Source organism: Callospermophilus lateralis, chromosome X, assembly GCF_048772815.1.
Source record: "Callospermophilus lateralis isolate mCalLat2 chromosome X, mCalLat2.hap1, whole genome shotgun sequence".
Classification (NCBI taxonomy): Eukaryota; Metazoa; Chordata; class Mammalia; order Rodentia; family Sciuridae; genus Callospermophilus; species Callospermophilus lateralis.
The window spans coordinates 123612160-123684248 of record NC_135325.1 but is presented as its reverse complement, the minus strand read 5'-3'; the positions used below and the strand labels follow the sequence as shown (position 1 = coordinate 123684248).

Here is a 72089-nt window from a genome sequence, read left to right as displayed (position 1 = left end):
AGAGGCAGGAAGAGCCCAGTCAAGGGCTCCATCTGAGCTCACCTAGCTCAGGAGGTGCTTCTCCATGGGGGCCACCATGCTGTTTGTTTGCAACTCAACTAAATTGCTCCCAGAGGGGAAACTTTATTTCACAACATATTTTCAACCTGAGACTTTCCGCAAACAGGGCTATGCCTGCGCAGGGACACGCATAGCTGGGCCCAGAGGGCAGACCCAGCCTGTCTCTGTCTCTGCTACAGTCAGGTCTTCCTCAGAGTTTCCTGGTGGGGACCATGTGAGGGCAAGCATCTTTTCCTCCTTAGCTTCTAACCCCTCTGCTCCCCTTGAACGTTTCCATGGAACCAAAGGCAGTGGGTATACTGAGATGTGGGCAGGAAGGGCCACATGCTACCTCTGTCTGAACAGCTGGGCTGCTCCATCTCCCTGCTTCTTTTAATATTCCTCTGTGTCTTGGACCATGGTCTGTCCTGAGGCTCTAAAGGGTAGAAGGATGGACTTCAAGAAGGTCTCTCAGCCTTTCTTCTGGCCCTCAAGCAATTCCTGGGTCTCCAGGGCCCATTTGGAAGGGACAGGGAACACCCTTGACCCTCCTGGGCTCTCTTGGATCTCCTAATAAAAATTACTTATCATTGGGTGTTGCTGTCTCCCTATTTAGCAGAGGGATTTCTTCTGGCACCCCACTACCCCCTCTGTTCTGGGGCCAGAGAGAAAAATCTACCAACTGTTTCTTCGCTAAGTGTCATTGTCTCAACTTTCAGCAGGGCCAAGGCTCCAGGGGCCACATTATGGTGTCTTACAGGGCTCACAGGAGATCCTGCATCCTGTCAGAAGCACTGCAGTCCAGAAGAGGGAGAAACCTATCGAGGATCAGAGAGAGGCAGGGTCCTGGCAGAAAAGGTGCTGGAACTCAAGCCTCTTCTTTCACCCACTCTCTCCCTCTTTCCTTTTTTCTCTCCTTCTCGATCTCTGTCTTTGTCCCTCTGCTTCCCTCCAATATTTCCCCCTCTGTGCTCTTCCTCTTTCCTTCCATCCTTCTCCTCCACCCTCATATGCACAGATGGTTATGTTCATCTCATATCTAGTGACACACTCTCCACCTTTATAGATACAGAGAAACCTCAATGGACTTGGGGAACAGAGAAAGGTCCATTTAGTCATAAAGCCAATGAGAAAGCCCTGGGTCTCCATCTCTATACAGATGTGTATTGATCCCTGAGCCCCAGGGAAATTGGCAGCAGCTCTTCCACAAGGCTCCAGCAATCTGGCACACCTGCACCATGGGTGACCCTGTCCTAAATGTATTTCATGAGGCTGTGGATCCAGGAAACATCCAAGGGGAGCAGAAGGTCTAGAAGCTAAGGAGGCAAAGATGTTTACCCTCACATGATCCCCTTAAGGCCACTCTTTTCTTCTGCCCACCAGGAAACTCCAGCATTCAGAACCGTGTCAGGACTTCATCCCCCCAAAAATCCATAGGTGGCAAGCTACTTTGTAGAAGAGAACTCAGGAAAACCCGTCCAAGACCTTGCTCTGTTCCTATCATGCTAGACAAGCCCAGGGACATGTTTCCCCTCTCTGGAACTCAGTTTCCTCCTGGGTAAATGGAGCAGCTTCTGGTCCCTTCCAGGAGCTTAGCTGTGATTGAGTCTGGGCAACACCTGGGCCAACATGCCCTACAGAACTGCTTCCCTGCACATACCCATTGGCACAATAACAAGAAGGTCTTTATAAAGTCTGGCCATTAAAGAAACCCTCTGCTGGGCTGGGGACACTGAGGGCTGCGAAGGGAAAGGGGAGGAGGGCAACAGGGTCCCTGGGACATTGTCAGTAGCCAAGTTCCAGCCACAGGGCCTTTCACTAGAGGGATTTTTACCCAGTGCACCTTCCCACTACTGGCACAAATGAGTCATGTATATAAGAACTTCAAGCACCAGGTTTCACTGTTGCCATTAGAATTTTATTGAGCATGTTCTTTGTGTGGAGCCCTGCATACTAATGGAAGAACAGGGGAGAAAGCCGAAGCAAACCTTGCCACAGAGGTTGGAACAGAGCAGGCAGGAAGCTGGAGCCACCGAGGCAAGGCCCAGGGAGCCCTCACAAGCAAGCAGGTAGTGCCTGCCACTGGTGCTGCTAGAGGAGCAGATGCCACTCTCTCCTCTCCCTCCAAGACGGCACATCTCAGCTCATGCAGACTTCCTCCGGCTTCCAGCAGCTAGAACCTCCCTGATCCTACCTAGAGGCTGGAAGGAGGCTGGGACAAGGCAGCTCTGGGAGAAAAGGGACGAGGGGAGGGAGCAGAGGCTCTGGCTGTGCTGAAGTGCCTGTGAAGCATCACTGGCGCATCCATAGCCACAGGTTGGCGATGCAGGCAGACACCAGCATGGTGAAGAACACAGCCTCCCTGTGCCGCCAGGTGGCGCCCTGGTCCTCGAGGGCACGCAGGCGTCCAGTGATCATGTGCAGCTATAGAGGGACCAAAAGTAAAGCTGGTGAGCAAGGCTCTTCCAGAAAGCTAGAGGCATGCCAGTGGGGGCAGAGGGGAGTGTGAAGTTATTAAGAAGTAGTTTTGCTACCCTTTAGCAGGCCCAAGTGCCCCTGGGTGAGAAGCAGCCAGCCTGGCATGACCTAGCAGGACCCAGGGCCAGCTTCCTTCTCTCTCTCTCTCTCTCTCTCTCTCTCTCTCTGTGTGTGTGTGTGTGTGTGTGTGTGTGTGTGTGTGTTCACTCCAATTCTCTGCAAGAGGCCAGCCTGCCCCCACTATAGCAGGGTGAGCTCAGGAAGAAAGTGGCTTTTCCTCCTGGGGTGGGCATGTGTGGCTGCAGTCACAGAACCAGAGAGAGGACCTCAGAGCCTAAGAAGGTCACCAGGACAGGTGCTCATCCAACCTCCTTCTCCCACTCCTGGGACTCCTTTCTAACAAAACCTGAGCTTGGTTTGCAGCTGAGGCTACCCCTCTGCTGACCTCTCAGCACCACTGTCTGGCATTGCTCTTACATGCTTCCATTTCCTGCTGCTCCCCCTTTCCTCTTCCCTGATTCCCTTGCCACAGCTCAGAGACAGAGCTTAGTTTCAAGGGTAAGCATCAAGCTGGAACACAAGAGGCAGTGGGCCTTGGAGGAAAAGAATAGAGTCCAGCTTCACCTCACCTCAGGATGCTATAGGTGAAGATGATTTTAAGGGCTATGCGAAATCAAAGGTGTGGCTTTGCTTATAGCTCTCTACCTTCAGGCACCATGTTGCCACCTGCACCTGCCATGTGGGTCTGGTAGGGCAAAAGCTCACCTGTCTTCTTATGATTTCCATCTCCAGTCCATTGAGCTCTTCCAGGCCAATCTCTGCCGCCATACCTGCATCTGAGTTGCTGAGGGAAAAGCAAAACACAGAGAATCAGAGTTTCTGATGGCACTAAGGAGGCCCTAGCAGAGAGGAAATCCAGGAGAGGAAGCAGGCCAGGAACTTCTTGAACAGTGACTCTACCAGCCTGTGGTAAAGAGGGCCGGAAGGCTGGAAGTCAGCCTAGTCCAGGCTGCCAAAGAGTGAATGTAGGTTTCCAAGGCCAGGAGGCAACAGAACCCCAATATTTCAAGCAACCACACTCCTTCCTGGCCAGGCTGCTCACTAGGCTCTCTGCCCATACTGGTCCTTGCCTGGAGCACTCAAGGTGCAGCTCTTACCGTTCATAATGGAACCTCATGCCTTGCAAGCTGCCTGGATACTCTTGGGGATGGGCACTGCCATGCACTGTCTCTCGTGACATTCTGGGCTTCTGCAACTGGTGCCCCTACAAGAAACAAGGGTCACTCCAAGTCATCTGCTGGTTCCACCTAAGCAGCTTCCCACACTTTGCCAAGATCTGATGGTGTATCCCATGTGGGTCATGTGGTGCCTGACCCTCTGGAATCAAGGGCAAGCCACTTTAGACTACTGAGAAAGCCTGGGCACCCCTATCTGCACCATGTTCCTCAGAAGCCCTGGCCTTGAAGGCTGTGGTGAGGGAAGAACAGTGACAGTGTCCTCTGCCAGAACTTCTATAGGCAAACATTACTTGAGAATCCAAACAACTTACTGAAGGAGAACGTGAACTGAGGCCTGGCAAGGTGCCTTCACTCTCAAGGACACATGGGAAGAAAGGGAGCTAAGGCCAGCACTCTGGCTACTGGGAAGCCACAGATTCCCTCCCTAAGTGAGGCCAGCCATTCCTGGAGCTTTCGTTTTCATCCATCTGCTATTGAGTCCCCAAGTGCATGTTTGAGGTCAAGGTTATCTGATGGCTTTGAAGAACATTGTGGGGTGAAGAAGCAGAATGTGGCTTTTGGTGGCAGGCTTGCCTTGGGCTCAATCATAGCTGTAGGTTTCCACACTTTTTCTGCCTGTTAGGGACCCTGCCACCTTCTAAACCCTTACCAATAGCAAGTCATTGAATCCTCATCACAACCTCATGAAACAGGTGTTATTATTTTATTTTGAAAGATGAAGAAACTGAATCACAGAGAGATTAAGCAAGTTGCCCAAGTTACACAACTAGTAAGTAATAGAGCAATAATCTGAGCCTAGGACATTGTTCTCCAGAGATTGTGCTCTTAGCCATTATACTATATGCCTCTCATACTGCTTCCTCTTAAGACTTCACTAAGCAACAGTGAAAGCAGTAAAACAGTACAATCCCATAAGAAAGATAACAACAGGAAGTGAAAGAGCTTAACAAAACTTTGAATGCAGAAAGTGCCCATGGAGGAAACCAGCAGACAAGCAGTCCTGGGCGTGGATGGGAAACAGATGGGGCGCTGCCAACTGGAGAGGCTGGCTGGCAGGCAGTACCCAGGCCTGGAGGCTGCAAGGACAACTGGTGGGGGGTGTCTCAAGAACAGAGGTGGAAAACAGGAACATTAACTAAAGTTCTGTGTATGAAACAGTCATCTACCCTTCTCTCTCCACCTGGCTGGCAGCCAGACACTCATCCCCAAGCCAAAACCTGAACCAAATGAACAGGAAGCCTGGGGTGTCAGTGCCACAAAATAAAACTCTCTTTGTCTTGGCACTTGCCCTGCTGCAGTACAACCTACCACTTGGCAGGCCTCAGCCAGCTGTGCCAAGGTCTGGGCTAGCACTTCTGTTGGCCTCATTCTTAGAAATGAACAGACAACTGCAGCTCACCTAACACCTTGGAAAGATGTGCTCTTAGGTAACAACATTAAAATGAAAGGCCATTTCCATGAAAAGAGCTTTCTTAGGAGCTTTTCTTCTAGGTTCCATTAGTTGCAATAATTCAAAATGTATTTTTTTCGAAAGGAGTGCACAGATACTGCAGTGACTTTTTGTGAACAGTTGTTTATATTAATAATATTTGATCTTCTTAAGAAACTTCAAAATAGCATGAAAATGACACTGAGTGTGAGAGAAATCCCAGGACTACAAAGTAGATTTGCTTACAGTCATCTTCTTAAAGAATCTCCAGACTACCCCTGTAATTTTCCTATAGAGTGGAATCAGGAAGACAAAAAGAAAATTTTGAGGAATTTGAAGACAAAGTAAATATGAGTGATTGGTGGCCAGATGTTCTGTTTGAGGCAATGTAGTTTATCAATACATCAATATAATAGCAATTAATTTAACAATACCTTCTGTTTGATACCTTGTATTGTGACCACTTCATGTGATGGGTATAACTGTTCTAAAAGTTATTTGTATTTTTTGTCTGTTTGTTTTTAAAAAATATTTTTTGGTTGTAGATGGACACAAAATTTTTATTATTTATTTTTATGTGGTGCTGGGTATCAAATCCCAGGCCTCACATGTGCTAGATGAGCACTCTACAACTAAGCTACACAGCCCAAGCCCCTGTATTGTTGGGTTTTTTAAAATTTTTTTAGTTGTAGTTGGATACACTATCTTTATTTTATTTATTTTTTATGTGGTGCTGAAGATCAAACCCGGTGCCTCGCACATGTTTGGCAAGCATTTTACCACTGAGCCACAACCCCAGCCCCTTGTTTTTTATTTTTAATTTTAGAACTACTTTTTGGGTATACATTATAAAATATAAGATATATATATAGAGAGAGAGATAGATATAAATATATAGATATATATGGGTTGGGGCTGTAGCTCAGTAAAAAAGTATTTGCCTCACATGTGTGAGGCACTGGATTCAATTCTTAGCATCACATAAAAATAAAGATACTGTGTGTTCATCTAGAACTAAAAATATTTTTTAAAAAGATATATATTATATATATTACATATATATGTGTGTGTGTATATATATATATATATATATATATATATATATATATGATTAAGACTAGGAAATTCTATTAATTGAAACACATGCCAACTTCCTTGTTAATTACGTCAAAAATTGTTATTCTTATTTTCCTTATGTTCCTTAAACATGTTTTTAAACATGTTCCTTATGTTTTTAAGGAACACTACTTTCCTCCCCAAATCAGCAGGATAGTATTATTAATTTTTTTAACTTGCATATTGGGATTTTCCCAGAGGCACCAACCATTCTATTAATCATCATATTCTAAAGTAAGCAGATGAATGAATGAATAGGATTAATAAATTAGAGTTCTTAATTCTAGACTTCTAAATTGCATTTCTAATTCTTCAGCATTGCCCTCCTCTAGCCCTATGGCTTAATGTTCACTAATCCTGCTATTATATCCCCCTCAGTCTCGGTATCATGAGTGGCTTCCTAAAGCCTGGATTCCTGGAGCAACTTAATTTGGCTTCAGTTTTTAGACCCAGAAAGCAAATTTAATATTTCTAACTTATTTTTTGTTTCAGAAAATCACTGACCTGGAAGGCCCTTTTCTTGTTATTCACCAGAGCTTGAACCATTTCAGCCTTGTAATCCTTTACCTAGAAACCAGATCTCCCTCTTTGCAAACTTGATGCCTTCTCTCAGTAACTTTTTTAAATTTATTTTTTAGTTTTTGTTGGACCTTTATTTTATTTATTTATTTCTATGTGGTGCTGAGGATCAAACCCAGGGCCTCACACATGTCAGGCAAGTGCTCTACCACTTAGCCACAACCCCAGCCCCCTCAGTAACTTTTATTAAAGTATAACTACTTACACTTTTTGAAAGCATTCCCTCACTCATCCAAATATAGCTGACAGGATTGGTTATAAATTTAACCAATCCTATAGCTATATCCTATAACAGTCATGGCTCCTTCCTCTGAAAAATGGCTGCCTCTTTTTGCAACAATGTAGCTGCCATTTTTCTAGAATATTCCATCACCCCACAGTGTATGTGAAAAGATTGGCTACAGAATTCCAAGATTCAGGAAATGCCCTAGAACAGTCAGTTTTCACTCCCTCTCCAACCTTGTTGTCTTTTCCCAGTAATCTTTGCAACACTGTAACAAAACCATTTTTCTAAACTTCCTCACCCAAGGTGAATATAGCTTAGAAAACTGAAGGCAAAACTTGATTCTTTGTAACAATCAGTTCTCCCTTTCCTTCAACCTGATTGCCTTTTTCTAGTAACTCTTGCTACTGTATAGCAACCATTTTTCTAAAACTTTCCCTCACCCACAGTGAAAATGCCAGGACTCCCCTTCCTCCATGGATACCAAAATCAGTGGATGCTCAAGCCCCGTATATAAAATGATATAATTACATAAATTCTATGTACATCATCCTGCATAATTTGAATCATCTCCACATAATTTCTAAAACCAAATACAATCTAAATGCTGTGTAAATAGTCCTTGTGTTGTTTAGGGAATAATGACAAAAAAGCCTTTGTGTTCAGTACAGATGCCTTTTTCTCCAAATATTTTCCATCCATTGTTGGTTAAATCCACAGATGCAGGATCTGTGGATATGGAGGGCCAACTTTTGGCCCTTCTTTATTTACCATGGTCAGGCAGAAGCCTCTATAACCAGTACTGAAAACCCCAACCCAGTCACCATGTGTCCAAATCCCAGACAGTACCAATTTTTTGGGCCGGGTGGCACCCATAGTCCAAACTGTTTGGCTTGCAGAAGAACCAGAAGCCTTTGGTTCCAACTTCTGTCGCCTCTGGGGAGCACCTAGTGACCAGGATCCATGCTCCATCATTTCTAAAGAGAAGAACAGAGACCCTCAAGAACACCCATAGAAGTTATGCCCAGGCTTCCTGGGTGTTAAGACATACCAGAAAGAAGACAGTGCCCCCAAAGTTCTTAAGATTCACTCAAGACCCATTCACCACTACTGATCCCAGACCTGTTTATTCATCTGTTCAAAAGTTCAATAATGATATACTGAAGGCCAAGTTTTGGCCTAGGTTACTAGACAGAGTAAGCAAAGAGCAAGACGCAAGATCCCAGACATCAATGAACCATCTGCTTGTGTATAAGAGCGAGTGGGAAGTACACAACAAAAAACAACCCATCAGTACAAATTCAGAGAAATGATGGCTCCATAAATGACAAAACAGGTAACACAGTGGAAAGAAAAAGAAAGTTCTAGAAAAGTAGGAGTCAGCACTGATACAGAGACTGGAAACAGATCTGAAAAGAACCAAACATGGGGAATTGAGAACTGAGGAAAAGAGCAGACCAAGGGAACAGGGAGCACAGAGGCTGTGAGGAGAAACAGCTTGAGATGTTTTAAGAACAAACACAACTGCAGGGGTGGATGGTTGGGGGGGGGGAACTTGCGCACTGGACAAACATTGCCAGAGCAGACAATATGTTAAGGAGGCCCTGAATGCATCTTCTACATTGCATGATTTGGATTTGACTAAAAAACAAGAGAGGATTCAGAGACAGAATTAATTGATTTATTTTTTAAAAATTAAGCCCTCCAAATATTTTGCAATAGACACAGTGGTGCCTAAGATGGAAGGAGTCAGAGAAACCATACATATTGTTTGCACTCTCCTCTCTCTTGGGCTACAAAAGACTTATATCATCATCTATTTATCACTTTCCCCACAGTTCCCTGTAACCAACACAAACACTCCAAAACCCAGACACAACATCTAAGTATGCATGCATGCAAACACACACACATATATGCACAAAAGCACACCCAGAGGCACATGTACCTTCTCCAACACAAATGAGCACAAGTGTAGATGAATACATGGTCTATATATGCTAGGGGACATTTTAAAGGATCCTCACCTGCTATCACCAGTTGCTCTTGAGTTTTACCATGGCTTCCAGGCCCCACTTCTTCAGCTATGCACATTTCTATCTCCTCCTTCATGCTAGGGGGCCCTCCTGCCATCACCACCAGTTACTCACTTGAAGCTATGGCTAAAGATTCACAGGGTTCAGGGCACAGAGGAAGCGCCTGGAGAATCACCTCTTCGAGGGGCGAGAGCTCAAGGAAGATATACCCTGACAAGGCGGGTGGAGCCAGACTCCCTTCCTGGGTTCAGACCTTGGACTAGGCACTTTATGTTCCTACTGTACCTTGTTGACTCTGCTATGTCCTTCTTTGTTGCTACTTTGTAAGCAATTTAGGGGAAGAGATACAGCTCAGGGCCTTTGCTTATGAGAACTGCTGTGGTTCAACAACCTTTGATTTGGCTGGTTGGGGGACTACTGGGGTTCAAACTCCATCATTTCTAAAAAGAGGCAGAGACTGGCACAGGATCTGTCAGTCAGTCAGTGGCCAAAGCAGGGTGAAGTCCCAAGTGTATCATGGCTTCTGTCAGTCCAGCTCTGGCCAATAATCCAGGCCACATCACTCCATCAGAAGGGATTCTCTGTAGAACACACCATGTCCTGCCTCCCCCAGTCTGAAGTTCCTGGGAAAGGGAGATGCCCTTGTCCTGATTTGAGTTAGCCTGGTCAGGAACTATGAGATCCAAGAGCAAAAAAGAGGGGAGGGGACTACTGTAGCCACAGGAGCCTAGGCCCTGCAATCTTGGTTTAAGTCTCAATTCTCTCTCAGTTTCCCTACAAGTAGATTACACCACTACATATTTTTTTGGTGTCACCTCAGCCAGGCCCTAGTCCCCAGTGAGCTCATCAAATACAACTCTAGGCATTGCAATGAAGGTATTTTGTAATTATGATTAGCATCTATAATCAATTGACTTTAAGTAAAAGAGATTGCCTTCAATAAGCTGGTGGACCATGACCAATCATATGAAGTTGTTAAATACAAAAGCTGAGGTTTCCCTAAGGAAGAGGAAATCCTATCTCAGGATTTCAGTTTCCATTCCTACCAAATTTCCAGCCTGTTCTACAGATTTCAGACCCACTGTCACATGCGTCAATTGTTTTACATCTATCTGTATATGCTTATGCATCTAGGCATACATACATCCGGTTAGTTCCATTTCCTCCGATTGATACAACTACCAACGGTCAAGGCTGGGCTCCAGGGAACAATTCCAGACCTCCTGAGGGAAGGGGAGGCTATCTGTAAAAGGAATCAAGCACAGCTGGGGTCAGGTGGGAGAAGGAGGAAGAAGCAGAAGAGGAAGGGAAGGAATTCAGAGAGGGAGAAAGGAAAGGAAAAGAAAAGGGAAGGGCCAAGATCAGCTGAGGGAGGGTGACAGGTTCAGGGGTTACCTCCCCTCCTGTCCAGTGCAGAGCTCTGACATAGGCTCTGCCTGCATTCCTAGGGGCCCAAAGAAGCTCTTCTCTTCCCACTCCAGCTGAGCAGCTGCAGTGAAACCTGAGCTTTCTGGAGAGCCACCTTAGGAGCAGAGAAGCTGCAATTTGTGTGCATAGGATTCAGAAGTCCAAGAAGCTGGAGCCATATGTTTCTGCCCAGCCAGGATTGCCAGATTGAGCAAATAAAAATACAGGACACTAAGTGAACTTGAACTTCAGATAAACAAATCATTTTTAGTGCCATTATTATGATCCATGCAACATTTGGGACATACTTACACTTAAAAAATGTATTCATAATTTATCTGAATTCAAATGTAACTCAATATCTTGTATTTTATCTGGGAATCCTATGCCCTTGCATCCTCCCTATGACCTCAAGATTTAACCTTGGGTACATCTTTCTCTTCTTTGCGTTTCATTTTCCCTGATGGTCAATGGACTAATGGTCCTCTCTAGAAAGTAGCTAGATTGAGAATAAAAGAAAGGGAAAAGAGGAGAAAGGAAAAAAAAAAAGAATGATAGAGTAAATAAAAAATATTAATAGTTCAATCTGGGTAAATATTATATGGATATTCCTTTGCTAATCTTGCAACTTTTCTGTACATTTGAAATTATTTCCAAGTAAAAAGTTTTAAATACCTAGATTAAAATATATTGATGATGTTAAAAAAAAAAAAAAAAGAAAGTAGCTAGATTGAGAGAGATTTATAAGTCAGCAGAGCAGAACAGTACTGGCACTAGCTAGGCAGAGCACCTTGATCTACTGATTCCAAACCACATTTTCCTCTGGCTGCCAACTGGCCTTGACTCACTGGGACTTTGTGGGAACAGAAACACTGTGCCCAAGTGCATGTGGAGGCATTGCCCCCAGTGGCATAGGAACCCTCTACCTATGCCAAGAAAAGAAAATTGAGAGACTTCCTTCCCAGCCCCTGAGCCCCCTGTGCCACCCAATAGCATGCTGCCCCTCATGCATTGGGTGCCAAGGAAGGTTGGGAGGTGAGAGAGTATTTGCTGTGGCGTGACTTTGAACTTGTACCTTAGTATGTTTCTAACATGTTAACCTTTACATAATTACTTCTATATCATAATTTCCTTTGGAAATAGGCCTAAACTTGCAATCCCAATATTCTTTTTAAAATATGTGGTTAGTTGTACATGGACACAACACCTTTATTTTATTTATTATTCATGTTTATGTGGTGCTGAGGATGGAACCCAGTGCCTCATACATGCTAGGCAGGTACTCTGCCACTGAGTCACAACCTCAGCTCCTGCAATCCCAACATTCTGAGAAGCCTCTACTGTGTGGTGTGCTAATCTTGGAATCCTGAAGGGCAGGGCATGGAGAAAGATCTAACAAGTCTTACATGGTCTCTGCATCCAAGAGGCGGTCCATGGCCAAGTGTGTATGGTGGACTTCAGAGACCAACACTCCAATGGCAGGCTTCCAGAGGTAAAGGCCAGCAAGCTCTTCTCACTTCTATGTTAGACAGATATCTCTGGGAAGAGGGATCTTGAGCACATCTGACTCATATGCGTGACTGTATGGTTGCAGCATGCAGAGATCTTATACAAATGAAATCTTATGCCTGAGGTACGTGCTGTCCTCCAACTTCCACTCTAAGTAAGCAGTGTGCCTTGGGGATCTCCCCATGTCAAAACAGATCAAATTTCTCCAAACCCAGGGCAGCTGCTTCCTTCTGCTAGTCTTTTATTGACCTCCTTATGGGCATTTTGAGTTCCTAGAACATCTTGCTTTCATAAACAGTGAGGCCAAGTGCTTCTGGACACACTTCTTGCACATATGTGCACATGTGTTCTGGCCAGCAGGTGCTTAGAAGTGGTTAGAGAGGTTCTGGCATGTGGGTTGATGATTTTGAGTTGTATTGACAAAACACCATCCAAGGAACCCACCAAAGTAAAGTAAATGCTTATTCCCTCACAGCCTTATCAACAGAAGACTTTATGGAACTTTTCTAAAAAAAAAAAAACATCATTATGATGGATTAAAAATGATATCTATCTCATTGTGGCTTTAATTTACATTGCTTTAATTATGAATAAACTGGAGCAATTTTTCATTTGTTTATTGATCTTCTGTAATTCTTTCTGGTGAACTGTCTGCTGGAGGGCTTGGATCTTTATTAAAATAAGATTTGTTTTATTAACAGAGAGGGATGGGGGTGAAAGCTCTCCCTCCCTTTAAGCCATGCGTCTCCAAAGGAAACATCTTTTTCCTAAGGTGATCTTGAACACAGCCTCCAGTGGGAACAAAACACATTCATTTAATTGCATGCAAGTTTTGGCTGAAACCTAGAGGGCATCCAGCATCCCCATAGAACAGGCATCCAACTCAACACAGGCTACTGCCTGCTTGTCTGCCAGTCTGCCCTTGTGTCTGTCTGTCTCTCTTCCTGCCCTCTGTCTACCTGGTCCCCTATCTCCAACAATGCCTCCTGATTACTGGCCTCTTCCAGCTACTTAGCCAGCCAAGCAGTCTGCTCAGACTAGCAATGTTCTCTCCCTGTTCCCACCTCCCTAGCCAGCCACAGTTGGAGGCAGCAGATGCCCAGGCTTGGGGTCAGTGCTCTACAGAGTGACTCCTGTCCCTGGTACATCTTGGTAAGGAGTTTCTTCTGCTCTGAGCCTCAGTTTCCTATTTTCATATGGAAGATTGAGCTCAAACTCAGTTTCAAGCTGTGTCTAATGGCTTCAAGGAGGTGTACTGAGGGCTTCCTGAGCTGTGTAGCAGACCCTAGCTTAGCCTCTCTTCATGCATAGCTATCTGCTCTTACCACTTTCTTCTATTGGGTTTCTGTTTAAGAAGTCAGACACTAGTGCGGCAGTATGTATAAACATGGCTGTATAATCAATGTGATCCTGCAATCTGTATTCATGGGAATAATAAGAATTCATACCCCATTTGAAACAAATGTATGATATATGAATGTCAAGATGAAGGTAATGTTTTGAGCAACTAATAAATTTCTTTTTTTTAATAAATCTTTTTTTTAGAGAGAGAGAGAGAGGGAGAGAGAGAGAGGGAGAATTTCAATATTTATTTTTCAGTTTTTGGCGGACACAACATCTTTGTTTGTATGTGGTACTGAGGATCGAACCCGGGCCGCACGCATGCCAGGCGAGCGCGATACCGCTTGAGCCACTTCCCCAGCCCCCTAATAAATTTCTGATGTTTAAAAAATAAATAAATAAAAGGAAGTCAGTATTTTTTCTAAAAAAAAAAAAAAAAAGAAAGAAAGAATTATAGACTATAGACCAAGCTGGATCTTAGGAATAAGTTTCCCACGATGAGAAATAAAATCAATAATAAATGTGATTTTTAAGAAAAAAAAGAAGTCATCCAAACCAAAATTCCCAAAAGCAAGTCCAATCTGTAATCCCAGCAGCTTGAGAGGTTGAGGCAGGAAGGTCCCAAGTCTGGGCCAGCCTCAGCAACTTAGACCCTGTCTCAAAATAAAAATTAAAATGGGCTTGGGATGTGGCCTAGTGGTTAAGCATCCTTAGGTTCAATCCCTGGTATAAAAAAAAAAAAAAATGCAGGTCCAAAAGCTTTTGGGGACAATAATCTCCTGCTTTTAAGCCCTGCCTTTGGCCCACTCTCAGACAGCCACAGCCTCAAACCCAAGTGAGTTAGCCCACCATCTGGATTCTGCAGGCAGTTAAGAGCTTCCTTTCAGCTGGTTAATGAAACTTGTGGACCTATAAACAATTCTCCTTCCTGCTCCTGGAAGCAGCTGGTACTGAGGTCATCCCTGAAGTCCCAGGGCCCCCACCCCTGCCAGAAAGGAAGGGGAAGGGGAACTAGCATAGCCTTAACAAGACAGGAAGGACAGACAGAGGAACATGGGGTCAAGTTGCAGGGACTGTAGCTGACCCAGGGAAGGAAGGCCACCTTGTGAGCATAGGGAGGGAAATAAAAGTGACAGAGTCACATAGAGCAGCCATTAGGATGTCCCTGATTTCCATGGAGACAAGGTCACCTTGATTTATAGTTTTCTGTCTCCATATGTGGGCTCCTCTCATTCAGTATGGCTATTCTGAATCAAGACTCACCAAGCAACGGTTCAGTCTTAATCATAATTAACGCAACAATGAGACTGCTAGGTACTAGGGATAATGACAAAGTCTCTTTCCCCACAGAGTTTGTGTTCTAGTTGGCAGTTAGAGCCAAGCAGACAGGAAGGAAGTCCGTGGGTCTGTGGAGACAGTACTAAGGCTTTGTGTGGTGGTCACGTCTGCTTCTTTTAGAATCTGGCAGGTATTTGCTGGGACTTTGTCAACCTAAGGAGGAGAGGCCAAAGAAACACTTGGCCCAACCACTGTTCTGGGTCCCTGTAACGTTTCACTGCACACCTCTAGGAACATCTGGCTAGCTCTCTTGGAGATATGGGTTAATAGAAATACCTTCTCTGCCTGGGGCAAAGACCCTGGTATTTGGCTTATACCCCAGCAGGGTTGCCAGTTCTGAAGTTATTAAGTGGCTCCCAGGTCTTCAGGGCTTATGACCAGAGGCAATTCTTCTGCATCTCTGGGGCCCTTCAGAATAGCACTTAAGGAGTCCTCCTGGGGAGTGGGTTGTTTCAGCCACACCAGAGGAGCCATCAAGATTAAGGCAATGGTTGCTGGTACACTGCCCCAGGGGTAACCCAGGGACAAAGAGGAGCCCTGAGAATATGAGGCCAGGAGAGAAGGATATCACCTCCTAGAGTAACCAGCGGTTTGCTACTTTTTCTTTCTCCTCCTTTCCTTTCTGCTGGCCCAAGAATCCTTCCCCCAAAAGCTGGGAGCAGATCCAGAGACCAGAAAGGCTTCAGTCACCTGCTCATATACAGTACCTCAGCATCTATATCCCCTGAGAGATGAGGGCACTTAGCCACAAAATCCAAGGTACTGTTGGAGCCAGTGGAGAATAACTTCTTCCCTGAATCCCGGGAAGGGAGTTGGAAGGTGACCTTGCAGAATCCTGGGCCTTGGCCACGTGGTGACTCCTCAGATGGAAATGCATCTGCTTTCAATTGTTTCCATGGCCAGTGACTGAAATGTGATGTGTATGTGAAAGTCAGGATAATCAGAGGCCACAGGAAAATAGCCAACAATGATGAGGAGGTGGAAAAAGTGGTACAAAGTCTCAGACGCTGACCAGCTCAAAAATGTAAACAGCAGCTGCCCCCACTGAGCTGGAAAAAGAAGTTGGAGGAGAGGAGAAAATAAGGCCCAAGGTGAGAAATGCAGCTGGGAGTAAGGGTAAAGTGGGCCAGATTGCCCCAGCTTACTGATTGGGCAGCAAACCAAGGTCATTGTATGAATGAACAATCCAGGTTCTTTGCTAGGCTCACAGGAAGACTAAGGGAGGAGCTGGCTCAAGAAAGTTTAAGCAAATATATCTTGAATCCACTCTACTCTGGCCTGCCCTTCACTCTTGGAAGACAAACTCCAGCAGACAGTTTGTATCTGAACACCCTGCTGGCAAACAGTATGCATCAGGGATGGTGGGGTGCACCAGAACCCCAATTTGGCCATCCATCATTCTTAGCCATTGGTTTAACTCCTAAATCCTTGCTTATTAGCTGTGTGACTTTTAGTCTCTTGGCCTCTCTGTGTTGCTATGATCCTGCCTCAAAAAGGTAGATAAGTGGTCATGGAATGTGAAGCACTTGGTTCCTGGAACAGAGTTAGGGCTTGAAGCATGTGAACTGGACTTTTACATAGTACACAAGACCTTCTTTCTGGTTACAAAGGATGGCCTGTCTGTTCGCCCATGTGACAGTCCTTTCTCAGTCCCTGAAAGTGTCATCTTCACCCTGCACACTGTCTCCAGTTTTCCACCTCCAGACATCCTGCCACTCATTCTAGTCTGGGTTTCTCAACAATTCAGCTGATACTAACCTTTGCCAACCAAACAACTCTTCTTTGGTATCCAGGACACCCCCTCCCGCTTTCACAGCCCCTCCCTGCTTATCTGGCTTGTTTCCTGGGTCCTTGGGCCCATACTCATACTCATACTCATACTCTATGGTCGTTTCTGATAACATGTTCAACTCTGGTCTCTCCTGCTCCAGCCTAGGTTTTTCTTCTCAGCTCTCCTCAAACACCCTCCACACAACATGCCTGACATGTCCCAAAACAAACCTGAGGTCTTTTGCTCCCCTCAATCTGCTCCCCCTCTAGAGTGATCCTTCCTACCAAATGGCCACACCATCTACCCCACTGCCTAAATCCCCAATCCTGAGGATTATCTGGGACTCCTCCCTATCTCTTCCCAAGGCAATTAATCAATCACCTTACATGGTTTTGTCTCCTATTAGAATTCAGTGTTCCTTCTGTCATGATCCAAAGATCCCCAAGAGGGGCTGGGGTTGTGACTCAGTGGTACAGCAGTTGCCTAGCATGTGTGAGGCACTGGGTTCAATTCTCAGCACCACATAAAATATAAAAATAAATAAAATAAAGGTATTGTGTCCATCTTCCACTAAAAATATATATGTTAAAAAATAAAACAAGGATCTCCAACAGAGGAATCAACTGGAGAATTTAGTAATAATGCCATATCCATGGGCCCAAGCTGGTGGGGTATCTGGATTTTTATTTTAAACCATCAAATGTTCCTTCTGCTTACCAAAGTTGGAGCAAAATTGATCTCACCAATCTATTTTGGTCTCCTCTGGCCACCACTTGTTATCTGGACGATTGCACTAACCTGACCTATGTGACAGGTAGATGGGTGATTCCTGCACCCATTCTCCACATGGCAAACCAGCAGACCTGACTATGTTCTTTAGCTCTTTAAAGGATCCGTCAGTGGCCTCCCATTATCACTAGTGTAAACATGGCAGTTCTGAGTATGGCTGAAAGGGTTGCGCATAAGCTGCCTTCCCTCTACTTGGCCAATCTCATCTTGTGCAGAACTTTCCCCTTATGCTGCTCTGGCTTCCTGTTTCCTCAACAAAATTATGGGCTCATTAGAGCTCAGGCCTTTACACATGCTGTCCCTTTGCCTGATTTAGTTGTCTCCCATGCTCTTTGCCTGGCTGAGGTATACTCATCCTTCATTTGAGTTGGCCATGGCTTCCTCCAGTCAGCTTTCTCCAGAGGCCTCCATAACCAACCCCACTGGTCTTTCCCTATCAGCAAGTTCAATGTGCACCATTATGATGATTCGTTTCAGGCCTCCCTCCTCCCAGCTCTGAGAAGTGCTCCGGGTAGCTGGGATGCTACCACATACCTTTCTGGAGGCCCAAAGGCCCATCATGTTGGTAAGGAAACAGAAGAAGCCAGGGAAGCATGGAGGGAGATTTTGTGTATTATGAGATTGACCAAGTAGAGAGAAGTCAGCCCATGCAGGGCACTTGTGGTGCTGCAGGCTGACAGTCCCCTGTATCTCCTGTCAGTCCCAGGACCCTGAGGCATCAATACTGACTGGCCCACCCACTTGGGCTCCTGTGATTTAGTGCAACCACCCTGCTATGAAATGTTACCCAGTCTCTATTTTTATAGCACACAAATTCTGGTGAAACTGAATCAATCATAGTTTGAGTTCTTCAGAGAAATTGTTGAAAGTCACTATTATTGGAGCTGCCAGTCTTGTGATGATTCCCCCAAACAACATGTTTTATCTATAAAAATAATATGAGTGGTACAAACATTTTGTCTATTTTTTCAGGCACTGGGATGTCACAGCACCTTCCATAGAGGGACCCTGGGGAAACCATCCTGAAGCTTATTTCCACTCTCCCAACCCTACTGACCCTGTGAGGACCTTTGACAATTATCTCAGGTCCTTCCAGCTATGGTAGGGACAATGCTTCTCTAGAGCCTGGTTTGAGACTGGCAAGGTGCCTGTATTTGCCAGAATCTCAGTGAAGCCATTCTGTCCACCCCTATCAGTTTTGCAGAGTGCATAAGATATACAAAGTTTGGGGGATTTGACACTAAAACAGCCCCTGCCATAAATGGTGTTCTAGGTTGAATAAGTGTGCTCCCCCCAAGAAATTATATGTTGAAGTCTAGTGTTTGGATCTATAATTTTTTTTTGTACCTGGGATTGAACTCAGGCACTTGGACACTAGGACACTGAACCATATCCCTAGCCCAATTTTATATTTTATTTAGACACAAGGTCTCAGTAAGTTGCTTAATGCCTCACTTTTGCCGAAGCTGGTTTTGAACTCACGATCCTCCTACCTAAGCCTCCTGAGCCATGGATTACACTCATGTGCCACTGTGCCCGGCTGAATCTATGATCGTTAAAGTGGTAACTAGAGTAAACTGAATTGATTACAGTGAGCCCTAATGCAGTGTGACTGGAGATTGAGAAACAAAAGGGCACATAGGAAAGGCCATGTGAAGATCCAGGGAGGAGACAGCTTTCTATAAGCTAAGGAGTAAGGCTTGGGAAGGAACCAACCTGGCACACACCTTGATCTTGGATTTCCAGGCTCTAGAACTGTGAGGAAGTAAGTCCCTGTTTAAGCCATACACTGGAGTACTTCATTATGGCAGCCTAACAAATTAATGCATGGAGCTTGGACCCTGATTGGAGAATATAAGCAGTCAACACAGTTGCTTTTATACTTTTTATTTTTTTTTTTAGTTTTAGTTGGACACAATACCTCCATTTCATTTATTTATTTGTTATGTGGTGCTGAGGATTGAACCCAGCACCTCACACATGCTAGCAAGTGCTCCACCACTGAGCCACAACCCCAACCCCTGCTTTTATATCTTTTTAATTAAACACTTACCATAAACCAAGAACCATATTGTGTTCTGGGGAAGAAGTGGTAAGAAAAGTTATTCAGTGGTCCATGACTTTATGGAGTTAACAGTTTGGAAAGGGAGAGTCAGGGGAAATGGTGGATAGTCAACACAAAAGCAAACTGACATGACTGTTCTAAGCCTGGTGCAGTGGCTCAGGAGGTTGAAGCAGGAGGATGGCAAATTCAAGGCCAGTCTCAGCAACTTAGCAAGACCCTGTCTCAAAATTCAAAAAAGGGGGGGGGCTGGGGATGTGGCTCCCCAGTGGTTAAGCCCCTAGTCCATGGGTTCCATCCCCAGCAACAAAATAATAATTAATAATAATAAAATAAAGTGACCCTTTTCTGAATGAACCCCACAGTGCAATATATGGTAGCTTGGGGTGGGACAATTAGGGTAGACCTGAATTCACGAGATGAATGTTTCCTTCCTTTGAGCCCTTGGCTGAATGACATACATTTTTGGCCTTGCTTCTGTAGGGTATAAAATAGAGCTGATTATAAAGCCACATCCCAGTGTTTTTGGAAGGACTATCTCAGCTAATCCATGTATAGGTCTGGTACACACTAACTTCCCTGTAAATGCTGGCTATGCTCATTTATAAGCATAAATCATGGGCACTTCCCACTGTCCGTTCATTGCCCTCAAGCCCATTTGCTATGACAGGTTTGCCATAGGCAGAATGAGCAGAGAGGGAAAGGGTGAGAAGAGGGTCTTCACCTTTCCTAAGCCTACCCCTAAAGCAAAGGCTTTGCTTATCACCTCATTCCCTGTCTCCGCTTGCCTACTATCACTTCATTAAGATCCTGACCCTGATTTGTCTTCACCCTCAAGATAAAAGCAATCAAAGTATCTTGGTTCTGGAACCTGTGGCCTCATGGTATAGTGGTAGATAAGAAGGAGATGACCAATGCCTTGGTTGGTGTCCCAAGGGAGACTTTGGAAGCCAGAAGCCTTGTTATCTATTAGTTTCCTCGCATGGGCTAGCCTGTAACCCTAAGTCACCACCTAGAACACTGGTATCTGGAAAAGGAGACCTAGGTTCAAAATCTGCATTCACAATCTGACCCAATCTGTGTGCTGGGGTACAGTTGATGGGCCTTCATTTGACTTCTCATTATCTTCAGAAGGTTGGCTTCACTCAACTAAGCCAGTCTGAGATAAGAATGAAACCCAGGGTCTCCAGCTGCCATTTCTGGCATTGTCTATGTGGCCCCAGAATCCATTACCTTTGTTCTACTGCTGCCAGGGCCTGCCCCATTAAAGGGCAGCTTTCTGACATTGCTGGGAAGGCTGGGGATGTGGTAGAGTGCTTGATTAACATGCATGAGACCCTGGGTTTGATCCTCAGCACCAAAAATAGTGTCTCCAATAACTTCCATTACTGAGGGGTTGGCACAACCCCATGGCTTCACCTTGCTACACACCAATGGCTGGCAGGCTTTGGGGCAAGACCAGATTTCTTTCATATGGATGCTGAGATATCATTGCCCTCTGAGTTGTCCCTGACCCTTGCCATCCTCAGAACTCAGGAACCAGCCAGGGAAAAGCCTAAGTATTGTGTCCCATCCACAAAGGACACAGGAAGACTCCTTCCCACCTCTCCTCCAGCATCTTTCTAGCAAGGGACAACTCTGTTAGTAAACAATGACAAAGTGACAAGGAAGTTGTCAACCAAGATCTGTGACAGATCTTGCTAACTTCATCCCAGGGGTGATGGGGAAGATCATTGGACAAAACATGGGGACAAGGTATGAGACCTGGAGCACCTTTGCTTCTTTCTCCTAAACTGTTTTCTGCTATGTCATCATCTACAGTCTATCTTTTGGAAAACCACACCTGACTGCCAGCCATCCATACTCTATGGAAGTTTGGAAGTCATCAGGGATGCAAGATGGACCAGGACAGGATGCAAGTGGATGTTGTTTGCTCTTTATTTTTATTCTTTATCTTCTTGTACAGAAAGAGACAAAAGTTAACAGCGAAGCTCGACAATCATAAAAAGCAAGAAAGCGAGAGCAATAGAGGTCAGAAGCAAGTTTGTTCGTTGCCCCCAGGATCTAATGAAATCCTGACATATTACTGAATACACAGATTTCCCAGCTGACATAGGTCAACACATGAATATGAGCACAATTTAAAGTGGTACCAAAATTAATCCATTTCACAGTAATCATTTCTATAAGCTCAGTTGCACATACCAGGGTTTCCACTGTCACAAATTCACAATTACAGAGTGAAATAGCAGGTGTGTTGAGGCCTGGGAAAGTGGCATCTGTGAAAGGAGACAGATTGGGAGGCAAAAGCAGCTAGGGTACTGGTCCCATTCTGGTTATCTGTGTTAATGCTTGGCTGGGGGCAGGAGAAGGGCAGGCACTGTTCAGCGGTCAGATAGCAGTACAGTGAAACAACTGTTGAGCGCTGAGCCCGAGGGGGTGTGCTGTTTGGATATCTTTGTGAGAGAAATTCCTGCTAGAGAGAGAGAGACTCACCGCCCACAGCCTGTGAAAGGAAAAGCTCTCGAAGTTTAAATATTTGGGGGCAAATGATGGGAGCAGCCAGTCTGCAAGCATAACATCTGCTTCACAGAATACTTAGAAAGACATATACTTGTGTTTAAAATTGCAGTCAAGTTCACAAACTATGTTATTCAGAGGATAAATACAAGAGTGGAGTGAAAGGCTGAAATTTCCCACAATGGAGAGAGAACAAGGGATCACCCTGCACAGAAGGAACCTTACAGACGAGAAATGCTGAACCCCAAAGCTGAAGGCACGGTGAAGGGATCCTTAATATCTTGAGCCTTTCCTTTGAAAAGGGGACTCACTTTAAACTGTATTCCTCTTACACAGAAGACCCTGGAAATTGACCGACGGGAAGTATCTTTTAAATATTTTTATGTAGCAGGAATTGCAGCTATCGTGAATTATCTCAAATTGTGATTTTCTCTAAGTTCTGAATTATAGTGGGCTTCAAATTAATAGGCTTTTACAGTAGCTGCAAGCAGTCTGATTACAGTACTTTTAAATTAGCTAATTATACTGATTAGTATTAGTAGACTTCAGTGGGGGAGTGTGTGCTTGTTTCTGAATCGGAGAAGCCCTGAAATGGAGCTTCATCCCTTGTCAAGCTGAAAAGCAGTTCAGCCTTGACTGTGAGTGGACACACAGGAGCCAGAGCATATACATTGTTCTAGAAAGAGCCTTGGTGAGTCAGAGAGCCTCTCTCCATCATCTTGCTCTCACTTGGACAAAAGAACAATCTAGAGGCAGTGCTTTTTTTTTTTCTCATGGGATACAAGTTGGTTGTCAAAAATCTACTCTGGCTGGGGGTCAGAGTCTCCATGCACTTGGAGAAGGGAAGCATCTGGCTCCAACTACTTAACAAAAAGACACTTTCCTGTCCTCCTGTCCTGAATTCTGAATTCCTCCAATGGGCTACCAAAAAAAGACAATGTCCATCAAATCAGGCACATTCCTGTTTTCCAAAGCACCCTAAAGATTTCACACTAATGGCAGTGGGATTGGCAAGTAGAAAGGAGGTCTTGGCCTCCTGGGTCCAACTGCTCAGCACTGCGTCTCCCTCAGCCAGGGCACAACGCAGCTGTGCAGGGGATGTGCACGCGCCAGGCACCTGTGCACCCCACTCTTTCTCTTGTGCTTTCATTTTGAAAACCCAAGGTGATGGGCAATGGGGAAGGGACAGGATTGCAATTCTTGTTTTAAAAAGTGTTAAAAATTTTTGGTTGAAAATGAGTGACAGTCATATTTCAAGGAACTTTTTAAAGCCTTTTCTTTTTTAATGAAAAATATCTAAGTAACTAGCCCCGCCATTCCCAAAGTCAATTGTCACACATCTTTACACACACACACACGCACACACACAAAAAAATATCCAGGAGTACTGAGAATTCCTTCAGCTTCTGATGCCCACGGAACAGAGCCAAGGCAGGGGCACCATGCCAAAAGAGTGTAAGTGGGGGACCCACAGAGTGAAATGCCTTCATCTTCTTCCAAAGCCTTTTGTGGGGGGACAAAAAGTGATGACTTTGGGTGGGGGCTCCAACAGTTAATCTCGATTTTCCTCACTCAGGACCCTGTCAAGGCTGCCCAGCCCTAGGAGGGGACATTCCTTCTTTCAGACCGGATCCCTCCTGGTACAAATATAGCCGCATGCCGGCTATTGTTTCAGATAAGCAATGAGAAAAGGCAACGTGCATACGTGTATACACACACACACTCATACACAAGTCCAAAAACAACAAAAATGTGGCTACTGAAGTGTTAGCATTGTATCAAATCAACATTCATACAAAGACAGTTTGAAAAGATATGTACAGGGCATTCGTAAAAGCCAAGTGTGCACCGCAAGGAGTTCTACCCACTGTGCATACTCTACAGTCTTTTTTTTTTTTTTTTTTTACTGTATGCTGCAAAAACCATCCCAGAGGCTTTGGCACAACCCCACCTGGAAAAACTCTGTGAAGCACCTGAACCAGAGACCACAGGCTTTAAAGAATTGCATCTGGCTCTCCCTGTGGTCTGTCCTCAGCCCAAGGAACGTCTGCTGCCCTCCACAGGCCAGTCTCCAGGCTTCTGCTTCCTACTCTCTCTGTTGGCCACCACTCAGCCTCAAGATACTGGGCTCAACAAATGCCATGGGCAGTGGGCATTCCTTGGCATAATCCCTCTGGCTCTGGTGAGTGGAGTCTATGCCTGGTTCTCTGCTACCTGGTAGGGGGAAGGGAGACACATTGGGCTAGGTCTCTTTTCACATGCTCCCAGGTCACTCTTGGGTACCTGCTTGAGAAAATCCTGGGAAAACTGGGGCTGGCCCCAGAGTTTCTGGTTTTCTCCAGGTCCTCCAACATGGCTGAATGGAATTGGCCCCAGTTTCCATCATTGAAAAAGTAAGGGACCTTTCAGGCCAAAAGTCCCTTCATGAGGAAGGGCAGGAGTGCAATGCTAGTGGTCCAGGGAAGGGAAAGAGGAAGGTAGGCAAGTGGGAATGCCACCTGGTCAGCATCTCTGGCATTAGAGAACACTGAGGAGAGGGCAAAGGATACAAAAAGGGTCATCCGGCTAGAGATTCCTCAGGTTGAGACTCAACATCAGAGGCAGAAAGGCCCTCAGAAAATCTCACATATTTCTAGAAGAATCCCGCTAAGGGCAAGCCTCACTGGCTCCATGGTGCTTCAAGCATTAGCTTAGTCAACCTCCTGAGGCTGTGAGGAAGAAGGAAGGATGGGAAAACATACCCACAGGATCACATTAGCCAAGCTGTCAGCCTCCTGACTTTGAACATGTCCTGGGACTTTCCCCAGGACTGAATGGGGCCTCCAGAAATCATCTGTGGCCCCAAGTCAAGGCTGTATGCAGGAAATGAGTCCCGGGATGTCTGCCTTGGAGAGCTGTTTAGAAAAGGAAGCTTGTTATCAGTGGGCTTTAAATTGCTGCAGTTGCCAATAGACCCTTGCTCTGCACTCTTTTGGGCCCCAAAAAATTTGCTACATTTTTTAAAGCACCACAGAGGAAAAATGATTTGGCACTGCAGCCAGGAGGATGGTGAGGGGGTGGAGACAGATGGTATCAACAATGCCTTTTGCATGGTTACTGGCACAGTTACAGAGCAGGTCACCTTGCCCAATTGCTGTCCAAAGCCTCACCATAAATGGACCAGCACCTAGCCATGGCAGAGCAAACCCTGGATGGGCCTTCAACCCCAGGTCATGGGCTCCCACACAAATAAATTTTGAAAAAGAGACACTTTGGGATCTTCTCCTCAGGTGGGCACCATCATTAAGGAGAAATCATCAATTTGAAGTTCAAGTTCAATGCATCTATTCACAAAAAGGGAAGTATCCTAAAATTTCAAAGCCAGAGAGCTCCATGCTGAGGAGGCCAATCTCATGGGTTTAATTGTACTGTGGCTTAATCAACCACATCAGGAGAAGACTTCAGCTACGGGACCCAGCCTGAATCCCAGTCCTTTAGGAGGGCATGAACTCTACAGGCAGGGTCAGGAGCATCAGTTTTCCCCAGGACAAAGTGCTTCTGGGCTGCAAGTGGGCTCAGGCCTATGGGTAGTGGTTTTAACAGAGCTGGTATACAGGTCTGGGAGATCAAGCACACCAGAAAAGGGTGGCACAGTTCTTGCGGGCCCCTTGGTCAGTCTGCAGGGAGGAGCTCTGCTACCCAGTCCCCTGCCCTGCATCCTTCACACAGACCTGGTCAGGAGGGTGGGGGTGGAATCACAGAACTGTGCAACTGACTTCCCTAGGCCTCATAAGAATGGCCTGGGTGCTATTGTTTGTTATTTATCTTTGTTATTACATTTTTGTAATTACATGATTTGTCTTGTTGTTGCTAAATCCTTGTCCCATCCTTACAATGTAAGACAGGACAGAAAGCACAGAACTGTTGAGGAAGACTGGTGCTGTGGGGCTGGCTTCTCTCCCTCACCTCTGGGCCCATACACAGGTCTCCAGCCAGCCCCACAGCTCCAGCCACAATCAACACAATGGACTGATTCCTTTGGCATTAAGAGAAGCCAGTCCCTGATGGGAGGACAGGACAGTGGGGGTTTGGGAGGTTTGGGAAGAGCTGGGCTCTCAGGTGTGTAGCTCTTCCCAGGGGGCTTTGCGTCATGTGTGCTCCTGACCCCCATCCTCCCCACCTGTCTCTGACAACTGACTTCCTAAAAATCCACGGTTAGGGAATTATTTGGCAACAAGGAGGCTAAGGCTGTTTTGTGGTGGCACAGTCTTTCAAAAGTTGAAAAGAAAACAGGAGGCCTCAGAAAGAGGCTTTCACACAGGCCAGAACAAGTGACCTACTACTTGTCTGCACCAGGGCTGGCAGCCACTATCTCCTCATATTTTGGGGGTGGGTCACTGTAGGAGACACTGGCCTCCTCACTGCTGCCCTCCTGGGGTGCGGTCACCTCCTCGTAGGAGGGAGGAGGAGTGGCACTGGACAGCCTGGAGAGAGAGAGCTCAGGGAGGTAGAGAGTGCTCTCAAGCCGGACTGTGGCTCTGCCCCCTCGGCCAGACCCCAGCACCACCTGTTGGGTGCTCCCAGCCTCACGGTGACCAGAGGACTCTCCCTGGCTATGCACAGTGCCACGATACACCATGACCCGGGGGAGGCTGTGCCCAGTGCGACTGGCTAGGTACCGGTTCTGAGCATAGGAGGGGTGATGACGAGTTGCTTTCTGCAGCTGGCACCTCCAGATGATGAACAAGGCGATGACAATCAGCAACGCTACTCCTAGCAGGGGCACAACCACATACATGGCATCCGAACTCTGGGAGGGGTCTCGGACTGAGTAGACAGCATTGGGGTACCCCTTCCAGAACTCCATCTGCAAAAGAAGAAGGGCTACTCACAATTGGGGAAGGTGGATGAAAGGAGATGCTCACCAAGTGCTCATGCTCCACATAGACCCCAGTGGCCTTCAGCAAGCCTCAGCTTAGGCTGGGCAGGACCTGGAGCTCTTTCCCACCATTCCTCTTCTGACTGCCCTGGAAGATCCATCAGAAAGAGGCTGTAGAATGGACCAAGCACAAAAGACAACGCTCCCATGTGAGAAGGCCCTCCCCAAACCAGGCAATGGAATTGGAAGGGCATTTGATCCGTTCCTCTCTGACCCCAGTGGATATGCTAAGCTGGGGTGGCTTTTGTTCCTTGCTTCTGACCCAGCCCAGGTATCCAGGTCTGTTATTGTTGTTCCTGGGTCTACTTTTACCCCCAGAACCCAGCCCCAAGGTAGTACATGCCGTTTTCTCTTTGTTCTCAAACACCTCCTTGACTTCCTCATAGCTGCAGATCTCTTCCATGCACTCTCGCTCAATGGTGCCCTGGCGCAGCTCCTCCAGGAACTCGTTGGCACGAGGGAATCGTTTCAGGACAGAATGTGCATTCTTGGCCTCCAGAAACACTGAGGAGAGAGTGGTACCGAGGACTGCAATGGGGGTACCCAGGCTAGCCCGGGGACGGAGGCACAATTAGGGCAGGAAACAAGGCAAAAACAGCAACCACATGCCAGGCTTCCTCCACCCAGAGGGTGGGTTGCTCTTTGCAAAAGGGGTAAAAGGGATGACTGTCTACAATGCCATGCTATTCCTATCTAGACTCCAAGGGTCCTGGCAGGGTTCAAGCCCCTGATAGTACAGAGAAAAATGAGAACCAACAGAAAGGGCAGTTTATAGTGCATGGGAGCAAGAAAGAATGCAAGTTCTGAGTTCTGTAGCCATCCATGAATAAATAAACAGGATCTGCATTTACGTCTTTGACATTGATGCTGGTGGGACTCATACTGGTAATCACACAGGACTCCACCAGGAAGGCATCCATTTGCCTGAATTGGCTGCCTGTGCCATCAGGTCACCTGGCATGAGTAGTTTTACTTGGACATTCTAGTACAAAGCCAGGCTGAGGAGACTAAATGCATATGAACCTGAGAGTACATCCTGGAATAGAGGCTTGGGGTCTACATGGAGAATCTAAGCATTAGTAGATCTGGCACATACCCTTCCTGAAAAACTGCCATTAAGTGGTAACCATATATATATATTCCAAAAGAACAAACCCAGCTACAGTTGTATGACTGGCATGAAATGAGCTATGTATCTCCAAAGCTGAAGTTTTGGAGGATGAAATAAGAGGTAACATTTGCTCCTGGTGTTCACCCAGAGGTGGGACACCTCTTAGTTTCCCCTTCTCTAGGCCTCATGGCCTGTCACATTAGTGTGTTACAAAGGCCTGGTAAGTGCACATCTCCAAGTAACACATGCTCCAGAAGTCAGCCATGTTCCACATGCTCAGCCAATTGGACAAGAGCCACAGGGCCACCTAGGGAGAGGAAAGCTGAGAAGGACTTGAAAAATGAACATGTTCTTCTCCCATGAGTCCCTAGGCAGGGCTGAAACCCATTCTGCTGGGTCAGGAGAAACTCACCTGCCATGATGCTCCCTCAGGCTTCAGTGGCTCACTCGCCTGGCAAGAGAGAAAAACAGAGTTGTGGTGAAATCACACCTTCATATCTTTGGGGAACCCCCTCCCTGCCCTGGAATGGGACACCCCACACTGACCTGGTCAAAAGATCAAAGCAGCACATCATGAGGTGCAGCACCCTCCATGCCCTCCACTCATACCTCCCGTTGTTCTCATTCTCCCCCAGGCTCTTCTCCAGAGCTTCCCAGGGACCCAACAGAGCCCAAAGCAAACCTTTCAGCTATTTCCCCCAAGAACACATAAGGGTTGACCTTTTGCTTTAAAAAGGAAAACTCCTACAAGCTAAAGCTCTTTCCTTCCTCATCCCCTCAATGAATCTTTGTGCCTTCACACTGGAAAGGACCTCAGAGACAGATAAGGAAATGAAGCCCAGAGAAAAGGGGGAGGGGGAGATTGGGCAAGGTTAAGCAAATGAACCACAACAGAGACACGACCTGAATTCAGAAATAATTCGGATCACAATGGAGTGTCCCAGATGCCTTTAATGACAAGCACATTCCTTGAAAGCCAAACTTAAGACAACAACAACCATCTCCAATGTCCTACAGTAACCATCCGCAGACACCTGTTCTGCATGGTCAGATCCCCCACCTACAACACAGTCATATTCTTACAATCCCAAAACAAGATAACCTGCTCAGTTCATTGTCACCATTCAGGGAGGCAAGATAACCGGGCTGTTCTGGAAGCAGGCATCTCTCAGTCTCTTTGTGTTAAAGTCCACTGAAGCACAGTACCAAGAAATGGATTTAAATGATCAAAACTGAGACAAAGGGCTGCAATAGAGCTCAGGGACAGAGCACTTGCTTAGCATGTGCCAGGTCCTGTGTTCCATCCTCAACACACACATGTGCATGCAAACACACCCACACCTACACCCCCCCCCACAAACACCCCTGAGATACTAACTAGAAGAGTTGCCTCTAACATGAACTAGCATCTCACAGCCTCCTCTCATTTTCTCCTAAGGAGTTATCTGGCCAATATGTAAACCATGGGCACAGTGTACCACTCTCCTGCCCCTCCTTGCAACACACATTCCCAAGCACTCATCCACCATATTCTGGAGCACTAGACAGGCCATCCACATCTGGGAGCAATAATCCCCACTGTTCCCCTCCCCAAGCAGAAGCTCATGTTTTATGACTAACGGGATGCAAGACATGTGAGCTGTGTAACCCATTATGCTACCCTTTTTGCCTAGACTGCCAGGAAGTTCAGTGTTAACACTAATAGTCCAACACATGCGCCCTGGGGCCCCAGCTGTTAGGCACATATGCTTCTCTCGTACAAGTTGGTGTGGTTTTCTATTTATGTTTCCAGAATCCTATTGTACATTTACACTGTGGCTTTTAATCCTCTTGGCAAACAGGTAGGATAGAAAGCATGGACAAATTCACAATGAAAGGAAAAACAACAAATCTAACATTCATCTGTGGTATCACCATGTCAAGGAGCTTTCTCTATTGAATCTTGCAACAATCTCACCAAAGACTCTTGACATATGAATGTGAATTTGCCAAAACATGGGCCTACCATTTTGTGACAGTTGTCACTTAATGTTTATAATGGTAAAGATGGGACATTATCTCAAAATACTGCCTTCATTATGGATATCCAAAGCCCATGTCTTGAGGTGTGGGGCTATCAAGCCTGACAGCAAGGTCTTTTGGTTGAAGGAAAATGGAACCGATGTGTCAGTGTTTGAAAAGAATGAGCAAAGGCTTCACTAATAAGGGAAGAAAGAAAAATATGCTTCATTGCTTACGGAAGGGAACTGCGATGTTTTTAATTTTTTTTACATGGAAAAATTACATAATAGCATACATACAGCCAGCTACCTTTTGTCCCAAACACATAGACTTTGGTGCATGCACACCCACACATATCAGGGACCCAAGTGTAGATTATTCTGGCACCTGCAGAAGTCATTAGTTCATTTTTAAGCTTCAAAGGACCCAAGATCTCCCCAAAACAGCTCACATGGCATTACCCACTCCATTAGCAATTCTGTAGCCACCATCACTGCTGCTGCTGCCTGCCATGAGGCCTCCTCCCCCTCCCTCCCCAAAATTTAGCGCCTGCTTCTTCCCCTATAAATACACCATCAATAGGCAGTTACTATGGCAACAGTGAAGAAGCGCGAGGGCTCCACGACAGAGAATGCTGCTGCAGTCACGCATGTATATGTCCCTCCTGCCCCTGGTGGATACTGTAAAGCTGATTGTAGGCTGAAGGAATTTTTAACCCACTCCCCACAGGAACACAGCTGAATCCTGACAGCCTGGAAAGGAAGGAAGGCACGGAGCTGGCCACCACAAAGACCTTCCTTAACCCCACCCCAGGCCAAAGCCTGTGAATCACAGCGCTCTGGGACACACAGCTCCCAAAGTCCCTCACATGGGGACTGGTGGCCACCAGAGCACCTGGTGTCCAAAGACATGGCCTCAAACCACTTCTCCAAATCTTAGCCCAATTGATTTCCACCACTCAGAACTGATCGGCAGGAAAGGGTTCTGTGATTTCCAAATCTCATGAATCATCGACCCACCCAGTGACACAGCAACTCCCAAATTATACTCAAACTCAAACTCTGGGGCCCCCGTGTCCCCTGGCACTCATGCCATCCGTGAAAGTGCCTGTCCTCGCCCACCTTTGCCCGACACCAACACCTTGGCCAATAACTACTGCTTCTGGCCCAGCAACACTCTTCTCCCGGGTCTGCTAGATACCCCAAACGCCTTGGCCGACAGGGCCTCCAGATCCGCCCCCCTCCCCAACAGTGCCTCATGCCCAGCTCAGTGGCCCTGGACACGGATCCGTGCCCTCGGGGATGGGGCACCCAACCCAAACGGCCTCACCGTTCTCCGGGCCCAGGAGGCGGCCGCCCTGTTTGCGCACGCAGCCCGCCACCTCGCTGCTGCGCCTCTTCCAGCAGGGCCCCTGTCCCCGCCCACCTGCTCCCCGTCGGCCAAGCCCCCCAGCCCAGCCCAGCCCTCTCCTCCCTCTGTCCCTCCCAGCCCCGCTGCCCTCCCGCCGCCCCAGGCGCCCGTAGCCCTCCCGGCCAGGGCCAAAGTGCGCCTGGAGCCCCGCCCCTCACAGCCAGGCACCCAGGCCCTGCCCATTACCTCAATACCCCCCTGCCTGCCCCTGATCTCCTCTGGGGTCTCCGCCGCTGCCCGCCCCCCACACCCCGCCGTGCCAGGTCTGGCCTCGCGCCCCGCGCCTCGCGCGCCACCCTGGAACGCCACGACCGCTGTGCCCCGATCGCCAGGCCGCGATCGTCGCGCTGCACAGCGCACCAGGCCGCCAGGCCAGGAGAGGAAGGAGGGGTGGGGGCAACCAGAGCAGGCCGAGGGTTTAGGGCGGGAGGGCCGGCAAGCTGGGCCAGAGGGGCGGCGGCGCGCACCGATCACCGCGCGCCCGCGCCCCACTCCGCCGGCGCCGCCCCTGCCCCCGCCCGTGCCGCCGGGGGGCGGGGCCTGGCCAACGGGCCTGGGGCTCTCTGAGGACCCTCAGACACTTCACTGGACAAGTTGTGACCCAGGGCGTGGGCCCTCGGAAGACCTAGTGCAGCTGTGGGCTCTGGCGCCACACCCAAGGCCCGCGCGCCAGGCGTCCCTGAGCAGCCCAACCCCCTCCTGTCCCCCACCCGTGCTCACCTGCCATTCTGGCTGGCCTAGCTCTGGGTGCCGGCCCAGAAGTGAGGGGCTAGTGCCAGCAGCCCGGGCCCGCTTTGAAGGGATTCCACTGAGCCCACAGAAGAAGGGTTAAGTCGAGGCCAGGTTCTGCCAGTAACTAAGTGACCTTGGCTTCCTCACTTACCCACCACCACACCCTGACCCTGGACAACAGGTTTCTCTGCAGGAAAATCTGAGAAATGGGGAGAATCCGGCTGCCTCCCCTCTCAAGGATGAAGCTAGATGAAGGAAAAAACCTTAAGGTGCCGAAAGGGGAGAGTAAGGAATTTTCTGGGCCAGCAAGGAGCACCAGGTTGGGGAGGAGGCTCCACAGGCTGCCCTGTGGGAGGTTCAGCAAGATAGGACAGGACACTAGTAGCATAGGGATGACAGTAGTCCAGGGAAAAGAGCAGGACAAGATGGTTAGGAGGGACCTAAAGATCTGGGTGGTAAAACCTTTGCAGTGGGTGGGTCCGGTTGTGCCCTGCTAGGTATGGGACTCTTTTTTGTTCTTTGCACCTCTGAAGTGGAGACCAGCACTGGAGTTGTCAAATGGGAATGAGTCTGAGACACTCCTGAGACTATTCCCTGTCCAGATCCCAGGCAGAGAAATAGCAACTGCCTTGCCAGGTGGAGGGGAGAGGAAGGCCTCCATCACTGCAGGGCCTCCTCCTCTCCAGCTCTCAGGGCTTGCTTAAAGCTACCTTGGCCAGATCTGGCTCCCCCACTGCCCCTGAACCTACCCTTCTCTCTTCCCTCTTCCACTGCATTGGCACTTTCATCTCTACTCCAGCCCCTTATTCTGAATCCTTCCCTGGCTTGGTTCCTGCTCCTAGGCTGCAAGAGTCTTCCTTGCCAAAGACAGATCTGTGAGCCTTCCTCCATTGAAGGCCAGGAAAGCCATGTCCCTGGGGCCTACAAGGCAAGTTCTGCAGAGATAAACAAGATCATCTGAGGATGCGAATGTATATATTCTCAAAGGACTGGATATAGAAACCCTGTTTCAAGGAGAGAGCTGGGCCATGGTTGTTGATAGAAATAAATCTGAGCTCTTTGGGAACTAATCTGAGCCTCATAGGCCACCAACACATTCCCATCCCGATCTTAACCACAGATCCATGTACAAGTGACTGTTGTAAAGGTATTGCTTCCAGTGTGCACTCACAGCTGTATAGATTCTGCTCTCCCCCCAGCACTGCACTTGAGCTTCTGGCTCTGACAACACCAGCCTATTTCTAGTTCCTTGTCTGCTTTGAATGCCTTTCCTCCCACAGTCAGCCTGGGGCACTTGCATTCATTCTTCCCACACAGTGCAGATGACATCTGTGCTATGAGGTCTTGTAAGGTCCCACCCAAGTTGACCATTCCATTCTCAGCACTGTGTGCAGTGAAGATAAATGTGGGGGCTTTTCTGTGCATCAAGGGAGTGGAAGGACAAAAAGCAATAACTGCGGGTTGGGCTGCCTGCTGCACCCCTTGGCAGGACCGCATATTGGCTCTGTGATCTTCAGCAAATGACTTTGGCTCTCTGCGTCTCAGTTTCCTTATTTGCCAAATGGGAATAATGCTATTAGTACCAGCCTCAAAAGTTTGTTAAGAGGGTAAATGAAATAATCACTTAGATGGCGTGTGCCTGGTGTTTATATGTGAGTGGAAAGCATGTCAGCTTTGTCTCATTCAGCCACATTTTGTTCATTAGGTGGCTTGTTAAAGTTGCTCATTTGTCTTCTCTCTCTGAGGAACAGGGACCTTGTGTCTTCCTATGTCCCTAACATACAGCACAAAGCCTTCTCCACACCTTGTAGGGCTGAGGCAGGAGGTGCTGGGCTAAAGTGATGAGTGCCAGTGAATGTCAGTCTTCAACTCACTATCATGATGTTGTCCCCAACACTAAGGGTAGCTTTGGCCCTTGCTTCCTCCCTGTGGAGAACCTGACATTTTGACTTCCTTGAAGGACTTTCTTGCTTCCCTTACAATGGCTCAAAAAATTCCTTTGCATGATTTTAGATGTTGCTCTGAGTAGTATCCCCTTGAACCATAGGGAAAGGACTTAGCCATTGGCTCCATAGCATGGGCCAGGAAATGTTTAGTTTGGTGCCTTCAAGGTGTTTTCCTTTGCCAGCCAAAGTGCATTGCTTTAGCTTCCCTTAGTCTGCTGGCATATGTGAGATCCTTACTACTATGGTTTAGACATGAGTTCATGTGAAAGTTCATGTGAGAAAATTCAGGAATGTTCAGAGGTGACATGATTAGATTATTAGAGTTGTGGGCTGATTGGTGGCTTAATTCACTTGAATGGATTAGCCTAGTGGCAACTCTAGGTAGGGTGTGGATGCAGGAGGTAGGTTACCTGGAGCCTGTATTTGGGTTAATATTTTGTCATTGAAGAGAGGATCTCCCTTTGCTTCCTGGTTGTCATGTCCTGAGCTGCCTCCCTCCCCCACGTCCTTTCATCATGATGTTCTGCCTCATCTCAGGCCCACAGCTATGGAGTCAGCCAGTTGTGGACTGAACCTCTGAAACTGAGAGCCAAAATCAACTTTTTTTCCCTCCAAGTTGTTCTTGTCAGGTCTTTTGGTCACAGTGGGGAAAAGCTGCCTAGAACACATTCACTATATAAAGACTAGAGAGCTACACTGCTCTTCCTGGAACCCTTTACTCCCTATGCTCACCTCCATCACACTTGTACCCTTCTCTGCCCTTCTCTTGCCTTGCATCACTGATCTCTTCAAACATAGCTTAGAACATCTAAATCATCTAAATCATGTGTTGGAATTGTAGGAAGACACAGCTCTGAAAGAGTTTAGAGTGATTGCTGATTTTTTAAAAGGCAAAACACAGATGTTAATTCAGCAAACATTCTCAAGAGAGTACAAGAGGACAGACTTTCAACCCTGAATTTGATCTAGCATCTAACTTGTCCCTATTTCTGATTCATATCCCATTCAGTAGAGCTGGCTTCCTGGGTGTGTGACCAGCATTGTCAGGCAGGACTGTGTGTTTAGAAGGGCTCTGCCCACTTGGTTTGGTGCTCTGCTGTCATCATCTTCAAATTCTTAATATTTGTTGAACAAAAGGCCATTGATGACATTCTTGTTGTCCCTGATTCTTTCCCATGGGATAAGGTTGGCTATCACCCACCACTTCTCTGACTCCTTCCCTCCTTATCTCTGCAAGCCTTGGTCAGTTCCTCCTTTCCTCATCCCTCAACTCCACCAAGTCCATCACCTCGCTCCACTTTGCCTCTCCACTACCCCATCTTTACACCTTATCCTCTGCTTGAGATGAGTGCCCTCTTACAGCCTCATTCACTCCCAGATCTTCACTCTTCCTGATACTCATCCATTCTAGAATTAAACACTTCTCTGCATTCTAAGGCCCCTAGCTCCTTATGTCCTTACCAAGCCTCACTTCATCCTTGAGCCTAAACATCCATCTTTAACCCATAAGAGACTCACTCTGTGTTTGCCCACTGATCAGACAATTAATCAGGCTATGAGCTGAATTATATCCCCCTCTCCAAATTCATATATTGACCTCCTAATCCCCAGTACCTCACAATGTGACTATATTTAGAGATAGGATCTTTAAAAAGGGAACTAAGGTAAAATGAGGTCTTTAAGGTGGACCCTAATTTTGTGAGGCTGGAGTCCTGATAAGAAGGGTTGGTTAGTACACTGGCACACACAGAGGATGCCCATGTGACGTTGCAGAGGAAGACAGATAGACATTTGTAAGCCAAGGATAGATGGAACCAATCCTGCCAACAACTTCATCTCCAATTGCAGCCCCCAGAGCTGTGAAATAATATAATTCTCTTCTGTGAGCCATCCAGCCCATGTTATTTTGCTAAGTCAGTTGAAGCCAACTCATAATCAGGTATTTACTCAATGGTATTATGTGCCAGGCATTTTTCTAGAACTCAGGATTACAGAAAACAACAAACCATAACACAATCCTATCCTCGTGGATATTAGTCAAAAAACTAAGAAGTCAAAGATATTGGATGGTGGATGATGACCAGTAATATGGAGAAAATGGAGCAGAGGTTTAAGATAAGGTGGTCGAGGAAGGCCCCTGAGAACATGGCTTTTGTAGCAAGACCTGAAGGAAGTGAGGGGCCATCCTGTTCCTGATCCAGAGATCTACAAGTGTAAAAGCTCCAGAAGTGAAGCATGTCTGCTTGTTATAGGATGAAGCAGGGGCTGCTGTGCTGAAGAGGATCAAGTGGGAGGAGGCTGGAAGGGAAGGAGGTCAGCCAGCTGGAGATGGCAACAAAGAGTAGATAAGGCAAAGCCCCAGAGCGATTGTAACAATGGCTATGGGAAATATTAGAATGATATGGGAAAACATTGAGGGTTCTGAATCAAGGGCATCATGATATTATTCTATTTTATATAAGTTATCAATCTGGTTGCTTTATGGGAATAGATGGCAAGCGTGGAAGCTGGGAGTCTATCTGAGGGATTATTTAAATAACATAGGTGAGAAATGATGGTGGCTTACACAGGTTTTAAGAAATATGCCAATTCTCAATGGCTTTAAATGGAAGAGTCATTAGATTCTGATGACATTTTGGGGTTGGGCAAGGACAGAAAGACAGGAGTCAAGGATAGCTCTCAGGTTTTTAATTAAGGAAAGATGGAGTTTCTTGAATTGAACCAAGAAAGACAATGGTGGAGTGGGCTACTCTGAGGAGTCTCAGGTTCAGAGGGAGTATCAGGGCTAGAGAGATGATTAGAGACTAAGTAACATTTAGTTGGTATTAAAAGTAAAGAAACTGGATATCAACAAGATAGTTGATGTAAAGAAAGAAAAGCAGCCCCAGGACTAAACTCTGGGCAGTTCTACATTTAGAAAGAGGATAGAGGAGGAGGCAAATGAGGCAGGGATGGAGTTATGGGTGAAGCAGGAAGGGAGCCAACACAGAATGTGGAGGCCATTGAAGAATATGTATCAGGAGGGAGATCAAGTGAGGTGATGACAAAGACTTGGCCGCCATGTTTGTCAGTGTGAAGGTCACATATGATCTTACAAGAGCTATCTCCAGGAAAACATGGGAAACAAAGGCAGGTGAGAGTGTTTTCAGTCAAGAGTGGGAAAAGAGGAATTCAATGGAGTATTGACTGAGAACTCTTTTTCAAGGAGTTTTGTTATAAACGAAAATAGAGAAATGGTGGGGAGGCTATATGAGAGAATGAGATACAAGTATTTTTTAAATATGGAATAATTTGCAGCATGATAATGTTTGTATGCTAGTGAACCAGAACGGAGGGGGAATTGGTGATACAGGAGAAAGGCACAGATACCCATAGGTGGGAGAGGTAGTGGTGAAGCTTGGAGAAGTTGTGTTCTGGTGGCTTCTGGTTTCTTAGTGAAACAGGAAGCAAGCCATCAGCTAGGAGCTGCAGAGAGGGGTGTCTGTGCAGTGAGAAAGAAGGCTTCACACAGTGTTCTAGGCAGTGGGAGGGTGCACGTACTATGCCACTCTAGCATTCACTGAGGGTGTACTTGAGGATTAATAGCCACTGCTTTAAAGTAAAATGATTCAGCCTTTCTGTGTGGGTTTCTCCAGTCACGTGCCATTGTGTGGGCACTGACTCAGAATTGAGATTTTGCCAAGGAAATGACAGAGGGACACAGGAGTTGCCTGTGGATTCAAGAGAAAATTTTTCATAAGTGGATTTTAGGCTGTGTCAGGAAGGAGGGAGGACAGAGCCAGGCTTGGTGAAAGGCAATGAAAAAGCAGTAGGACCTTTGGTTTGAGGGTCCCAGGGGACTAAATGTGCTTTGATACTGAAAGGAGTGAGCTAGTGATCAGATAGTAAAATGGATTTTATTGAATACATAAAATGAAGGTTATGGAGGGAAGGTGTTTCTAGATGTCAACAAGGTCTACAGATGCAGCCACAGAGGTAGTAGGAAGGAGGACAAGAACTCTGGTAGAGAGGCCAGGAAGTAGGAAATGTGTCAGTTCATGACCTGTGTAGATACTGAAATCACTAGGAATGGACCTATTTGACCAATTCTAATAGTGACTACATGAGCCTTCTCTCCTCCCTGACTGCTCACTCCATTCCTTGAACTCATCATGAGCTCTGAATTTCACCTCACTTTTCCTGGAGGTCATTCCACCTTTGAGCCTTAGGCCCAGCAAGAGCCACAGCCCAATGTCTCATCCCTTCCTGAGCCTTACCATTTAGATTTTTCTTCATGTTGTTTTTAAATTGATGAATACAAATGTATATATTTATGATTTTCAGTATGTTATTTTGAAATATGTATATATTGGGAAATGGCTAAATCAAGCTAAGTAGCATATGCCTTAACTTCCATATTTGTTGTCTATTGTGGTGAGAACACTTGAAATCTACTGTCTTAGCAATTTTTGAGTACATAATGAGTTACTCAATAATACATAGTTATTATCTCTAGTGACCATGAAGCACTGTAGATCTCCTGAACTATTCCTCTTCTCTACTGAACTTGTGTCTTTTGACCAACATTTCTCTGTTGCCCTCACCCCTGTCATCCAGCCTCTGGCAATGGCCATTCTACTTTCTGCTTTTATGATCCCCAAGATTGTACATGTCAGTGAGATCATGTGGTACTTGCCTTTCTGTGCCTGTCGTATTTCACTTAACATAATGTTCTTCAGTTTCATCCCTGTTTTAAATGAAAGGATGACCTTTTGTGACTGAATAATATTTCATTGTATCTATATGCCATGTTTGCCAAAAGCAAGCCTTGGCGAGGATGTGGAGAAAAAAATAACCCTCGTGCAATGTAGGTTGGATTGTAAATTAATAGTATAGAAACAGTGAAGAAGTTTCTCAAAAAATTTGAAGAAGGACTATCATATATTTCAGCAATTTCACTGCTAGGTATATACCCAAAGGAACTGAAATCAGTATGTTGAATCAATATGTGCACCTTCACTACTGATAACAGCCAAGAAGTAGAAGACCATGAGCCTTCAATTGAGCATCTCCTAAGTGAATTAAACAAATAGGTGTCTTCCCTACTTCCATTCTGGTTGACAGAAAAACCCAATCAACTAACAAACATGAAAAGCACTTAAGGGGCATGAAAGGGACACAGGGAGTGCAAGGACACTGACCCTTACTGCATCCTGTTTCTAACCCCTCCAGATCCACCTGACCATCTCTGAGTCTTATCTATTGGTGAAGCCCCCACCAAGCTTTGTCAACAGGCTTCATCTGCTCTGCAAGTCTCACACTGCTTAGAGGTTTACTGCCTCTAACAGACTCCCATTCCTGTCCCTCCCTTCTAGACAGAGCCCCTGTCCTCCTAATCAAGCCCAACCTTCTCCTTGTCTTCCTGGTTCATACTACCCAATACGCCTACTCAGTATATGGCATCTCATGACCTTTCTCTTGCTCCTATTTCAGCTCCTATTCTAAACCACTTAAATCGCCCTCATCTTGAATCTGGTCATCATGTCAATCCAACGTCACCCCATCTGAGCCCCTGCCTACACATGGCATTCCTGATTTTCATCCATCCTCATATCTCACATCATCTGCATCAGAGCACAAGCTGTGGAGCCAGATGGCCTGGGTCTGATGTCAGCCTTTCTATTTGCTAACTGTGTGCCTTGGGCAAATAACCTAAGCTCTCTAGGCTTTAGTTTTATCATATGGAAAATGAAGATGATAATAGATCTCCCCTCCAAAGGTCATAGTGATGAGTGAGTGAGATAATGAAAAGTACAGAGTTGAGCACAGTACCTGGTTCAGTGGGCTCAATCAAGGGGAGCTACAAGAACACAATTTCCTTGGGCAAATGGCCTGGTGCTGTGAGTGCATTTGAATTGATACCTTTCATTTTAAAGGTCAGAGAGAACCTGGAATGTGCATAACTCCTAGGGAGGTTCTACCTTCACCCACTGCCTAACTTTGAGACTCTCCCAGCATGCTCTGAGGTTCTCTTGACAAACTCTGCCAAGGGGAGCAGGGCTAAGAAGCAAGGCTATTGAGGTTGCAGGGCTAGAATTGTCAGGGAAGATTCTGCCTCCCCCAACTGCTGCTGAAATGCAGTCTGTCACATCTGTGGCCTAGGGTGCTCTTGTGAAAAAGGCAAAGCCTGAGGGTCTATGGCCCTGGGAGCTTATGCACAGCTAGGAGAAGGCTCAAGATTAGAGGCTGGTCCTTCCTGAAGGAGGGAGAAATTTCATCAGCACTCTGGCACTTAAATTTCCTCCCTTTCTCTAGAAGATCATTGTCCCTTTGGCCATCTGCTCTGCCAGGGGGTAAAGAAACCTCTAGTGCAGTATTCCTTAAAGACTATCATGCACAGGAATCATCTGGTATATATTTTAATTATGGAAACTCTCTTGTCTTCATCTACATTCTGTACAGAATAGGTAGGTCTGGTGGGGAGCTAGAGCTCGGCATGGTGACCCAACATCCAGCAAGCCAAGTGACTTGGATGCAGGGCTTCTGGGGCTAGGTGGACGAAATTTTACAAATGCTGTTCTACTCTAGAATTTGTACACAGGAAGCATCCCCCCCTTCCTCTCTCTCTCTCTCTCTCTCTCTCTCTCTCTCTCACACACACACACACACACACACACACACACACACACACACACTAACCCCAGAAGATGCCTCCCAGAGTCCAAGTGAGCAAAAAGAGTCTTTGGAAACACTTGGTGACAGCAAGAGCATCTCAAGTTCTGGCACAGGAAAGTGTCATGAGGGTTACCTGGGCAGAACAGACTCAGACTAGGGCTAGGGAACATGGACAGGCTGGGAGGCCATTATATAGAGCATCTGCAAAGTTTCTATCCTGCCACCTACATGCTGCTCCATCCCAAGCTACACAACCACCTTAAGTCAGGAAACCATAATTAACTAGACAATCTCACCTCACTGCCCCCCTCAGCCATGGTGCATTTCATTTTCCTTCTTGCCACCTCCTGGCCACTATGTAACTACCACCTCCACCCACTATGAGCACATTCCTTTTCTATGCCAGGCCTTTCTGGATTTTGTTACCACAGGAATTGCATCAACCATGCTTGAGGTCTCCAAACCAAAGTCCCAGTGCATTGCTTGCCCTCACTCCTGTGATTAAGCTAGAAACTGTCAGGTCAATTTTCAGAAGGGATGTAGCTCCTAGAGTTACTGCCCTGCCTGGAACAGCACCAGAAATGCCATCAGCTACCAACCAACCTGTGGTGGTTGAGGACAGATTTTTTTTTCTTTTTATTTTTTTGTCTTCTCTCAACACTTTGTTTTAGTGTAGTATAATTGTACATAATAATGGAATTCATCACCACATATGAACACATTTATATAAAATAATTGAATCAGGAGGCTAATGACAAACTTGAGAGATCAAGTAACAAGCGCAAACCCTAGTGGCCTCCTGAAACACCATGAGCGTATCACCTCTTTCTGGAATTCTCTTTATGCAAGGTGTGTAACAGACATCTCTTGAGTACCCACTATGTGTATGTATGGTCTAGATGCTGAAAATCCAGCCATAAGCCAAGCAGACTAAAGACAGTTTTCATGAATGTTACAGCAGAGAAGGTACAAAATACATTTGTAAATAAGTAAAATAGATCAGATTGCATCAAATATAAGATGACAGCAATTGTATGACCTACCAACGAAGCAACGCTTCTAATTAAACCACAGCGCAATATTTTTGTAGAAAACAGAATTTTTGTTTTGTACTTATTGAAAAGAAGTACTTTAGGCTTAATCATACATTGATTTCTATCATAGATCTCTCTAGTGCTTACCTTAAAAAAATGTATAACAGGACTGCAGTTGTGGCTCACCAGTGCAGTGCTTGCCTACCATGTGCAAGGCCCTGGGTTCAATCCTCAGCACCACATAAAAATAAATAAATAAAATAAATGTATTGTGTCTAAGGACAACTAAAAAATAAATATTCATATATATTTATTTTTTTGACCCAGACTGTGGATGTCCTGTGTTTGGGAGTCTCTTCTCAAATGCTGACATTCACTCTGTAGGGGCACCATTGTAAGATAAGACTCATCCTGACTTCAGAGACTGAAATATGAACACATAATGTGAAAATGTGAATTAATGTGGGAAAATGTATTTCTTACAATCACTGACCTATGGCATTTCTGATGGTGATGAGGCTTATGGTGAAAACTCAAGCAGAAGGGAAGTATGGGAAGGGCTTGCGGGGCAAGGCATTGCAGTTGTAAAATTTCTGTCAAGGGTTTACGTGACACATTTGAGGTACAAGAAGGCATCCTGGCCACCTTGCAGAACTTACACAGGCTGCCAAGTTAAGGCTCAACCACAACCTGACTCAAGTTTTCATGGAATGTTTATGATCCTCGCAGGAACCTCAGAAGGCAGACAGTCTTGGGAGGAACTGTCAGAAAATTCTTCTCTCTGCTTCCCATCTTGTGCAAGACTACTATGAAGCAATTTATCCCTCACACTGCTGATTCCACTGAGAGACAAGGTTTTCTACCTCACTCCTTGCTAGGGTATGAATATTTCCATCTGCCCTAAATTCATATGTTGGAACCTAATCTTGAATATGATAGTGTCAGAGGGTGAGGGCTTAGGGTGGGGACTAGGTAATGAGATTAGTGACCTTATAAAAGAGCCTTAATGGAGATTCATCCATGATGTGAGAATACATTGAGAAGATGCCATCCATGACTGGGACCTCTACAGACAGTAAATCTGCGGGCACCGTTATCATGGAATTCCCAGTCGCCAGAACTGTGAAAACTACATTTTTGTTGCTTATTCTTTCCCAGTCTAAGGTGTTCTGCTATAGCAATCTAAACAGATTTTTCTACATTTTTCCTCAGACTTTGCTGCAGGATGGAATGGGCTCCTCAGCAACAGAGCACACCACCTCCTGTGTTGCCTGTCATTTGATCCCCTTGGTTCAGCATCAATCCGTGGAACTAGAGACAAGGGGACTCGTGAGGCTAGAGATGATATCACCATGGGAGAGGAAGAGATAAGCTTCATGAAGCTATTTTGCCCCCAGATTTCGCCACAGCTGGCTCTGGCTTGTCCTTAGATCTTTGCTCTAACGTCACACCTTCAGTGAGGGATTCCCACCTACATTTGCAGAATAACTTTTCCCTCTCTGTTATGTCCCATTCTTTTTTCCTTTTATCCGGAGTATATGCCACTTTGACATTTTTCTGATCCATTTATATTTCCTTGTGACCTGTCTGCCTCCATGACCAGATTGCCTGCTCCATAAAGGCAAGGACAACTCTACCGGTCTTGGCTCCTATCACATGGCTGAGGACTTGTATATATTTTGGGTAAAAAACATTCACAACCTGAGCAGCCAGAGAAAGATATTCAATTTTTATTTATTACCTTCTTATTTTTCAATAGGCAAATCCAATTTTATATTATTTAGTTCATATGGATAAATTATTTTACTCCCTTTATTTTTTAAAAGTTTTTGATGTACCTTTATTTTTTATTTATTAATATGTGGAGCTGAGGATCAAACCCAGTGCCTCACACATGCCAGGCAAGTGGTCTGCAACTGAGCCCCAGCCCCAGCCCCCTTAGTTTTTATCTAATTATGGAAGTCAGAACTTTTTATATATATTGTAAAATATAATGCAGTATATTATATATGATATATATAATATAAGAATATATAATGTATATAATCATATATTATATATAATATATAGCATATTATATATACATTATATAGTAACTATATAGTGCATATAAAATATATAGCAACCATACATTATATATCACATATACTGTATAAGCAATATTGTACATGCCACATGTTATATATCATATATTATATAATATGTTACATACACTCTATATGCAATATTACACGTACCACATATACATAGCATATTATATATGCTACATATTATATATGATATGGCATACATGCTCTGTATGCAATATTACATATAATATAGATTGCATATAGCACATCACACATACTACATATTATATCACATATACTATATATATATAATGTTACATGTACTATGTATTATACAGCATATAATATAACATGTACAGTATATTATAAATGGCACATTACATATACTATATTATGTAGACTATATATTATATATGATATATTACATATACTATATATGTGGTATTGCATATTATATGTATTATATATAGTATATTATATATAAGATATTATATTTAGGTAAAATATAAATGTATAAAATAGATATAAAATATACAAAATGGAAAGTTAAAACTCACCCCAAATCCCATGATCTGGTGAGAATCCCTTTAGTAGTTTGCTGTCTATCCCTGTGTTTGCTGTCTTCTACACACATACATTTCTCATATACACAAAAATGTAATTATGAACTGCTTTTTCCCCTTAGCAATATTTGTGATTTCATGAATGTCTTATTGTCAATGGAATACAGATTTCCGATTTCCTGATTTTTTTCTTATTTCCTTTTTTTGTGAGATTATTTGCTCTGCCATTGTAAAAAGTTTGTTATGCTCCCACTTATACATTCTTTAGTATTTGAACATTTTGTCCCTTCATTTTCATAACCTCTCCACCTCCAACATTTAAAAATGTTTGTTACACTCACTTTACATTTTTATGTTTCATTAGTTGACCTGTAAATATTTAGTCTATATAAAATTGAATTTAGCTTAAGAATTAGATAAGGATTAACTCTATTTTTCTAATTGTTTGGTCAGTTTTTGATCATTTGGGTCATGATCTTGAAAGTCACAATCCCAAGTACAATAATTCTGAAAGTCGAAATCCTGGAAGATCAAAATTTGTAATATCTACAATTCCTAAGCTCTAAAATTCAGAAATATCAAAATTCCAAAAACATAATTCTGGAAAAATAACTTTTTAAATTCCTTTTTTAAAATTTTTTTTAAAGAGAGAGGGAGAGAGAATTTTAATATTTTTATTTTTTAGTTTTCGGCGGACACAACATCTTTGTTTGTATGTGGTGCTGAGGATCGAACCCGGGCCACACGCATGCCAGGTGAGTGCGCTACTGCTTGAGCCACATCCCCAGCCCACTTTTTAAATTCTTTAAAATCTATTTACATTTATAAAGGTAGGTTTTCATCTTTTAATGTGAGCTATTATAAACACCCGTGGGTCACCACCATAAATGCAGTAGCTCAAAGAGCTAAATTCTTGAGAAATTTTACCTTTCACAGATGAAGATGTACAAAAAGGATATCTCTTCATTTATTGGGAAAGTTTCAATGTTTTTACACACACAATCAAAGACATGACAGTGGACTTTGAGGAGTTAAATTTGCAATAAAATGTACAAAGTAAACTGGAAATTTCTAAAAGTCTGCACAATTTATATTTCCAGTATCAGAAATACTGCAAAGATAAAATACACAGCATAGCAAATTGTATAAAATAATCCTGACAATTGAAAATAGTGGGGGGGAAAAAAGGAAAAAAAATGACAGATGTCCCAGTGTATTACAGGGAGAGATGACAGGCAATTGTATAGAGGTAGTCCATAAGAGCTGATTGACCTTCACAAAGATTAACTATATTTTGAAGTCTTTCATCATGATGAATAGCTGCTTTCCTTCCTTTCAAGGCATGGCTCTCCTCAGAGAACACATTCACATACATTTTCTACATGGATCTACTCTTTTTGAAATTCTTCTATGGTTCAATATACTCCAACATGAGTATTTCCTATTAAAGTTTTCCATCTTCTGTGCTGTGCTTCTGTGTTGTTTGGGGCACACAGAAATCCATTCTGTCCGTATGCACGTGCAAACCACAAATTTGGTGGAAACAATACTGATATCCAACAGCAACACCCAAATAAAGGAAGAAACTAAACAACAACAACAACAACAAAACCCAGCAACACAAAAAGTATGTTCTAATCCTATGGTGCACATAAATTTTAAACCTGTCAGTAACTTTACTGGTTTCTCCTGGCAAAGGCAGCTTTCATTCATTAAAACTCCTGGAATTTCTTCAGCTGGAAGGAATGCCAATGCAAACAAATACTGCACTGTTCAGCTGAAGCATTTAGTGTTTTTGTATTGTGTGGCCACTACACTCATCTAAATTTTCTGCTGAATGCACAGGGCTGAATGGGAAAAGCAAAGGTTATTGGAAACTTCTTGAAATTTACTTTTAGTAGCCTTGGTCATACTTAATTTCACATCTGTCATTATGGTTAGGGGATTCAAATGAATTCCATTTTCTTCTGTCAAGTCCATCAAACTTCAAATAAATATTTATTCAATGTTTTGATTTTTCCAGTCATTGCTACCCATATGAGAGTATAAGTTCTAGAAATTTGGGATCCAGCAACGGCATGAATTACATATGTGTATTCTCTTCAAGAGTCTAATTCATAATTCCAAACCCTTTATCACTTAATGTGCTTTGTAGCAGTGGTGGCAGCTCTGGATGAGCAAAGTCTTTGGTTAAGCAGGTCTCTGAACTTGTTAGATTCTTTGGATTCTGTAAATGTGGCACTATGCATGAAGGCGCAGGCATAGTCACAATGGGATAATTTGGCAACTACCCTACATACAACTAAAAGCACACTAATCCCTTCCTAAGGGTTCAACTTTCTACATGTCTGACGTAGCTTTTATTCCTATGGGAAACACAGTTCTTAGGATTTAAGCTTTCAGGATTTAAAATTTTCAGGATTATGATGGTTAGGAATTTGATCTTTAGGGAATTTTAGACTTTGGTCTTTCAGGATGTCAGCATCTGGGCATATCATATATCTCTTCCTGTGCCACTAACAACCTGTTGAAACCAGTGGAGCTTTAACAGACAAGTGCCCTCTTACCCCTTGCTACCAGGTAGTGTCACTTCTTTCCCCCAAAACATTCTTGATCAATATTGCTTATTTATTTTTCTATCTAATCTCTAGAATAGTTTCATAAAGTTACAAAAGAACAAAAACAACAACAACAACAACAACAAAAAAAAAACCACTGTTGCTATCTTGGTTGTAATTGCAATACATTTATGAATTAAATTTGGCAAAATCTGTTATCTTTACAATTGTAATATTCTTCAATCAAGCTCTTGATATTCCTTAATATTTGCCTACACATTGTTGAATGCTGTTCACTGAAGTTTTCCAGTTTTCTTCTTTTTTAAAAAAATTTTTAGTTGTTAATGGACACAATACCTTTATTTTATTTATTTATATGTGGTGCTGAGGATTGAACCCAGAGCCTCACACATGTGAGGCAAGGACTCTATTACTGAGCCATAACCCCAGCCCCTCCAGTTTTCTTCTTATAGGTCCTGTACATTTAAAAATATGTTATATATATATATATTATATCATATATATTTGTTAATATTATATATCATATATATATAAATATTGCAATTGTGAATGGAATTTCCCCCATTATACTTTTTTATTTTGTTATTTGTTTTAATTAGTTACACATGACAGTACAATGATCTTGACCTTTCATACATTTGAATCAGATGGGGTATAATTTCTCATTTTTCTGAGTGTACAGGTTGCAGAATCACATTGGTCATGCAGTCACGTATATACATACAGCAATAATAATGTCTATTTTATTCTGCTGCCCTTCCTATCCCCCCTTCCCCTCCCCTCCCCTCCCATCACATCTCTCTACCCAATCTAATGTGACACACTTCTTTTTTTTCCCTCACATCATCATACATGTATTCTGTATAACTATGAGGATCTCCTTCCATCTTCTGTGCAATTCCCCTTCTCCCTCCCATTCCCTCCCACCTCTCTTCCCTATTTAGTGGTAATCTTCTTCTCATGCTCTTCCTCCCTATCCCACTATACTTTTTAACTGGTTGACTTTGAGAAAGATGCTGAATTTTGTGAAATTATCTGTATCCATCTGCCTTGCTAAAAACATTTCTTAGTTATCTTTAGTTTTCTAAGTGATGATCATAGAATTTGCAAATAATGATAAATAGGCCTCTTTCTTTCCAATGTTATGGTATTTGTTCTTGACTCAATCCTACCACAATGCCCTTAACTTTCATTGCAATGTCTCTAGTGATGCACACTTCATTCCAATATTTACTACTGATTCGGATACACCGAACATATCCTATTGAGGAATAACACTCTTCTTATTAGTTCACTACTATTTGTTCCTTTAATCAGGAATAGAATTAAATAATTTTTGTTTATTTGCAAAATTTATTTACTTTTTAGTTTTTTTTATTTATATATGACAGAAAAATGCATTACAATTCTTATTACACATATAAAGCATAATTTTTCATATCTCTGGTTGTATATAAAGTATATTCACAGCAATTCATGTCTTCATATGTGTACTTTGGATAATAATGATCATCACGTTCCATCATCATTTCTAATCTCATGCCCTCTCCCTTGGGCTCCCACCCCTCCACCCTATCTAGAATTCATCTATTCCTTCCATGCACCCTCTCCCTATCCCATTATGAATCAGCCTACTTATATCAAAGAAAACATTCAGCATTTGGTTATTTGGGATTGGCTAACTTCACTTGGCATTTTCTTCTCTTAACACCATCCATTTACCTGCAAATACCATGATTTTATTCTCTTTTATTGTGAATAATATTCCATTGTGTATACATGCCACATTTTTTAAATCTATTCATCTATTGAAGAGCATTTAGGTTGGTTCCACAGTTTAGCTATTGTGAATTATGCTGCTATAAACACTGGTGTAGCTGTATCCCTGTAGTATGGTGTTTAAGTTTCTTCTCAGCAAAAGAAACAATCTATGAGATTAGTAGAGAGCCTACATCTTGGGAGCAATTTTTTACACCTCACACATCAGATAGAGAGCTAATCTCTAGGTTATATAAAGAACTAAAAAGGTTAAACACCAAAAAAAATAATTAACCCAATCAACAAATGGGCCAAGGACCTGAACAGACACTTCTCAGATGATGATATACAATCAATCAACAAATATATGAAAGAAATGTTCTACAGTGCTAGCAATTAGAGAAATGCAAATCAAAACCACTCTAAGATTTCATCTCACTTCAGTCAGAATGGCAGCTATTATGAAGACAAACAACAATAAGTGTTGGTGAGGATGTGGGGGAAAAGGTGCACTCACACACTGCTGGTGGGACTGCAAATTGGTGCAGCCAATATGGAAAGGAGTACGGAGATTTCTTGGAAAATTCAGAATGGAACCACCATTTGACCTTGCAAGATTCATTTAATGAATACAAACTATTCCATTGAATAAATATTTCAAAATATACCTAAAAACTTCTCAGGTGATTGGAAATGTAGATTATTTCTGATCTTTCTTACTGTAGATGATGCTACAAACAAATATATTTTAAAATATATATGCATCTACCTCCTAAAAGTAGAATTATGTATCCTTAACACTAAAACTACTGAGTTAAGAACATGAACTCTAGGGCTGAAATTTTAGCTCAGTGGTAGAGCACTTCCTTAGTATGTACATCTCCAACACTGCAAAAAATAAATAAATTAATATATAAATAAATGTGTTTCTCTGTAGACCTGAGTTACTGTATCCCAAGGTTGTTCCAGATTCTAATGCATACATATATACATTTCGCTTCACTCTTGCTAGCAGGAAATATTGCCATTTAATTGTCTTTGCAATATGACATTTTATTGTTCTGGCTTATTTTTTTTAATTATGCCTATATTATCACATATTTATTTACCATTTTCTTTTCTTTTATGTGAATATTCTATGTGGTCTCCTTTTTCTTACAGATTTTCATATATTGTTTGCACATAACATAGCACATATTTGCATTAATTTGCCTTTTATTGTTGCTTATCATTTGGGCTTAGTTTTGTTCATTATTTTTGTGTAGACTAATCTGTTGCTTTGTTTTTCTTGGTGATTCTTTACAATTCTTTTAAGCATAGAAAGCCCCATCTACTCATCCAAGGTTCAGAAAGATATTTCATAAATTTTTCTTACTTCATTGTTTTCAATGCACATCTAATGATGGCCCACCTTGTTCTGTGACCTTTAAAGAGAGCAGAGAATCAGTCACTGTTCTCACTTTACAATGTTATAGTTTAAAGATTAACTTGTTTATTTGCAAGATTTATTTATTTTTTAGTTTCTTTTTTTATTTATATATGACAGAAAAATGCATTACTATTCTTATTACACATATTCTATGTGGTCTCCTTTTAAGCCAAATAATTTTTCAATGTGTTTAAGGGCATTTCTTCATGTATTTATTCAACAAAGCATTATGTAAGTACAAATTGTGATGTGTTGAGTTGCTAGGAAAGCTTATGATAAGGGAAAGAATGTTAATTAAAATAATATAGTGAGATTTGAACAAGATACAAGAGGCATACATATCTGGAAGGATACTTTATTTAAAAGTGTCATTACTTGCAAATTATATGATTGTATGTTTAGAAAACTAAAGACAATTAAATGTTTTTAGCAAGACAGAGTCAAATCAATTTTAGAAAAACTAGTACTTTTCTAATAAATTAGCAATAACCATCTACTGTGGTGCAATGTCCTGGAGGGTTTTAGGCAAGAGAGTGATGTGATCAGGCTTTTTATTTTCTAAAAATCACTCTGGATTCTGTTTAGGGAATGCACCATAAGGGCCACTAATGAAAATAAGAACATTTGAAAAAGTTATAACAATAATACACATGAGAAATAAGGGTGAGTATTTTGGGAGGTCAAGGGCAGTAAATGGATTCCAGGTTGATTTTATGGGCCCAACCAACAAGATGTGGACATTGCTTAGATATTTAGAGTTAAGAGAAATAAAAAAAGAAGTAGTCAGGGATAATCTTAGTCATTCTTTGTGACACCTAACAACGTGTCACAAACCAGGTGGCTTTATTTGTTAGCATGGGTGGTCATAACAAGATACTAGAGACTGGATGATTGAAACAACAGAGATCTGGTGGCTAAAAATATATGGTTAAGATGGTTAAGGGGCTTATCTCTGTGTCTTCACATGGCTTTTCCTTTGTGCATGGAGAGAGAGACAGAGAGAGAGAGAGAGAGAGAGAGAGAGAGAGAGAGAGAGAAGGAGGGAAGGGGAGAGGGAGAGAGACAGAGGGAGGGAGGGGGGAAGGAAGAGAGAGAGGAAGGAAGGAAGGAAGGAAAGGAAGGAAGGAAGGAAGGAAGGAAGGAAGGAAGGAAAGGAAGGAAGGAATCTGGTGGCTCTTGGTGTTCTAAAAAAGACACTATTACATTTGGACCCCATTCTTATGACCTCATTTAATTTAAGTCCTTGATTCCAAATATAGCAGAAGTGGGAGTTAGGACTTCAACATATGGATGTGGGGTAGAATTTAGTGCATAAAAGTTGCTTAAACAAGAGGAATACATAGTAACAGAGTTCCTGAGGCTAGTGTGAGTTCAAGTTGTTGGCAACATTAGGTCCACCTGAAGGCTGTGAGAGAAAATCTGTTCCATGCTTCTCTCCACAATTCATAAGGGGTTTTTCCCACATTTTATTGGTGCATTGTAGTTGTACATAATGATGGTATTTGTTGTTACATATTGGTATATATTATCTAATGATATAATTTGGCAAATATCACTCTCCAGGAATTCCCCCTCCCTCCCCACCTCCTAACCCTTGGTCCCTTTCCTCTACTATCTCCCTTTGACTTTCTTGAGATCCACCACATTTTGTTTTCCTCTTTCCTCTCTAGCTTCCACATATGAGAGAAAACATATGACCCTTAACCTCCTTTGACTTATTTTGTTTAACATGTTGGTCCATGTGTTTTCTGCAAATTACACACTTTCATTTTTCTTTATGGCTGAATAAAATTCTATTGTGTGTTTACACCACAGCTTCTTTATCCATTGATCAGTTGATGGACACCTTGGCTGGTTCCATAGTTTGGCTATTGTGAATTGTGCTGCTCTAAGCATGGGTGCACATGGATCACTGTAGCGTGATGGCTTTCATTCTTCAGAGTAAATACCTAGAGTCATATAGCTAGGTCACATGGTGGTTCCATGCCTAGTCTTTTGAGGAATTCATAAGCTTTAAATTGTGATGAAATCCTGCCCAAGATGATCATTTTGTCCAGCATATTTATCCTATTTGTATATGCTGTGTATCTATTAGTAACTTATTAAGCTTCTCAGTTATCAGACCAGTTGACACAGTATCATAGTATTCATGTTATAGTAACCCTTATTTTACTTAACGATGTCCTCAAAGCTCAAGAGTAGTAATGCAAAGGAGGCACCAGGGTGTGGTACACAAAAGGACAGATTAATTCTGATATTATGTGACAACACTACGGGGCACACAGGACAAAATTTGCTAATAAGAAAATATCACAGACTCAGTAACTACAAAGAAAATCATTTATTTTGGCTCACAGTTCTGGTCTAAAGGTGAGGATCTGCATCTGGGGATGGCCTCCTTGTTGGCAAACTCCTGAGATAGTTCAGATCATTGCATGCCAACAGACAGGGGTCTCTTGCATTTTAGTCAGTGCATATAGGTCTGCTCTCTCACATTCCTTTTCCTATAAAGCCATAGGGTTTAATTACGGGAGCTCCATCCTGACTTCCTTATTCAATCCTAATCACTTCCCAAAGGAAACTGTAAACATTGTAGCAGGATAAAGTTTCTATTCTCTTAATATCCACAACATAGCAGGTACCATCCAAGGGTTAAGGTCTTGGGACATATACTCTAATGATAAAGGTCTGTATATCTACAATGACTCTATTTTCAAATAAGGTTACATTCTGAGGTACTGGGAGTTAGGACTTCACAACCTTAGTATCAAGGGAATACAACTCAACCCATAACACCAGGTTTTTGATAAGGTAAGTAGGAGGATGATTACATCTGTTAAAAGCAGAAAGATCACAAGAGGAGTAGGCTAGTGGGGGTATTAAAGGTTTTGTTTCTGGCATATTAAATGGGAAATGCCAATTATGTGTCTATGGGTAAGGTGTTAGCAGTTCATACACGAGTCTTGGTTCAGTAAAGAATGTGCATGCATTTGAAGTGTTTGTGTATAATATAAAGCTATAGAAATGGATGAAATCACCTAGGGTGTGAATGGAGATAGAAAAATAATATCAAATTCAAGTCTTGTGCCTTCCAATATTGAAAGAAAGAAAGAACCAATAAGGCAGAATAAGGATCAGGTGATTAAGTGAGGTGAGAGGGGGAAAAGAACTGTCAACCAAAGGAAGGGGTGGGCCAGGGAATCTACACTGCTGAAGCCAGAGTAATGTGAAGACAGAAAAGTGAATGGTGAATTTTTATACTGATTTTTAAAATTTATTTGTTCTTTTAGGTATACATGACAGTAGGATATATTTTGACATATTACACATACATGGAATATAATTTCTTATGGTTGTACATGATGTGGGGTTTCACTGGTCATGTATTCATATATGAACATAGGGCAGTTATGTCCATTCATTCTACTGTCTTTCATATTTCCATCTCCCCTCTCTTCCCTTCATCCTCTAGGTGAATTTTGCAACTGGGAGGCTATTATTCACCTTGATAAAAGTTAATTTAGCAGAATTGCAGAAGCTGACACTGCACTAAAGCACGTTGATATGTTCTCTGGGAAGAGAGCAGAAGTGGAGACACCACATGAAGACAAGAGTTTGGGAAAGGAGCACATAAATGTTGTAGTTGCTGGAGAGGGACACGGGATTTGGGGAATTACACTTAGTAACATGGTGATGGGACTGATCAAGTACCAGGTGGAATTCAGTGATGCATAGAGACAAGTGAACAGAATGGGATGAGATTCAGAACATTGGTCTTAGAAAGAAGAAGGGAGAATTTCACCATTTTAACTTGAGGAAGGGGAATGTTGAGTACAGAAGAACGCAGAGAAACACCTGGATTCTGATTCTTAGATTGTGTATGGACAAGGCAAGAAGGAGAGAAGAGTACAAAGTGTTAGCAGTTCATAATGAGTCTTGGTTCAGACTCTCTGAGTCTCTCCGAGGAGAGAGCAAATCAGCTATCTGAAAATGGGACTGGAAAGACACAAGGCACAGAAGTCTTGAGCAGGTAGAGGTGCCTGCATGACGTTGTAGGTCATAAATCTCCAGGCTACACAATCTTTCAGCTTATGTGATCTTCTCTATCAGCACAGAGATGTTTAAGTGCAGACACAGAGCACAGTTGGGTTCATCCAAAGATGGATATTTTCCAGTCAACTGTAACACAGACAAAGAGAGGGATAGAGCAACTTGAGGACAGTAGAGGAGGGAGATTGATCAGTGAGTTGACGAAAGACTAGACTGAAATTTGACAACAGAATTCTGTCTGGCATAGAATCTGGCCTAGAGTAGGCACTCAGGAGATGTTAACTGGTCTTAAGGAGGCCACAGGAGAGCTGCAATACCGCATCCAAGCACGAGGGGGCAAAAGACGACAAGAAATGAGTCCGACCCGCCCCGCCTAGTTTGGGGCTGTGTGACCTGAACTCCCCTGGCTTCCTCCTGGACCACCCCTAGCACTTCAAGGTTCAAGATGCTGCCAAAGTGAGCTAGAGCCATTATAGGTATCACCAAATGGTTGGTGATGGGTGGAGTATGTGGGGCAAGAAGAGAAGAAACCATGAACCTCAAGATGTAACTAAAGGAACATCGTCCATTTACACTTGTCCTGTAATGGTGAAATTCTCCTTTCTTCCTAGTTCATGTGTGGACTCTTGACAATGCTTTATCCCTGAGTAACTACAGGAAACATATTCTAACTGTTCTTGGGCACTCTAAGATATGGGAAGCCTGGGGCCAAAAGCTGAATCTATGTGCTTGCTCTCAAAAACCATGAAACCTCTTCCCTAAGGCTGGTCCCATGATATATGTCCTCAAAGACTGGCCCTAACCTAAAAGAATCCTAGAGATAAGGGCCCAGACCCCCTCATCAAAGAGGTGTTTGTGCCAAAGTATGGATCTGGGATGTGCCCATTGCTCAAAAGATTGTTCCTGATACCCCAGATGCCTGGCCCAAGCTGGGCCTGTGAACACAATCATGTAGACTACATGGGCTTCTGCTCATTCATTTGCTGTCTAATCCATTCACTATTTCCCTGTCTGTTCTTGGGCATCAGTGGACCAGACAGGTATATGTAAGAGTTGATGGACCAGGGAAAGGGAGGAGTCAGGCAGATGTCTGTGTGTTAGCTTGTGTGACAGAGGATGGCGGAGCATGTCCCTGAAAGGCATCAGTTAGAGGAGGGAATCAATATCCTGAGAAAGGACCAGGAGAGAAGACCCAATTGGACCAAGAGAAGAGAGTGGGAGGTGCAAGTAACAAGGAAAGGTTGGTTTCTGCAGTGTACGCATCCTTGCAGGGACCAGGAACCCCCCTCTTTGTCTTCATTAGAGCTCAGGAGGAGGGCAAAGTGTTCAGACTAGAATTGAGATGGGCTGACATTTATCTGGTCATTCATTGGTTCCTTGATCCAGGAGGGCTCCAGATTCTAGTCCCTACTCTCAAGCATCTTATCCTCACCTTTTTGGTCCGTGAGTCAGCAGAGACATGGAAATGTCAAGTATTTTGCAGGGGCAGTTTTTAGCAGAACCCTCAAATTCAGTGTGTTAGCTCACTCACCACCACATCCCAGCTTGACACTATTAGGTACTGCCCTCTGACACAGCAGGGGAGAACAAAATAAAAGAGTTGCCCTAAACCGGGTGGCCCACCCTATCTTGGGTCCCCTTTGTGTAAGCATCCCAAGACCCACTTTCCTAGCAGACCACACACTCCAGGGTTAGGATGTAAATCACCCACTGAGCCTGGTGCTTCTCTGAGCCCTGGCCTATTTCCCTGCTGCAGCCATGCCCCACTCCAGCCAGTAAACTTCCAGCCTCTCTCCCACCTACCCGCCCCACGGGCTAGAACTTAGATTACACAAACACTTGAATTCTAAAGACTGCAATTTGTCTGTCCTGTCTGCTGACCTTTGCCTCTCTACATTTGACATGTTATGATTCTGTGGGGTTGTGGGTTTTGTTTCATCAACAAGGTGACCATGTGGTTAATTACCCTTTGACATTTAGGGTCAGGGCCTCCATCTGGGCAGGAAACTTCCATGGCTCCAGGAGTTTCGGGTCTCTTGGCATTTAATTGTCACTGACAATTCCCCTGCTCTCCCCACCCCCATCTCTTCACAGTGTTCCAGACTTGTGTGTGCCACAAAGGGACTTGCAGAAGCTGCTTAGAGCCACTACCAGAGACACTCAGCAACTCATGGGCAGCTCTTGGTACTTCACATCTGAATTCCTGCCATCTCATTCACCAAGCTTGATTTCCTACTTAATCTTGCCTCCAGAAGCTGGTTTTCTTTGTGAAGCATTTTCCTGGTAGGACTGTTAATGGCTTAGATGACAAAGATATTTGTTGGAAGGCTCACTTCTGCAAGACCTGCGCTCTAGGGAACTCTAAGATCTGCCCCAATAGTGGCCCATCGTTTGTCAGTGTAGAAGATCACAATGTGCGTTACGTGCTGAGCAGCAACAAGAATGCTGCAAGTGAGGCAGGGGGTTCTTCCCAGTTGGGTGCTGGGCCATGGGCAATGGTTGGAAATGCACAGAAGGGAAGGGCATGCTGGTGTGTGGAGTAGGGACAGATCCATGAGGGCAGAGAGGCCCAGAGTTTGTATGAAGCTCACTGGGTCAGTGAAACTGAGGGCAGAGTGCATGAAGGGAGGAGAGATAGCTGCAGGAGGAGGGGCTGGGCCTGGTCAAATGAGGCAGAGTACTTGGATTTTGTTGGACGAACAATGGCAACAATTCAACTATGTCTTGGTACCCATTAAAGGTGAAAAAAATCCCAACAATTTAATATCCTTTTTGGACTATTTAATTGGGTTCAAGCTATAATCCTGAGCATTTTCATTAAGATTGATAAGCCCTGTTTAGAAAGGTGGGATGGAGTTTTCTGGAAATATGTTCCAAGGTCTTAGAAGACAAATTCCCTCCTTTCAACCCACAAGCAGTTTGCCTTGAAGCTGCAATCTTGAGCTCTCATGCATACCCATGGCCCTTACCTTTACCATAGCCTATCTACCTCCATCTTTCCTTCTCAGTGATTTTGGCACACATGAATAACACTCACAATCCTGAATATTCCAAGCTCACCTTCCCTTTTTCTTCAAGATATACTTCAAAAACCCCTCAAGACACTGCTCTGGACAACAGCATGGTGCTGGGCTGTGCAGTGCAAAGGAAAGACATGGAGTGGGGTGAGCAGTTTTAATAACACTCTTCCTTTTTATTATAAAATGCATTGGGGAATAGGAACATTTATAAATTTTTGATGCCATAGAAAACACATGAATATTCAGATGTAAGTCTGTGCATGGAATATTCAATTATGTGGAGACTGAGCCTGGCACTGCCACCTGGGAATGAGTTAATTTGGGGATCACTGTGTCTGTCGAAATTCTGCCATGTGTGTCAGCTGGGACACCTTTATCATGTTGTTTAATCTTTCCACCTCCCTAGGCCTCGTGGAAATGCATCATCTGCACTTTTCCAGATAGGTGAATTTAATTTGGCTTCATACTGGAGTCGTGAACAAATCCAATGCCTACCACTATCAAGTCTTGCAGGGTAACAGTAAGGTGGCAATTGTCTCAGCCCAGGCCACCTCACTGACACTATTGCCTATTGCTGGAGGCATACAAGTATAGGAGGGGGGACTAGCACTGCCTGTTTTGATCCTTGGGACTGTTGGTGGCTATATTGAGGAGTGCCAGAAGGTCAGGGCCTGGTACTCCCTGCCCAATCTTGGATCTGGAAGTTTTTTCCCAGCAATTTCCATGGAGGGGAGAGAAGATGAGGGACGGGGCTCCGGGTCAGATGTGGAAACCTTATACCAACAAGCTGTCCATGCTTTGGCTTCTCTGCCTCTGCTCTACCCCTCAAGGGAGAAGCTGATGTGGGTCGAGCAGATATCAAGAGGGAGGCAATGTTCAGCAAAGCTAGGGAGTTCTGGAAACAGGTTAACCTTGTGTCCCAAATCAGGTACCTAACCATTGAGTAGTCTAGGGAGCAGTACACTAAGGACATGAGGCAGAATGCCACAGCCCCTTCAGAGCTGCCTGGTGAAAGAGTTTGCCAACAAGGAGAGCCAGATGGCTGAACCTGGGTCCTGGCCATGAGGCCTGTTCTATCTGGATTCTTCCTCTGTACCTCTCCCTTGGAATCTGCCTGGCTCATTTCCCTTTGTGCTCTCCCTCACACCCAGGAAGAGCCTGCAAGTAAAGATGGGATGGACTTGCTTGAGCTGTGCCCTGGGTTACATATGCCATGTGAGGCTGGCTGGGAGGGTAAAGAACAGAAAATATTTGTTTTGAGTAGTTCTGGGTGCTGTGTCCCTACATCCATTTGAAGATTTCCCGGATAAAAGTTTGTGGTGTGAGCTACAGTGTCCTATGGGGATAGCTTCTTCCTGTTTCAGCTGTGGCTCTGCCAGCTTGATCTGTGCTAGGTCTTGTTGACTCAAATTATGCCCAGGCTTGTCCCGTGCCCTAACACAGACCCTGATGCTCAATTCTGATGATGCCATTCTTTAGCCTGGTCAGCCTCTCGCAAAGCCCTGGCCTAAGAGTGGACATCTTTGTCCCTGGCCCTCTGAAGGTAGGAAATTAGTTTTCCTGACTGTGACCAGAGCAATGAACAAAAAGATGGCACCAACTGATTCTAGAGCTGCTCATCTGCTGACACAACTGAATCTAATGTCTGGGCTGGGACCAATCTGCAGGAAGCTTTTCTGCAGCACTGTGGACACTTCAAAGCAGGAATTTGACCCCAGAACTGTATAAGAGGCCACAGAGAATCCACTCTGCACAGTTTGACTTTAGTAATATGCTAAACAACTGGACAGCTTTGCATTGGAGCTCTAGCTCTGGGTTTCTGGATTCTCCCATCCTAAGCTGAGTCTCCCTTGGAACCACTCTTCTGGGGAATACCTGGGAGAGAGTCAGACTGGTCAACACATCCCTCTCCCACTATGGCAACCTGCTGTGGAGCTGAGAAGTTGAAGAGTTGTCTAGAGGGTGACCACAAGATTCCCCAGTTCAGACTGCAAATTGGTGCGGCCAATTTGGAAGGCAGTATGGAGATTTCTTGGAAATCTGGGAATGGAACCACCATTTGACCCAGCTATTCCCCTTCTCGGTCTATTCCCTAAAGACCTAAAAAGAGCATACTACAGGGACACTGCTACATCCATGTTCATAGCAGCACAATTCACAATAGCAAGACTGTGGAACCAACCTAGATGCCCTTCAATAGACGAATGGATAAAAAAAATGTGGCATTTATACACAATGGAGTATTACTCTGCATTAAAAAATGACAAAATCATAGAATTTGCAGGGAAATGGATGGCATTAGAGCAGATTATGCTAATTGAAGCTAGCCAATCCCTAAAAAACAAATGCCAAATGTCTTCTTTGATATAAGAAGAGTAACTAAGAACAGAGTAGGGACGAAGAGCATGAGAAGAAGATTAACATTAAACAGGGATGAGAGGTGGGAGGGAAAGGGAGAGAGAAGGGAAATTGGATGGAAATGGAAGGAGACCCTCATTGTTATACAAAATTACATACAAGAGGAAGTGAGGGGAAAGGGGAAAAATATAAGGGGGATAAATGAATTACAGTAGAGGGGGTAGAGAGAGAAGAGGGGAGGGGGGGAGGGGGGATAGTAGAGGATAGGAAAGGCAGCAGAATACAACAGACACTAGTATGGCAATAGGTAAATCAATGGATGTGTAACCGATGTGATTCTGCAATCTGTATACGGGGTAAAAATGGGAGTTCATATCCCACTTGAATCAAAGTGTGAAATATGATATATCAAGAACTATGTAATGTTTTGAACAACCTACAATAAAAATTAATTTTTAAAAAAAGAACTATGTAATGTTTTGAACAACCAACAATAAAAATTAAAAAAAAAAAAAAAGATTCCCCAGTTCAGGATCCCAGTGTTCAATACAGATTGTGGTGAATCCAGTATAGAAGCACCAAGATGGGATGGGAATATGGTTTGGATGTGAGGTGTCCCACAAAAGCTCCTGTATTAATGCAGGAGGTGAAATAATTAGATTAAGAGAGCTGTAACCTAATTGGTCCATCCTAGTTTGAATGGTCTGGGTGGTAACTGCATTCTGGAGGAGGTGGGTCACTAGTAGGTGGGTATGCTCTGCAAGAAGGTTTCTTCCCTGACTCCTCTTTCTGCTTCCTGGTTGTCATAATGTGAGCAGCTTTCCTCTACCATGTCCTTCCTCCATGAAGTGCTATTTCACTTGGGCCCAGAGTGATGAAACTGACCAACCGTGGACCAAACCTCTTAAACCTCTGAAACTCTTTCTCCTCTAAGTGGATCTTGTCAGGTATTTTGGTCACAGTAATAAAAAGTTGACTAACATAGGCTAAACACTGATTTCAAACAATAAGCACAACCAAATGCTTCCAGCCTTGGCAGTGTTCAGTGCTTTAAGCTTTTGCAGTTTGTGTTAGACAACATTACATTGCAGTGACAAAATTCCTGAGGGGAAACAAAAACAACTTAAGGAGGAAAGATGTATTTTGGATCTTGGATTCAGAGGTTTCAATTCATGGTAAACTGGCTTGGCTCCATTCTATGGGCCCACAGTAAGGTGCAGCATCATGGTGGAGAGGACATGGTGGAGCAGAACTGCTTACCTCATGGTACCTGGAAATCAGAGAAAGAGAGAGCATATGGCTCTGAACAAGAAGTCCCCAAGGGCATGGCCCCAAGGACTCACTTCTTCTAACTAGGTTCCACCTACAATTTCAACCACTTTCCAGTAGTTCATTCAGTTATGAATGATCTAATCAGTTATCAGAAGCCCCACTTCTGAATATTGCTGCATTAGAGACCAGGCCTTCAACACTTGACCCTCTGGGGACATTCCAGAGCCAACCTATAATACAATCCCTACCACTCCATTCATGTGTCCTCATATGTTCTAACAGCTGGTGGGAAGGACGTTATATCCTGTAGTGGCCTTCTTTTTCCAGCTCACAAAACAGAAACCCAAAGAACTAAAATGACTTTTCAAAGGTAGAGCTGGGCCTCTGATTATGGGAACTACTGATGCTGCCCAGTCTGCTGCTGAGCATCCACTGTGGTCACAATGCTCCCAGGCCAGCTGAATAGCTGGAAGGAGCCTGCATGCCACAACCACCCTCCCTCATTTCCTATAGCTAGGAAGCAGCTTTTGATTCCTGAGTCTGTGCCACTCTACATGCTTGAGAACAGTGACCTCATGTTCATGTCACCACTGGTATGTATTTGTAATGATTTGGATGTGAGTGTCCCTGAAAAGCTCACCTGTGAGATAATGCAAGAAGTTTCAGAGGAGAAATGTGAGTTTTAACACAATCAGTGAATTAATCCCCTGATTGGTAACTGTAGGTCGGTAGCATGTGGCTGGAGGAGGTGGGCATTGGGGTATCTGGTGAGTGGAGTCTCTTTCTCCACTTCCTGATCATCATATGAGCGGCTTCCTTCTGCCACACTCTTCCACCAGTATGCTCAGCCTCAACTCAAGCCCCAAGGAATGGAGTCAGCTATCCATGGACGGAGACCTCTGGAACCATGAGTCCTCAAATAAACTTTTGCTCCCCTAAAATTATTCTGTTCAGATCTTTGTGTCATAATATCAAAAAAGCTGACTGAATCAATGTACCTGCATGTTAGGAGGCAGAGCAAGTACTCTTAGGTCTCTTCTTTAAGGGCACTAATCCATCATAAGGGACCCACCTTCAGGACCTCATCTAATTACCTCCCAAAGGTGTCATCTCCATATACCTCACATTGGGGGCTAGGGCTTCAACATACAAGCTTGGAGGGAACATGCTCAGTCTCATAAGACCCTGGTAGACACCACATTGTCTAAGGAATATCAGGCTACTTCTGGAGATGTGAATCCTAATATGCCCCTTTATTTTCCTTGCCATTGGAGACCAAGGGTTTTCTTTACTTTCTTCTGACAATGGCTCATGACCTTGTGAAAGGCACATAATGACTTTTGTTAGACTTATACCAGTCCTTCCCACCCCACCACTGTGCAGACAGCTGGGAATATGTTCTCCTTGGTGCCTGACCAGCAAATAGAATCCCTTATACTCCAGAGAGCAAGCCTGCCAATAAAAATGGCTACAGACAGGAGAGAGAACTCACATGTAAAGGGAATGGGCACATCGTCCTTTAGTATCCAGGCTCACTTCTGACTTCACGTGTACAATGCAGGCAGAATTATCTACTTTGATCAGGTAGCTCCTAGGTCAATTTTTTCAGGTCTGGTGGCCCTGGGAATGCCCTCAGTGTCAAGAAAGGGGCCAAATGCCTAGCTGTTCAGAGGGCCATATGGGAAAGCAGCAGCCACTGGCCTCTGCAAAACTGGCATGGGGCAAGAGTATGAATAAGAGGCTAAGAGCAGCAGGTCCTATACAAGGTGTCCACCTCCAGGAAATGAGCCTTTCATTAGAACCTTGACCAGTCAGCTGAATCAGTAGCATTCCTAGGATCTAAAATTCAGTCATAAATTCAAAGAGATTTGTAGTGAAAGAAAGTGTTTATTAAGCAAAAGAGCTATGATTATTTTACCTGCCATACACTTTTGTTGAACTGATTTTAGGTTCCCACAGTTGGAAATTCATTCCTGCTAGTTTCCTTAGCAAGATTCTAGGGCATAGGCAGCCTCAGAATTGTAGCCAAGACTGAACAGCTTCTTAGTAGATTGCAAATCATCCTAACAATGCTTTATGCTACTGACAGAAACATGACTTTGGATTCTGAGTGGACCACAGCCAGCCAGCCATGGTGAAACATGTAGGTGTAAAGCTGGGCAGGTGACAGAAGACTCCTGCTGGGGTCTGGCTATAGTTACATAATAGCAAATTAGGGATCACATGCTGTCTCTACAGCACAATTTCCAACAAACAGGCTATGCTTAACAAACCACTATGAACACGACTTTTCGGGAAATAACAGTAAATATCTGCCCCCCATCCCCACTCCAAGGGACGTTGTATACCCTGCATTGTCCCTTGGCTATGCAGACCTCATTGGTCTGTCCCCATCCCCCAACCTTCCTGTCATGGCTGGGGATTAAATTTCTGCTGTTACTGCATCTCCAGGTTCTCCTGGATCTCCCAGATCTCCTGAGTCTCTGGAGTTGGAACTCTCAGAAGACTGGATGTTGTTTCTTACTTCCCGCTGGGATGTAACAGTGGCTTCAGCTTCAATAGCATCTGGTCCCCGAGACCCTTGAATATTTGCATCTGGTGCTTGCACCTGCTGGGAAAAGTGTACAAGGTTAAATTGTTTGCTAGAGTCCCTGGGTCCATTTAATGATGATGGGAAAATCCCTTTAGTTCAAGGCAGTAAGCAGCTGAGAAGTTGCTCTTTGCAATATGAGCCTTTGAAGTACCAGAAGAATGGTGAGCTGGGGAAGATAAGGCTCCTCCTCTCTTCTCTTTTCCAGCAGCCTCTTACGTTAAAGACCAAAAGAAATACACCTAGACTTTCCCAAACTTGCCTTAAAGCTCCCAGGTCTGTGTCAGGTCCTCCCCTACCCAGATCATTGCAGCCATGTCTCCCCAATGCCCCATCCATGGGCCTTGGACACAATCATTTCTATATTGACCTTGATTTGATTAGTCAACTTTAACAAAGTGACAGGAGAGGTATCAGATCACACTGTGGTGTGGAAGAGGACAGACACAAAGATGGGGTTGCAAAGAGCCACCTGTGGGGATCTGTTTTGACATGATGCAGGACTTCAACAACTGGAACTCAACAGAGTGAAGCAGAAGCCAGAGGGATAGGAGGAGCAGGGCTGTGTTCTGGGCAGAAATTTGGAGAGTTGAACCTACTGGGGGCAGTGGTGCTGAGCCAGGAAAGGCTGTCCTCAGGATGCTCCCACATTCTCCTGTCTTGGGCCTCTCCACTACTTTCTTTTGACTGAGCAACTTTCTGGAATCCTACCTTCCCAACTTCCCTGAGCTATCTGCTCAGATTTTGCAGCTCAGGGCCCCATCCAAGAGTCAGCACCTTGAAAACAGGCATAAAGAAGGGTTCTGACAGAATCTGGTTTGGCAATGGAACCATCAGATCCATTGACCGATTGACCATTCTGATCACTTAGCGGGACTAACCACATGAAGAGATCAAAATGGCACTGATAGCCCAGCTGGCAAGGTATACATGTGAAAACAGCTGCTTAAAAGGTCTCAATTATTTCATTCTTCTGTAGCTTATTGTTTGTTTGTTTTTTTGTCTTTGTTTTGTTGCCTGATGAAAAAAAAAGGTTAGGCTACATTAAGTTTTTTTTGGTACTGGGAATTGAACCCAGGGTTACTCTACCCCTGAGCTACATACACAGCCCTCTTTATTTTTATTTTGTACCATTTTTTTTTTCAGAGACCAGGATTAAGCCCAGGGTTTCACATGCTAGGCAAGCACACTACCACTGAACTACATCTCCAGCCCTTTTTATTTTTACTTTGAGACAGCTGAATTTTTAAGTCTGGACATTCTCAAACTTGTGATCTTCCTGTCTCACTCTCCTGAGTTGCTGGGATTACAGGTGTGCACCACCAGGCCTGGCTATATTAAGATTTCTAATGCCATAATGAAAATACCTTTTGCAAATGTTGTTTATCAGTTAAGTTTTAGTGTTTGTAATCTCCAGGGCAGTCTGCTGGGAGCTTACCTGGGAGGAAAACCTCTGTGTTACTACCTATTTGTACCAGCTTTCATTCTGGAAATGTGGTCACTGTGGATGGTACCCAAGATGGGTGTGTCCAGCCTAATATAAAGTACATCATAGATGGACTCCAAGCACATTCAACAGTGGGAACTTTGGGGTGTTTTTTTTCCACTATGAGGAAACACACCCATATTAGGCTCTAGATTTTGGAGCAGAATTAAAGATGTGCAAGTTCAGAATGGGGCCTGAGCTCAGACAATGAGCTCAGCATTAACACCATGGCATGGATCCAGGTGACATGTTTCTGAGAGAAGTTTCAAGGACAAATTACATTTAAGATCCTTTGGGACAGCTCACATTTTTTTCAAGGACTCTTACAGAGAATAGTAATTTCCTCTAATTCATTGAATTTTAAAGTCTGGATTTCATATGTAGAGCATGCTCCTGCGTTGTCACCTTATGAGGGAAAGGCCCAGGATCTCTCTTGACCCAAGCTGGAAGGAAAAGAAGAAGGAGACACTGTACCTGCTGCCAGGTGGGTGGATCCTGTGTGGAGTTCTGATCATTGGAGAGCCAAGTATCATCTTCATCTAAATCATGTGGACTAGGTGGCTCTTGCCAAAGTTGCATGAAATCCTCTGGAGTCTCCAGGGCATCTATGCTGGACACAGTGCTTACAGGAGATTGAGGAAAGCAGCTCAGAGAAATAGTCTCTGAGCTTGAGCTATGAGCTGATGATAGAGGATACATAAAGGACTCATCTTGCTCCTCAGGAAAAAGACTGTAAGAAAAAAAATTTAGTTCAGTGACACTGTTCTAGAAATGATGGCCCACAAGACATTCTCCTGGCGATTAGAAGGTGTTTGGGGCAAATTTGATTTAGGTTTAAGACTTAACCTGTCAAAGTCAAGTGAATTTAGATCCTAAATGCACAGTCATTTGTCTCAAGTGGTTCTTTTTCTAGTATGAGAGCAGTCCACGTTCTTCCATGACTGTGCAAGCCATTTCACTTACCTGAAAATCACTAAAGACACTGATGCATGAGCAGAGGCTACAAGGAAACTTTCCTAACTTCAAATCCAGTGTCTTTCCATAACCAAAACCCCAGGGAATCTTGGGACCAATACAGTTTTCAAAGACCCATCCCAAACTCTGAATCTGTACTTTCAAAAACTTCCTTGGGAAGATTTTGATTATCAGGCCATTTAGAAAAACATGGCACCAAGCCCACTCCAAACATCAGGGTCACTGATTCTAAAGTAAGGCCTAGAAGGCTTTGGGAGGGTGACTCAGAGAATTTCTCTGAGCTGCTATTCCTTAATTGTTGAGCAGAATCTTCTTTTTCTACAATTGAACTAAAAACTTTATTACTGAGCAAAAATGTCTGCATGCTTTCTTACTGCTACCCAGTACCCACTCTTTTGTGTTCTTGGATCTTCACAGCAGTAGAGCAATTGTTTCACACCCACTTCCTTCGTATCCATGGAAACCCCTTTGTCTGGTCTACTGTGCTCACCAGAGTCCAGTAAAGATGGGAAATGAATCTGAATGCACAGGAGATACTCAGCAACGACCACTGAAGACTTCTCTACAAACAACCTGTACTCTGATAATAGGTTTGGGGAATGGAGCTAATTCTTCAGCTTTGGAGCCTCCTCATCTTGTCATTTTGTTGTGGAGGCTCCTCCATTCTATCACTACTTGCTTAGATAGACACCATCCATGCAAAGACAAAGAGACAAAGTAGCCATAGAGAAAGATGAGTTGAGATCAAGTTGTTATTAGTGAGAGAGCTGCTGGTGCCCCCATGGACACCCTCAGACACAGTATCTAGCCACATGGAGAAAGCAGTGATCTCGGCCCTTCTCCCCACTCCATACACTTCTTACCTATGACTCTCATCCTTGTGATCAAAGTCCTCATCGTTATAATAGTCAATGGTCTCTTGTTCATCATCTTCTATTTCAATAGGAGAATCAATGGGCTCATCCTGCACAAATATAACAGGGTAATTGCAGAGGTATAGATATGCCAGGTTGGCTTTGCAAATATATCTGCATGATCTGTCCCTCTTCCCTTCTGCTATGGCTGTTTCTTCACCCGTTGTTCCAGTACCTCCTCCTGTAGCTCCTCCTGAAGGTATCGGTCTTGTTCCTGAAGATTGTCCTGCATCAAGAGACAAGAGATAAAAACACCTCAGCATCTACAAGAGTTTCCCAGAAGTGTATTTAACGCTCCCACTCCATTCTCACAAAGTAGAGGACAACAGGAGTCCTTTTTCTCTGTGCTCACTGGGCTGTGTGACTGTCTACTTCTTTGGTGGGACCCTAGCTGCAGTCCTGATAAACCAATGCATATGCACACAAAAATGTATATTGTCTACCATATGTTCAGGTCCAGTTAGCCTGGGATTTTTACTGCCTTGGGCAAATGTATGGAAGCCTACTGGACAGCCACTATTTCTTTAGGCAAACCAAACAAATACAAATCCTCATGAAAATGAGACCTTCCTTCAGTTATATGGTTAAAACAGGCTTTCCATACCTGTGTGGAAGAAACACAAGTTTCTTCAAGGTCCTCAGTGTACTTGAGACAGCTAAATGAATTACGGAAACGTTTGGCCTCCTTGAAATCTGCAACAGATCTCTTCATCTTTCCAGCATACTTGTTTCTGGACATTATCCCTGAAGAATGGGGCTCAGGACTGAAAATGCGGCGTGATGTCATTCGCCGCATCTGTAAGGACACAGTATCATGAAGGTCTTATTTATAGTCCACACCTTTCCTTAAGGCACAAGACACTCTGGGCATGGAATATTGGTGTCCAGTGGAAACCCATATTCATAACTAGATATAAGCCACATCAGCCCTTGCTAAAGATCTTGCTAAGCCCACCTCAGCTTCTGTGACCAGGAAAAAAGGGGCAAAAGTTTCTTACTGGAAATCACTCAACATGCCTCATGCTGCTCTAGTAATTCCTTGAGGATGCCAAGGCCCTTCTCTCCTTTCCATCTTACCGCTTATGCAGAACTAGTCTCTGACCTGCAACCTACATTCTCACATTGTCAGAAGCTGTCATTGTTTCCACTGAATTCTGCTAGTTCTAATATCAGTCTGCAGTACCTGAGTTCTCTGAGCTTGAGGCTAGAGAAAAACCAGTTAGAAGGCTTATGGGGTCATTCAAAGTAGAGAGAACAGGAGCCCGAAACAGAACAAAGGTAGAAGGAGGATATAAAAAAAGATGGAAAACATTTGAGAAAAATGAAGAAAGTAGATAGGGCTGCTTAATTGAAAATATAACAGAAGAAAAAAATGGCATTCTTTGAAAAGAACTGTCAAGACTGGCAGCAGGGCCAGGGCCTGGAAGTGACTTTTGTTTGCTCTGAACTGGACATCCTCTATATAAACATGATGAGAGAACGGAAGTCTTCATACACAAAGATCTTAGAATATTAATGAAGATAAAATGCATCTACATGCTAACTCTAGAGATCAAAATAAATAAATAATAAAGAAAGAAAATAAGAACAAAAACCCAGAGATTATTATATCACAGAATGGTCCTTCAATGCCAGTGTAGTTCATATGAGTACATAGCCAGGTGTGGCAGAGAGATAACCAGACAACCATACAAGTTTTTTTTTTCTTGTTTGAAATTAAAAGTTGTATCTGTATGTTTAGTCCATTAAAATTGTCCAGGTCTTCCAGGCACAGTGGCCCATGCCTGTCATCCCAGTGACTTAGGAGACTGAGTCAGGAGGATCACAAGTTCAAAGCCAGCTTCAACAACTTAGGAGGCGCTAAGCAATTCAGTGAGACCTTGTCTTTAAATAAAAAAAAAATAAAAAGGGATGGGGGAGGTGACTCAGTGGTTAAGTACTCTGGGTTTAATTCCCATTGCCAAAAAAAAAAATTGTCCACTTCTCTTTTCACCATATACTATACATTATTCTTCCTATAATCCCAGGAATTCTGATGGCTGAGCCAGGAAGAGCATAAGTTTGAGGCCAGCCTCAGCAACGTAGGAGGCACTAAGCAACTTAGTGAGATCCTGTCACAAAATAAATAAAAAGTACTGGGGATGTGGCTCAGTGGTTAAGTGTCCCTTGGTTCAACTCCTGTTACCCCACCAAAAAAAATTCTGAGTAGTTAAAAGAAATTTCATAGCAGGACACAAATTCCTGCAAAGGCAAGACTTTGCCAAGATGGAAAAATTAAGGCTCAGGAACTTGTCAACATCATACTCTTGGGGCCAAACCCATACAACAGTCTTCTAACCCTCAGATTTTTCATTAGATGAGGATTATTTTGGCATTAGGGATAAAGTGACTCATATTTAACACAGTAATTAATGTACACATTTCCACACAACTGACCATGAAGTCATTTCTTTGATTGCCAATACCGATTTTTAATAATCCTGTCTAATATAAAATATGATAGTCCAAATCTGTGACTGTGTACACAAATTTGGGATAGAGGAGATGCAGAGTAGTTAATCCATCTGTTTGGATTAGGCTTTGAATTGTGCATTGGTACTGATATTTGATGACTGGATATATCTACCATTCTGAAATGTATGCTGTGACCTAATACAAACTTCACTGGGAAAACCTAGCTTTTGGTGTAGGAGGGTTGATATGGGTGGGCAGGAGAGTTGTCTTCCCTTGAGATGGTTGAGCATCCCCTCACAGGTGATGAGGGTCATGGCTCTTAAAAATCCTGTCTTTTCATAGTAGTCAAGCTTCCTATTTGGCTCAAACATCTCTGAAGTATAAGGTGCCTTGTACATTTCACATGATGAAAACAGAGATTCAGTCTTAGAGAACCTCCAGACTCCATCTTTATGAAGGTCTACCAGGTTCTCAGCTGCATCTCAAAATCCAGTATACCAGAAATAGTGATACAGTTTTAAAAAGTAAAGAAGATGCTTTTTCTGCAAAGTAAAACTGGACACAAGAGTGGCAATTTGGGACTATTTGTAAGGTAAGAGTTCCAGACAAATGTGTAAAGGAAGACTCCAAGATGTACCTGAGCATCACTACTAGCAGCCATGCTGGAGGCAGGGTAAAGCTCCTGCTCCACCAACTCCACCTCGTCCTCCTGATACACTGAGTCCAAGGAATTTTCTTCAAAGTCTGGCTCCACTGAGGCCTCTTGGGACACTAGGTCAATAACATCATCCTGGTCCATGGAGTCCACTGAATATTCCAGGTCTATGGGCTCCTCTTGTTTCCTCAGGTCCATCTCAGATTCAAATTCAAGGCTCTGTAAAGATGAGGATGCTGAGGAAGAAAGCATATTTGTGACTGAAAAAGCAAAAGTTCCAGTGTTATCAAAGTTACAACAGGAGAGTACAGTTTAATTCTACATTCAGGATGAGGATGTGCCAGGTACCAGGAATCATTCAGAACATAACTTTAAAATCCATTAACATTTGAAAATGAAAACAAAGGAGGGAATGTTGGAATTGACCTCTACCTACCCCCTGGCTTATGCTGGTACATAAATCCAGTCTAGTTGTCACTTAATTATAAAATTCTTTTTCTTCTGCTTCTGGAAATTTGGTACTGTCCAACTGGTAAAACCAAATTAAACCTAGTCATAGATCACTTCTGAACAGTGGGGTTCCCCAGAATATGAGACCTTAGGAGTGCTCTTGGAGGTGTTGTGACATGGCTGAAGACTACCTGGAGAACACTGAGTAATGAAAACTGGAGTCACTTTGGAAAAGAGTTTGACATACACACACTTCCCATATGACCCAGTAATCTCATGGCCAGGAATCTACTCAAATGAGCTGAAACCATATATTCATAAAAAAACCTCTACACAAATGTTTATAGCAGCTTTATTCATAATCACCAAAAGCTTGGGAACAACCCAGATTTCTTTCTATAGGTAAATGGATTTTTAATAAAAGCCTGTGGTAAAATTTTAAAGCACAGTCTGCTCAGTAATACAAGGGAATGAATCACTGATTGATAAAACATGGAGGAAATTTTTAATTGCATTTTGTTTCATAAACGAAGCTAGATCAAAAAGGCCAGCCATTGGGGATGAGAATGTAGCTCAGGAGTATGGTGCTTGCCTAGCATGCATAAAGACCTGGGTTCTATCCCTAACACTGAAAGAAAAAGCTAGGCAATGTATGATTGTGTTTACATGACATTCTGGGAAAAGGAAACATACAGAGATGAAATACAGATCAATGGTTGACAGTGGATGGGTGACAAAGGATGACTACAAAGAGGCAGCACAAAGAAATCTGGAGGGTAATGGAACTGTTCCCTTTGGTACTATGGTGATGAACTCATAGCATTCTTTAATCATATGCACTCTCCCTACTACTTGCTCTTGCTCTACTCTCTTGAAACTACTTTTTATATGCTTTTGTGCTTTGAGGGAATCAATAATTTATACTGGGGCTGGGGATGTGGCTCAAGCGGTAGCGCGCTCGCCTGGCATGCGTGCGGCCCGGGTTCGATCCTCAGCACCACATACAAAGATGTTGCGTCTGCCAATAACTAAAAAAAATAATAATAATAAATATTAAACTTCTCTCTCTCTCTCTCTCTCTCTCTCTCTCTCTCTCTCTCTCTCCCTCCTTCCCTCTCTCTAAAAAAAATAATTTATACTGCACATAATGAGAAAAGATTAGAATGAATCCTGTGGTATTGGACCAGAATAAGAGGTTATCAATAAATTCCTATGCTGTTATTTTTAATATGCTGAAATGAAAACACAGAGCATATGCATACATACTTTAATATGCATACACACCTTTCATAGCTTTGCCCACTGAGAGGGTTTAGATGCAGTGGGACACCTGTAACAATGAGTACACCTAGCATCCCAGCCTTCACTTCTAAATACCATTCTCCAGATAGAGGACCTAAGATTCCTTAGAGAAGATGTTGATTTCAATGACTTGGAACCACTTATAATATCAAAAATAAGGAAGTGAGAAGGAAAAGATGCAGGCATGGTGAAAGGACAAGGGAACTAACTGGAAAGAGCTGAAATTTGGAAAAACATATGATGATGATAACAGGGAACAAAATAATCAAAAAATAATTACATATAAGTCCATCCTGTTATAAATGAATGAATGAATGAATAACTTAATTAGGGAGAAGGAATAACACTTTTTTACAGAAGGATTCCAGGTAATAAACATATAAGGAATGAGGGAAACAGAAATTGGCATTAAGATGGATAGAAGTAGATTGCTGTAAGCAAGTTATACTGTCGATGCTGAAATGACTGGAGAGATTAAGGAGAA

The 72089-nt window shown here is 43.8% G+C and overlaps 2 protein-coding genes across 2 annotated transcripts; both read right to left on the bottom strand.

Annotated features, from left to right (window-relative positions):
• Positions 1 to 2331: 2331 nt before the first annotated feature.
• Fate1 (fetal and adult testis expressed 1) lies at positions 2332 to 9235 on the bottom strand. Its single transcript, XM_077106290.1, has 5 exons — positions 9130 to 9235; positions 7952 to 8079; positions 3675 to 3781; positions 3283 to 3361; positions 2332 to 2463 (listed from the first exon to the last, which is right to left on the bottom strand). Exons 1-5 carry the CDS (start codon positions 9233 to 9235, stop codon positions 2332 to 2334), a joined length of 552 nt encoding a protein of 183 aa, XP_076962405.1.
• A 16958-nt stretch (positions 9236 to 26193) lies between these two features.
• On the bottom strand, positions 26194 to 31299 carry Prrg3 (proline rich and Gla domain 3). The gene is made up of 4 exons (XM_077107191.1): positions 31235 to 31299; positions 28317 to 28355; positions 27137 to 27297; positions 26194 to 26721 (listed from the first exon to the last, which is right to left on the bottom strand). The coding sequence occupies exons 2-4, from the start codon at positions 28321 to 28323 to the stop codon at positions 26194 to 26196; spliced, it is 696 nt and encodes a 231-aa protein (XP_076963306.1). The 5' UTR covers positions 28324 to 28355; positions 31235 to 31299.
• Positions 31300 to 72089: the final 40790 nt, after the last annotated feature.

Coding starts and splice junctions, on each gene's coding strand:
- Fate1 (XM_077106290.1), bottom strand. CDS start 9,235: ATGGCAGGAGGGCCCCCTAGCATGAAGGAGGAGATAGAAATGTGCATA. Junction 8,080..9,129: donor AGAGCAACTGGTGATAGCAG/GTGAGGATCCTT, acceptor TCTTCTCTTTAG/AAATGATGGAGCATGGATCC. Junction 2,464..3,282: donor TGGAAATCATAAGAAGACAG/GTGAGCTTTTGC, acceptor GTCCCTCTATAG/CTGCACATGATCACTGGACG.
- Prrg3 (XM_077107191.1), bottom strand. Junction 26,722..27,136: donor TTGAGAACAAAGAGAAAACG/GCATGTACTACC, acceptor CTTCTTTTGCAG/ATGGAGTTCTGGAAGGGGTA.